The 54,992-nt window shown below is 55.0% G+C and overlaps 2 protein-coding genes across 2 annotated transcripts in view; both read right to left on the bottom strand.

Annotated features, from left to right (window-relative positions):
- Positions 1–13,406: 13,406 nt before the first annotated feature.
- IL2RB (interleukin 2 receptor subunit beta) lies at positions 13,407–31,023 on the bottom strand. Its single transcript, XM_015590628.1, has 10 exons — positions 30,929–31,023; positions 27,649–27,769; positions 27,074–27,188; positions 26,188–26,266; positions 23,863–23,968; positions 22,297–22,445; positions 20,978–21,143; positions 20,324–20,432; positions 18,800–18,884; positions 13,407–15,807 (listed from the first exon to the last, which is right to left on the bottom strand). Exons 2-10 carry the CDS (start codon positions 27,734–27,736, stop codon positions 15,055–15,057), a joined length of 1,650 nt encoding a protein of 549 aa, XP_015446114.1. The 5' UTR covers positions 27,737–27,769; positions 30,929–31,023; the 3' UTR covers positions 13,407–15,054.
- Positions 31,024–51,667: 20,644 nt separating this feature from the next.
- Positions 51,668–54,992, bottom strand: part of C1QTNF6 (C1q and TNF related 6) — a 6,041-nt gene continuing 2,716 nt past the window's right edge. Inside the window, exons 2-3 of the mRNA XM_006913504.3 lie at positions 54,722–54,980; positions 51,668–53,964 (exon numbers count right to left, since the gene is read on the bottom strand). Coding sequence (XP_006913566.1) covers positions 53,417–53,964; positions 54,722–54,974 — 801 coding nt within the window. The 5' untranslated portion in view covers positions 54,975–54,980 and the 3' untranslated portion in view covers positions 51,668–53,416. The remainder of the gene's footprint in view (positions 53,965–54,721; positions 54,981–54,992) is intronic.

Here is a 54,992-nt window from a genome sequence, read left to right as displayed (position 1 = left end):
AAGCCCTCAAACCACATTCCCTCTCGGTCTCCAGCAGCCTAGGATGTTGGCTTTGCTGCCTCTATCTAATGGTTAGAGAACTGAGGTCTAGAGAGATGAAATGACTCACACAAGGTCACTCGGCCAGGGCAGAGCAGACCAGGGCAGAGCTAGGATTCTGATCTAGGACCTTCGAGTGAGATCATTCGGGCCTAGAGTAAATTCCTGCTATGAGCTACTGTGACTGTATGTTCCCAGGTGTAGGGGGAGTGGGTGAACGTCCCTCCCACACACACAAACACACTCACAAACTCACACACAGATGGAAACACACACCTATCCATGATACAGATTCATAGATGCACACTCCCACTTTATAAGCACTTGTGCACGTGCACACGCGCGCGCACACACACAGACATACACACACACACACTGCCAGCTGCATTCAACCCTAGGAGCTAAGGGTCCCCTGTTTAGTGCAGTGTGGGGCTCTGGGTACAGAGAAGGCCCAGGTGGGGGTACCTGGGTGCAGAGAAGGCAGCGTGCCCAGTTCTTCAGAGTGAAGGTGGGGTGATCGGCCAGCAAGTCAGGCCTCTCCTCTGCCTTGTCCCTGCCCTAGAGTCCGCCAGCTCCACCGGAAGTCAGGCCTCCCAGCACCCGGAACCTGCAGCCCCTCCACCGCCCCTTCGCCTATCTGTACGCCTGCTCTCACTCTGCCCTGTCTTGCCTCAGCCCCAGCTCTGTGGACCCCTTGCTTTCTGCCCGGTCACTCTCTGGCTGATGAGGCCCTGCAGACCTGGCCTCAGAGCAGGGGAGGCAGCTCAGGTTCCAAGGAGCCAGGCCCAGCTCTCAGAGTGGACGCTGTCATTGGGTCATTCACAGATCCCAGTCCCCTGTCCAGGAGGCCCCCGCTTACCTTCAGGAGTGGTAAGTGGGTGCCAGGCCTGCACGCAGACCTCACAGCCTCTGTTTGTCCAGGCCGAGGTCTCCCCACCCCCACCTGGACAGCTGGAGCTCGATCAATGGCCCAGAGCCATAGCCAGGCTGTCTGGCCCTTGTCCTCTGTGGCCTGTGGCCCCGGGCTCCATGGGCCTACTGCTGAGTGCAGGACAGCACTGTGACTGCTCAGGTAAACAGTCCAGACGCAGGAAACAGGTTGTACCCGCCCCGCCCCATCCCGCCCCATGGGCACCCTGGAGGCTGGCAGGCAGGTGCAGGAGACCTGAGCTGTCCCTCGAGGCCTGTTGCCTGGTGACATTTCTGCCTGATTATAGCCCCTGGTCCCCTAGAGCATGAGGTGGGAGGCTGAGGACTGGGAGCTGGGCTGAGGGGCCTGTGCAGGGCTCACAGGGGCTTACACAGGTCTCCTTACCTGGACAGGTAAGACCAGAGCTGCCAGTGGCCCAAGAGAGAAAAGGAGGCCTGGCCCATGTGCTCAGGGGACAGAAGAGAAGAGAGTGGAGTGCGGGGTGGGATTTGATGCTATTTTCTGTTAGGCTGGAAGTTATTTGGATTTCTACCTGATTCGATAGAGCTGTGCTGTCCATGTTGATGGCTACTAGCCCCATTTGGGTCTTGAGCACCTGGGACGTAGCCTGTCTGACCTGAGATGTACCGCGTGGTTGAGATGCACACCAGGTTTTGAAGACATAGTGCAAAGAATATAAAATACGTCAATAAGAATTTTTTTCAGTGAGTACATGTCGAAATGGTAACATATTGGCTATAGTGGGCTAAATAAAATATATCGTTAACAATCTTTTCACTTGCTTGGTTTCATATTCTTTAGTGTGACTACTAGCATGTTGAAACCACAAGCGTGGCAACGAGAAGAACACTGAAATGCACAAACGCCAGTTGCAGCGCTAGTGAACAGGGCTGCGGTAGAGACGGTGGGTCCCACCCCAGCGTGCTCCAAAGCACGTGCTGGGCACCAGGGTTTTCTGGGTGTGTGCAGGCTGATCAATGTTTGTCCCAGGGAGGATGTTTCACACCTGAGACTCTGTGCGCTGTGACATGTGGGTCCCAGAGTGTGTGTGTGTGTGTGTGTGTGTGTGTGTATGAGTGTGTGTGTGGATTGTGAGGTGTGTGCCTGTGCCCAGTGTGTCAGCGCCAAGTCAGCATGTGCAAAGAGTCGTGGGTGAAGGTAGGGAAGGCTGCCTGTGCAATACCTACTGCACGGCGCCTCACACGTGTCACACGCATACTTGCATGTGCACGACGCTGTGTGTGCTCTGTAAGGGGCCCGCCGTGTGCAAATGTCGGAGGTGTATGGGGTCTGCATGTGTCCGTGAGGAGCAGCATTCCCTGCACAGGGGCATCTGGGCCCACTTTCTCTACAGTGCATGCCATCTCCAGACCCGAAAGTGCTGGGCCTGGGCGCACTGAGTAGCTGGGTAGGGATTCTGTTGCTCACTTCTCCTCCTGATGCTCAGCCCAGCCCAGGCCCTGCACCCTGCGCCCTGCGCCCTGCGCCCTGCCCAGGGGCATAACCCCAACCTGAGACTGAGGACTTGCACCTTACCCCACTCTCCATCGCGCCAGACCCAGGAAATTTTCTTCCTCCCTTCAACCTCCCGTTTTCCCAGGTCCTGGCCCGTACCCTACTGCAAACATTCCGAGGGAGAGGTGCGTGGGATGGGAGCAGGGACAGCACGAGGGCCGGGGACAAAGACACTCCAAGCCCTGCCTCTGTACCCCTCCCCATCCTTCGAAAGGTAAATGGCCCAGGCCCCTGGACCAAGCAGACTGGTAGCTAAACACTCTGCAAAGCAGAAAATCTTGCACAATCAATGTCCTCTGTACTTGTCGCCCGCCTAGTCATCAATCTATCGGCCACAGCCTGGGGGAAGGGGCTGGCATGGGGGGAAGCAAAATGGGGAGTGAAGCATTTGAAAGCATGGGCAAGGGTGCCACCTCTCCAAGAGCTCAGAGAGACGGGGGTGAGGGACAGCCTGCCACTGAGAGAGGACGTCCTTCTATCAACAGGGCAAGCATGTGGCTGGACACCGTTGTCCCTGCAGCAAAGGGACACATTCACGCCTCGGCGTTCTCTGGGAATCTGCATTTCACACCAACCCTGGGCCCCTTTGGTCTCTAGAAACAGAGAAGCCCCCTGGAGGCCTAGCCAGTGGGACTCAGAGGCCAGGCCTTAGCATGTCCACCACACTCAGGTGACAAGGATCCAGCCAGGGGTTGGAGAGTCAGAGGATGTGGCCAGAATTTCAGTGACTCCACCTGTTGGTGACCTGGCAGGACACGTTACCTCCCCAAGCTGCCTCCTCATCATCTGTGGAATGGGGTGATAAAGCTGGGTCATCGAAGGCGGAAAGGTGGGTGTAAATTGCCGGCGCTGTGCCCAGTACACGGGAGGCCTTAACCACATGCTAGCTGCCTTCCTTTCATTTAAGGTGTGGGTGGCGTTGAGAGTGGGGACAGGCAGCTGTGTCTCCCCCTCACATCCCACAGCAGCCTTATGATAATGGTCCCCCAAGTCCTGGCTGATGCTGTGAAGTGAGCTCACTACGGGTTAGGCACCCTGCCTGGAGCTTCACAGGTAACTTCATTTCCTTCCCCTTTCGTCGATGCCATGTTTAGCCCCAATTTGCAGAAACGGAGGCCCTGGTGAAATCTGAACTTGGGACTCCTGGTTTATTATTTACACAAACCTGTATTAAGTGCCTACAATGTGTCAGGCTCGTGTTGAGCGCTGGGGACAGGGACGTGAAGGAGACATGTCTGACTTCTGCTTGACAGAGCTAGACATTGCACGGAAGTCGTTGTTTTGGAAAGAAAAGAGTTGGTCATGCAACCTCCCGCTTCGGAAGACATTCTAAAAATGAGGTGACACCCAGAGAGATGGCTGCTGCCTACCTTGCTGGCAGCCCAAAGAAGGTGCTTGTGATGTATCAAACTGTGTCACCCCAAATTCACGTGTGGAAGTTCTAACCCCGTGTCCCTCTGAATGTGACCTTATTAGGAAGTAGGGTTGCTGCAGATGTAAGTAGTTAAGATGAAGTCGTACAGGAGTAGGGTGGGCCCCTGATCCAATAGGACTGATGTCCTGATCAAAGGGTGACATTCGAAGACAAACACACACACACACGGAGAATTCCACATGGAGACAAAGGCAGAGATCAGGGCGATGTTTCTACCAGCCCAGGAAAGCCAAAGATGGCCAGCAAACCACCCGAACGTAGGAAAGTGGCATGGAATAGATTCTTCCTTACAGTCCTCGGAAAGGACCAACCCTGTCCACACCTTGACCTTGGGCTTCTTGCCTCCAGAACTGTAAGACAATAAATGTCTGTTGTTGAAGCCACTCAGTTTGTGGTACTTGGTTATGCAGCCCCTACGAACTAACACGATGCTCCATGAGCCGTGTCAGGTAAACGCCATGGCGACGCCTTCTGGGTGCTCCGCTTCCTCCCAGGGCCCTGCACGTAGCAGGTGCTCACAACTGTCCACCAAAGAGGCCGAAGCACCAAGACAGCTGCATTTTTACCAGGCCTTCAGGCAATGCCGTGTCGTAAGCGGTTTACTTGTCATCTCTCCCGCTTCCTGCACTAGATTGTGAGCCCCATGAAGACAAACTCTCGTCTGTCTTGTCCTCTGCTGGATCCTAGAACCTACAGTACCTGGCACACGGGACAAACACTGGTTGAGTGAATGAATAACGGTTATTGTCAATTCCTTCGATGATAATACATCAAGGCTTTTGAGCTCCAGGCCCCAAGCTGGGCCCTTCACAGTGACACCTCATGTCCAGGCTTGGGAGTTACATGTCCCCATTCAGCAGAAGAAGAGACTGAGGTTCTAAGAGGAGGGATTGACCTGCCCCGGGTCTTACGGCCCATTGCAGGTGGAACAGGAACTCCGTTCTGTTCTCTTTGCCGGGAGGTACATCAGTTTTCGGGATGCCATAATGAATTACCGTAAACTGGGTGGTTCCTTTGGCCAAAATCAAATGTCAGCAGACCCGTTCTCTCTCCGAAGGTTCTAGGAGAGAATCCTCCCTTGCCTCTTCCTAGCCTCTGGTCGTTGCCAGCAATCCGTGGAATTTCTTGGCTTGTAGAAGCATCGCTCCAATCTCTGCCTCCACCTTCCCTGTGCATCTGTGTCTCTGCCCAGTTTCTCTCTCCTTATGAGGACACCGGTCATACTGGATGCTGGGCTCACTCTATCCAGTATAACCTCATCTTAACTCGCTTACATCTGCAAAGACCCTATGTCCGAATGAGGTCACAGTCAAGTTTCAGTCCAACACAGGGAGTGAGAGTCCTCTTCTAGAGGGGTCAAACTGGGACACAGTGGGAGAGCCACCCCTTCTGGGCAGACTGTCCTGTGGGTCAGCCAAGCCTCAGAGTTCAAGGAGGTCATCGTCGGGGGCAGGAGAATTGGGAGTCCAGCCCACCTTGGAGAAGTTTCTCTGCTGGCTGAGCCTCTCTCCGAAACCCTCTGGGGAAGTGTGGGGCTCACGGGCGGGGGGCTACTTGAGGGAGTGGGAGGGTGGGCTCTGTGCGCCCCAGCCCCATGCTGGGGGGACAGGAAGCTCCGTGAGCTGCACACATCCCTCCCATTGCTTTGACTGAGCCTCCAGAGGCTGCCTCGGCGGAGTCCCCAGAGGTCACATCTGTCACCTCTGTCCAGCGCTCAGTTTCCTGCCGCACGTCACTCACGCATTCATTAAACAGGTGCTGAGTGCCAACACGGTGCCGGTCTGTGCTGGGCTCCAAGACCGTGGAAACAAGGCCGAGTCTCTGTCCTCGAAGGACACGGCCCAGCCAGGAAAGATGGACAGTGGGACAGATGGCAGACACTTAGCGATGGCACTTCCTTCGCTCCCTCTGTACTTGCAGCATCTGACGGGGCCCTCAGCAGTGCTTAGGGATGCATCTTAGTGCTTCGAGGAATGAGCATCCGTGAGGGTGGCCTGTCACCGATTCAAACGTGACGCCTCGAGGGAGTCACTGGCTCAGTGGCCCATCTTCTCTCACGTATCGAGGGATCTGAGGTCCCTAAGGGCCTCTAAAACCCTTATGGAGGCCTTGAGACTGTGACTTTATCATAGGCTAACAGACACAGGACTGGTTTCATCCCTTAATTACAAAAAAGGGCCATTTTGCCCCATTTTACAGATAAGGAAGTAGAGTCTCGGAGAGTAGATATGATTTGCTCAAGGTCACGCGTCCAGGAAGTGCTGGGATTCAAACCCCAGGACCTCCCGACTTCAGAGACCCTCTGGCGTCACCTGCTCCTGTGTCCTGTCCCTCCTTGCCACTCCTCTACCCCTGGGTCCCTCGCCCCTTCTGTCCTGAGTCCTGGTGTCTGGACTCTGTCCGCAGGAACCACTGGAGAAGAACTCTCCAGGCCCCTGGCCCATCCCCTCTCTGCTTTCTTAGCCAGGCGGTCAGGAGAGTGGCTTCTGATCTGAGGTTTGGGGTTTGGATGGTGCTGCCTCAAGCCCTATCGGGGACACAGGATGGAAACCCTGCATGTGACCTCAGCTTGGCCTCCTCCACGGTGGGGTCCCTGCAGGAGGAGCTCCCAGAACACATAAGACTGAGACCCGGCAGGGGGTTGTGGGGACCCACACAGGGCCACATGGCAAGGCTGCAGTAGGGTTCTGACTGGGAGCCAGTTACCTGGTTCTCGGTCCTGCGCTCTTTCCAGTACTCTACCCCAAAATAAATTTGTCACAATAAAAGGGCAATATCATTATTAGACATGCACGTCCTTAAGCAAAGAGTTAATACAAATTTCCAAGGCACACAGAATTCCAACGTTCAACATACACATAAATTTTTTTGGCCTCAAAATATTGTTGTAGCCAGAGCTTCTCTCCAACAGGTAGTTCAGTTCGAGGGTCCAGCTTTTGCTCTCCAAGGGAGCCTCCTTCCTACAGCCCATCAGAGGCAGCGCCCAGCCTGTCTCAGGCCTGTCTGAGAGCCTCTCTTCGTGATAACTTTTCTCATCTGGGCAGGCGTTCCTCCTGGTGAAGCCACAAGATGTTCTAAAGCCTGTCTAATTTATATGCAAATCCAGGTTCTGAGAACCTCTGTGTAACTGCCCCTCCTTTCCTTCCTTTTTTCTTTCCTCTCTTTGCTCATCCATTCATCAGTCTACACATTCATTCAATGGACATCCTGTGGCAGGTGCTGAAATGCAGTGATGGATGGGACATTCAAGGTCAAGGGCCACAGAGAGTCATAGCTGGGCTCGGAGAGTCATGGGAGGATGGAGCGCCCAGCTCAGCCAAATCAGGAAGCATCGACCTTGACAACAAATCTCATAGGATGGTTTTCCTTTCTTCCTCCCTGTCTAGTGTGCACATTTTGCTTGGTCTGCTTGATTTTTACATTTTTTAAAAGCTTAGTGGGCCCATATTTAAAACTCAGGACACATCGTAAAAAGCTCAATTTCCAGCTTCTCTTAAAAATTTAGAAGATGTGTCCTGCCTCCCAACACAGGAATAATGAGCGGCGTCTGCCCTAAGCAATTTATGTGAGACACAGACACTCACCACTTCTGTTTGGTTAAAAACACAGGGACTGAAGAACGAAGCCTGAGTCCAAGTCTTGACTCCGACACTTATAAGCCTCATGATCTTGAGCTACAAGTTACTTGATCTTATTATTTCCTCCTACAGAAAATAAGACCATAATCATTCAGTGGTGTGAAAACGAAAAGGGATAAACTATGTGAAAAACGTAGAACACTGCCTGTACCTACTAAGTGCTCATTACACCTCGCCGTCATTACTTTCGACCCTGTTGCTATTATTTCCCACTCCATCTGAGTCGGGGATCCCAGGAGTAAGAGTTTTTTTGTTCGTTTTCACATTTGCATAAATCAGAGGCAACAGAATTCTCTTGCTGACTTATTCAGTCCCTAGCTGGCAGCTCTGACCAACGCCGGAGCAGGGCCTCTTTCACATCTGATGTTACAAGAGTCGCTGGACCCCGAGCCAGGGATGCCCACCAAAGCACTGAGGCTGACCAACACCAAGCCTTGTCCTGAGCAACCCCAGCTCCCTCCCGTCTGAATGTCCACTTTGAACAGAGCAGTGCCCGTAGTCGGAGCTCAATAAATAGATTAGAATACATGAAGAATGGGTTGGTTGGCTACCAAGCATGTCCCATGGGGCTTTTCCAATCTGTAATTCCTCCAGGTATTTAAAACTGAGGGGGTAGGGAAGGACTACAATGGCGAATGTGCTGGGTGATTTGGCCAGAGCGAGTGGGGACTCTCTTCCAGAGATCACAGAACAGACTGGTTCAGCCAGACGGAAGCTTCCAGGTAAGACTGATTCCCCTCCCCCACACCCTTCGCCCCAATTTATAGATGAAGAGAATGAGGCTCAAAGGGGACAAGCGGGACAGAACTGGGAGGGACTGGACTGGGCTAGTGGCAGCTAACGTGGCTGTGATTGAGAGGAGGGTGGAAGACCGGATAACTTTCACTTCACCTTTGTCCCACCTCCTGGAATCCCCTCATCAGAGATTCGTCCCTTTGGGTGTTTGGATAACCCCTAGGGAAGGTCACACCTTAAACCCATAAACGCCAAGACCTACCCAGGTGCTTGGGGGAGAGAGACAGTGAGGAGCAAGAGTTTGAAAAGGGCGAGGAGGAGGGGGAAAGGCAACAGAACCCCACCTACAATGGTGTCCAGGTCCCCTCACCCAAACGGCCTCAGCAAGACAGTGGAGAGCATGCGAGAGGCCAGCCAGCAAGCCGACTGTCTCCGCACCTGCAGCCCTGGGCGGCCCCTGCCCGTCGCCCTGTCTCTGCCTGTCCCATCTCTTTCAAATACTTTACATATACTCGCATTTTAATCCTCACAACTGTCCTGGTACTTCCCCTCTCTTACAGATGAGAAGATTGAGACACTGAGAAGTTTAGGTATTTGCCCAAGGTCACAGCTGCTAGTCTGCAGAACCAGTATTTAACCCAGGTGGGCCAGGTTAAGAGATAGTGCTTTAACCACCACACCAGCTGCCCCAAGGGGGCTGCAGGGGCCTCAGGGCAGGGAGGAGAGTGTTTTGTCCACTGCTGGATCCTCAGCACCTGGCACTATGCTCTGCACTTCATAAGTTCTCAGTAAATGCCTGTTGAGTGAATGAATGAATGAATCTCTAAAAAAAAATTTTTCCCTCCTCCAAGGGCCATCCTCAACCAACTGTATCCCAAACTAGCTGAAGTACGGCTGAGCCCCTCCCACCAAAGCCCCGTAGATCATTTCACTCTCCCTCTCTGAGTTAGCAGCTTCCCCTCAGCCAGGCATTTCCAGTAAAGGTTCTGGTTGATTTTCTTCCAAGCAGCAGGGTCTGACTGTCAGTTTCTTCTCTGTGTCCCCCACGGTGGCTCCCTCACCCACAGGGCTGAGGACTGCAGACAGGGCAGTAGCTAGCCATCTCTCTGTAGCCAGTGCCTGGCATGAGGCCAGGTGCAGGGAGGACTAGAAGATGATGTGTCTCCCACCAGCTCCGCCCTCCTCTCTGCGTCCTGGCTTCCTGGAATTGTACACTGGGTACTTCTCTCCCCCCACCTGCATCTCTCTCCCCACTCAGCACTTCCTGCCCTGCTTTCCCACAGCCCTGAGCACCATGCCCCCTCCCCGGCACTGTGATGGGAGCATCGAGTGTGTCATACCTGTGGTGGTGGAAAATGTCTCTGAGCAAGCCAGCAAGGGGATGTCCCAGGGTTGTCTCAGGGGCTGGGCTGAGAGGCCTCTGGTGCTGAGCTCAGCTTTAATCAACAACCCGACACAGCCCCTCATCCACAATGACAACGGCCATGAGGATGTAGGGGTCAGAGTCCAGGGTTCCAGTCCTTCCTCCTGCCTAGGACATGGCACCATTCTCTCAGGGCCTCCTGTCCTCATCTGTGATGCGAGACTCAGAATTTCGATCATTCTTGTCTTGCTAGGTCACTGAGAGATTTTATGAGACTAGACACGCACACACTTTAAAAGCTATAAAGAGCTGGCCATGTGAGTGCTAAAGACCATCTGGGTTCAAATCCTTGCTCTACTGTGTTCTGGCTGTGTGGCCTTGGGCAAGTCATTAACCATTCTGTGTCTTAGTCTTCTCATTCATAAAATGGGGTAAGAATAGTTCTTCCCTCCTCTCTCCTGACATTGTAAAGATCAATTAGAGTTAATAACACAATGTGCTTAGAACAGAGCCTGATGCATGCTAAGCGCTCAGTAAACGTAGCTAGCTCTCAAAGACACCTCAATGGACAGAATGTTCCACGGCGGCCCTCGCAGGTCCTTGTCCCTGCAGCTGTTCCTTTCCCACTCCATCCACCTTCCTTCCCTAAGTTAGAAGGCTCTTCCACAGCCTTGAAAGCCTGGTATTTCGGAATAAGGGCTATGCTAATGGGGTCTGATTGATTTTCCTCTGCAGCTATTATTATCATTCCTACATCCCAGAATCTAGCACAGGGTCAGGCCCACAGCACAGCAGGTGGTGTAACAGAGGGAACTCAGAAGGGAACAGTAGGAGGCAGTCACCAGCCCTACTTGGGACCAATCGAAGGGCCTCTCCAAAGTGGGGATGCGTGCACGGGGTCCTGAGGGATGTGCAGGAATCTGGAAGTAGGTCGTTTGCGTGTCAGAACTACTTCAAATGCAAGGACCAGCAGATGCCAAAGTAAGTGAATCAGTTGTGGTCCTTACCCTCATCCCTAGCCCGACTCTTGAAGTGAAACACAAGAGTCATTCTGGCCACAAGCCGCATTCCGTGTGGGGTCTGAAACCACAAATCGTCAGAGCTCAGAGAGCACTTAGAAAACATCCAATATGACTACTCCATTCACAGGTGAGACATGAGAGCAGATGAGACCTGCCCGAGGCCTCCCAAGGCATAGCCTGTCACATGAAGGAGTTCAGCCACTGATCCAGAAACAACAGGGAGTCACTGGGTGATTAAGCAGGCATGTAGCGTGGCCAGGTGTGACCGGAGGAAGACCACCCCAGCAGGGCTCAGAGGTGGAGGATTAGAGGGGCAGGTGGCAGGGTATAGGTGGACCAAAGAGGAGGCTGAGCAGGTCACAAGGGTGAGGATGGTTTCAACCACAGTCGCAATCATGGAATGTGTGCTGCTTTTTTTTTTGTTTTTTAATTGGTTGTCAGGAAGTTTAGAATGGAATTTTGCTTTATTATTTTGTCCATCCATATAATTGTCTCCCGTGCAGCCTTGTATATGCAAAGGGCTAAAAGTTCTGGAGCCACATGCACCTGAGTTTGAACCTTGGCTGTATCAACCGTTGGCTGCATTTCTTAACCTCCCTGAGCCTCAGTTTCTTAACCTACGAAGTGGGGCATGCAACACCTGCCTCTCAGGGTCCCTTTCAGGGGATGAGAGATGTTGCTTGGGAAGTGCTTGGCGCAGTGTCTGGAATTTAATATTTGTTTTCTTATCCCTTTTTAATGTGCTGCTTGACCATTTTTGGAGTTATTCGGACCGTCGATAATTAGGAGGACAATGGCAGGCCATGCATCCTAGTCCTGTTCTGTTTCCACCGGCATTTTTCTGGTAATCGTGGACACCGGAAGTTGCCTGGAGTGGGACCTGGGAGGTGGGAGGGAGCAGGGGTACTAGGAGATTGGGGAGGTAAAGGAATAAATACAGCTCAAGAAATTGGAGACCTGAGAGGCTGAAAGGGCCTCCCACCTCTCTTTCCTTTTCTCTTACTCCCCAATCTACCCTGGCTGCCTCCTGCTTCCCACTCTGCGCCTGACCGCTTCCGAGCCCTAGGTTGCCTGGTCCCCAGCTGGTGCTGCTCCTCTTCCCTGCAATCTGACCCAGGCAGGCCTGTCCCTCCTTCACCCCTTCCACCCTTGCCAGCTGCTCTCTCCTTTTCTCCCAAGGCCCATACTCGAATCCGCTCTGATCTACCAGTCCATCTCCACCTGGTGTGTAAAGTGGCCCCTTACCTTGCTCACCACCAGCTCAGGTCTCTCGTCAGACACGGTGGGGACAGCCGGATGCCCTCGGAGTGCCTGCTCCTAGGTGCCTTTCAGCTTTCCAGCCTCTATCATCTCAGCCTGTTTTTCCTGCCTGGAAAACCTGAGGTTCTGTTGTGGAAGGGACCTTAAGGGTTATCACCAGGTGTCTGCTATGATTAATCGGGACCTGCCAACAGAATTTAGAGCTGCACCCAAGCTTCGGAGGGACGAGGGCCATATCATTTAGCAATGTCCGCCACGAACGCTGTTTTATGGATGCCAGATATTGCCATCCATGATCTGATCCAACTTTTCAGAGTCAAGGGCATTGAAAAATTATTTTTTTAAAAAAATTGTATATGTATATAAAAATCAAGTACAATATTTTCCCATGAGACCATGTCAGATGGTATCTAAACACAGGATACGATAAAACTGACTCCAATTAGTGAAAAAGATATTCACCTCACAATTCTTTTGCTTTTCCTCAAGGAGGGGGACTCCGTTTGGTGCTACCATCTCTTCAACAGCTTCCCAACCCTTGCTAATCTCCCCTTTAAACTAAGAGACAGCAGATTTCCAGCAGGCAGTGAACAGAAACATTTCTTTTTATTATATTTACTCTTTGTAGTTACCTTTTATTTATAGTGAATATCAGTTTTTCCACTTACAGAAGTAATATATCTTTTTTCTTTAAATAGAAGTATTTCAACAAAAAAATGAATTGGCTTAAAGAAAAATATTAAGTAAACAAAATAAAAAATGGTACACACTGATCATTAAAAATATATGTGATACAAATGACCACTGCTTGAGAAATGTAAGCCTCCCAAGAATTCTGCAAAGTGGAAAGTAACTTTCAGAGAGGTTTCCTAGTTTACCCCAGGACAGGTCTGGGCACGGAGCTGGGGTCCGAGGCTCAGGCCAGAATTGAGGACCGTTGCAGCCCAGAACATAGGGTATCGTGAGGTGGGAAGTGAAACCTCTGGATCATTAAGCTATTCTGTGGTGAGAATCCAAGATTCAAGCAATCGTAGGAAAGGGGAGTTTATTTTGGGCATAAGGAAAACAGGAATCCTGAATGAACAGCCAGTAGCTCCCCACCCTGTAGTAGGAGTCTCTGTATCAGGAGCCAGGGTTCAATTCCTCTCCAGCCTTTCCCTGTGCCCTTTCCACTTGCACCTGCTCCCAGGCCCTCAGTCCCGCGCTGAGTTCAAATACCCAAGACAAAGAAATCTGATTGGCCAGCTCAGGCCTGGCTTCCCTGATTGGACAGAGCTTTTTTTCTAAGCCACCTCATAGGATGCTGGTAAGCCTCTTGCGGTGCGGGGGGGCGGGCGGTGTTTGCGTCAAATGCCCAATCAGCTGCGAGTGGGGTCTATAAATTCAGGCACTGCGCTCTCCTAGCTTAGAATTTGTCGTAAGAATGAATTCTAAGCTGAGTTACCCTCCCCCCGCCCCCCAACCAGCCTTTCCCTGTGCCCTTTCCACTTGCACCTGCTCCCAGGCCCTCAGTCCCGCGCTGAGTTCAAATACCCAAGACAAAGAAATCTGATTGGCCAGCTCAGGCCTGGCTTCCCTGATTGGACAGAGCTTTTTTTCTAAGCCACCTCATAGGATGCTGGTAAGCCTCTTGCGGTGCGGGGGGGCGGGCGGTGTTTGCGTCAAATGCCCAATCAGCTGCGAGTGGGGTCTATAAATTCAGGCACTGCGCTCTCCTAGCTTAGAATTTGTCTTAAGAATGAATTCTAAGGTGAGTTACACTCCCCCCGCCCCGCAACAAGAGGGTAAATTATGGAAGACATCACAGTTGTGATCAATGCTAGGGACAGAGGAAAACGAAATAGAGGGGTGGTGGGGACCCCTGCAAGGGAAGTGGGGAGTGGGGGAGGATTGCCACGTGAAGGGAAGAGTCCCTTGTTGGAGCCAGCATACTGGAAGCTAGTGGGCATGAGGCTTCGCCTCTCCAAGTCTTGACCTCAAAAGGGTCAAGGTGCCCAGGGTGCTCCTGTGAGGTGGATGGTGCCCCCTATGAGAAGGAAGCTGGGCACAGGGAACCCAGGCAAGATGGTGCCAGGCAGTTCATTAACTCATCCGAGGAACATAGTGAGGTGCCAAGCACCCTGTGTCAAGTGCAGTGAACAGAGCTGCCCTTCTGGAGGTGTGCCAGCTCCTGGGCTGCAGAAGAGACCCTGCAGTGGAAGGTAGAGTAGGAGGGGCCCAGGAGTGGGTTCCCTGTGATAGCATCAGGACCTGCCACCAAGACGGGTTTCTTTCTAGCAGCATGTCTGATGACTCTCCGAAGCCGCTGGGGAAGGATCCAGCTGCTGTCTACTTTGCTAGGGGATTTGTGTCCATGCCTGGGCCACAGCACTAAAGATGTAGTAGCCAAGCATTCTGAGATCAGGAGAGATACCAAGGCCTGCTCTGTCCAGCTTCTCTGTGACCCTGAGAGTTTGTCCCTCCAGCACTGAAACTCAAGGTTTGGGCACATTAAGGGAGGCAGCGTTTCCTCCAGGGGAGGTGTGGAGGCATGAGGAAGCTCCAAGGGAACCAGGAGGACCACTGAGAGGGTTCCAGAAGGAAATGACCCAATATGATACGGATGGGGCAAAAGGTAGGCCATGAAGTGGGGCTGAGGGCAGGGGAGAGCCACAGCGGGGTTTTAAACAAGGGCAGCACAGCCATTTTGCATTTCAGAAAGACTGCTCGGGCCACCCTGTGGAGGGTGGGTGAGAGGGGCTGACACTGAGCTGGAAGCCCCATCAGGAGGCTGGGGTGCAGACCCCTGGAGAACCCTGAGAACTCTCCCTGAGGAGCAGCCACAGGCTGGAGAGGAGAGATGCTTCAGAGGCAAAACCCAGGGAACCCCATGATTGGCAAGGGAGGGGAGCAGTCAAAGTTCCTGGCTTGGGCAGTAGGCCCAGGGAGCAGCAGTTGAGGTTTGGAAGTGAATGGTCGAGTGTGCAGGGCTGGGTGGGGTCCATCTGGACAGAGATGTCCCTGGGGCAACCGGACACCAAGTGTCTCAGCAATGTACAAACCTGAGGACAGAGAGTCCTCAACTGGATCTGGAGCAACAGTAGGCAGCCACCTGCCCCCCACCCCTGGCTGTCTGCCTACAGAGAGTGAGCTGGGTCCTGATTCTGGAGCTCTTGGAGGGACAGGTAGGCATCAGTATTTAGCGTCAGGCAGGATGTGGGGACTCTGACCTGGCCTTGCCTGGGAGGGCCGGCCCAGGGGAAGCCAGCCCCCTCCCCAGGGCGAGGGGCTGGGCCCTCCTCTCCCCCTACTCCTGGTATACCCTCCAGAGGCGACTGGCGATCCACCAGGTCAGGGGCTCCCGGGGTGGGAAGCCTCAGGGGCTGGGGGGCCCAGTCTCTGGGGACCCCCTCATGCAGGGAGGGAAGCCGCCTCTCTTCACTGGCCCCGGCACCCCGCAGTGTCGTGCTTGGGGGGCCGACAGGGAGACTTGGGGAGAAGAGCAGCAGGTCTTCCCCGGGGGGGAAGGTGCAGTAGCCATGGTCCTCTGCTGGCAGAGGCGGCAGGGGAGGGAGGAGAGACCCCTCAGGCGCCCCAGACCCCCCCTCATCGGGCTCCTCGGCACAGGGGTCGTAGGTGAAGTACACCTGGCAGGCCTCAATCTCCAGCGCGTCCGGGAGGTGGAAGAAGAAGTAGCCTTGGTTGGTGAAGCAGCTGGTCAGTGAAGAGTGGCCACTGGTCTCAAGGGCAGGCGAAGGCCCCTTGTCCTGCTGCTGCAGGAGCAGCTGTGTGGCCTTGGCATCCTTGTCCAGCACCTCCAGCAGGGAGATCTCAGGCGCCAGGCCACTGGGGCTGAAGGATGATGAGGGGAAAGGCGAGGAAAGCCACTTCTGCCAGGAGACAGACCAGCAGAGGGTGAGTAGGACACCTCCAGATTCCCAGCAGCCACTAACTCCTCCTTCTCCTCCTGCAGCAAGCCGCTCAGGGCTGCCCACTCTTGGAAGCCCTCCCTGACTGTCCCCCCACACCCCACCCACTTGCCCACTGGCTTGGGAAACCCTCTGGGTCAGCCCAGGGTGGTGCTTGCTTCCCAGCCCCAGCATAGGCCTTCCCGGCCCACTGCAGGTGCCCAGGCACTGTGCTGGCTCAGTGAGTGACTGCTTCCTGAGTGCCTACTGGTGCTGCTCCAGGTACCAGGGACACGGCAAAGGGTAGAATGTCAGTGTCTGTTTGGGACTAGTGCTAGTGTGTCCCCAAACAACCAATGCCAAGGCAGAAAGGGCCCGAGAGCACATCTTGTTCACCTTACAGGTGCCCAGAGAGGGTATGCCCTGGCCCCGATCACACAGCCAGCTGGTGGCAGAGCTGGGACCCAAGCTCAACACTCACTCTGCCCTGGAAACATCTCCAGTGGGGTCCTCCAATTCACCTCTTCCTCCCAGCGTTCTGCGTTCCCCCCACTTCCCACACCCTCCCTCCACGGAGAGTAAAGCCCCATTAGAACACTTCTCATCGCTCCAGAGTCCAGAGAGCCGTGGCCAGAAGCGGGGAGACTGGGCTCCAGCTCTGTCTCTCACGAGCTATGTGACCCCAGGCAGGTCCCTGCACCTCGCTGAGCCTCAGTCCCCCAGCAGTTAGCTGCCTTTTCCCTACTTCCTCCCTGTCGGCCGGCAGGGTGCTGTCCAGTAAGAAAATGAAGGTGGAAACAGTTGGCACAGGGTACAGTGCAGACTACAGAGGTGTCGGGGTGGCAGATCCCTCAGGGTGGTATGATGGGGTCCTCGAGTGGGTGTATTTGAGAACTCCACAGCTCTCTGTCCTGGGAGCCCTCAGCAGCTGTGGTCCCCAGAGGCCAGGGACCAGGCCTAATGATAAGGTCCCCTCCTGCGCCCAGCATGGGGCCTGGGGGCTCAATCAATATATGTCAAATGAATTAATGGACCAGTAGAGAAATGTCCTGGTTGTCCCTCCCCAGAGTGAGTTCCCGGGGCTGTGCTGGCTATTATACAGATGCACGTGCACACACGTAAACACACCCCACACACGTATATATAGGCACACATGCACACACACATCTCTCGACAAAATCTACCCCTCCCCCAAACCAGGAGTTTGTGTTACAGAAGAAGCCGAGGGAGAGAGACACTAATGCAGGCCGAGGATGGCAAGGAAGAGCAGCGGGCTTGGAGAGAGGAAAGGGTGCAGGTCGGGTGGGGTCGGGCGGGGTCCCTACAGCAGAAGAGGCAGTGGAGGGCAGGGCCAGGCAGCAGCTCTGAATGCGTGGCCGGAAGGAGAGGCCAGGCCTGTGGCTAGCGCTGGTGTGCCAGGCCTCCCTGAGCCCCCTCAGAGGTGTGTGTGGTCAGCCACTTCCTGGGCCTGTGCCTCCGTCCACGATGCCCTGAAGTGGGGGGGGCGGGGGGAGTTGAGGGGAGCACAAGGGGAAACGCGTCCCCCTTCACACACACTCACACACTTGCATGCACTCCCAGGTCCTATGGCCAAGGCTGTAGGCCTATGGCCCTGCAGCTGGGAGTTCTGGGGTAGAGAGAGAGAGGGACAGGCCTCCCACCTAGATGCACAGGTAAGAGAGGGGTCCCTCTTGGCCAGCCCCAACCCCCGGCCACATCGTGAGTCCCCAGAGCCTCCTCCACACACTAGCCCTAAGGCAGGCCTCTAGACCCAGGATGACCTCGTGGGAAGATGCAGTGGTTTGCAGCTGTCTAGGAAGGACCCCATTTCCACCTTCAGATGTCCTAGGCCCATAGAATCAGAAGGATTTCAAGCTGGAAGAGAACCAGGAAGGCATCTAGTCCAGCCTCCATCCAGTTCCGATGTAGGAGTCTCTCCGGCTATGTCTCTGACATTTAGTCAGCCAAGAATTGCTTGTATACCTCTGCTGATGGGGAAGCTCACTCCCTTTAGGGCTGAAGGAAGAATTTTAAGGAGCTACATTCCCCTGGTTACATTAGTACCATAGATAAGATATCCCGTCTTTAAGAGTTTTCCAAAGAATTCCAGAAGGGGCCCTGACCAGCCCCGATAGAGAACTCCGAAGCCAGCTCATGACAGCTCCAGTCCAGCCTGGCTTTCCAGCCCCTCAGCACTCCTCCTGACCTACCTCCACCCCCACCTTGTCCCCTCCCCCACCCCAAATCTAGGGAGCCGGGGGCAGGGGTTGGGTAGGGTGGCAGAAGCAGCCCACCACATCCCCCTTCCCCTTGAAGCTTCCTTCCTGAAGTGAGCGTGAGCTGGGGGAGGGGAGACGACGGAACATTAAATGATGTTTAGAGTGTCACTACTACGTGGACCCGCACCGTAAAAACGAATGTGTGTGTGTGTGGCCGGGAGTGCCTAGAGGACCTTAGACGTTATGGAGCCTCCCCTGGGATTCTTTGCAGGGGTAGAGGGGGCACTGTACCACAAGTCTGCGCTCTGTGGTATGGGGAGGACCTGGCAAGACCTGCTCGGCCGACAGTCTGGTGACATTAACTCTAGCAAGGGCCCGCTGAGCACTGACTGTGTGCTAGGCAGTGTTCTCGGGGCCAGACACATAGTAACGCTATGTTCCTCCTCCTCTTCCAGATGAGGAAACTGAGGCAAAGAGAAGTTCTATTACTCACCCAAGATTACACAGCCAGAAAGTGGCGGAGCCAGGGTTAGAACCCAGGACGTCTGGCTCACGCAGGAGGTACCATTCAGAGAGTGCGGGTACCAGAGCTGGGGAAAGGGGCCCATGCCCGCCCCAGAGGCTGCTCACTTCAGTGTTCGCCTACAGTGCAAAGCCCGCTACTTCTGCACCACTCCCCGCCCGCTGGCACCACGGCCCACGCTCTGGCCAGCCCGCGTCGGCCGCCTGCTCTGTCCTCCACCCCAGATTCCTACCTGGAAATCTCCTCCGTGCTCTGAGCTCAGCTGGGAGAAGAACTCTGAGGGGTCTGGGATGTGACACTTCAGAACCTTCTTCAACCTGAACAGGGGAGAGGTTAGAGGGTTAGAAGCGAAGAGGGCCAGTGTCCTGCCGTCAGCCACGGTTCAGAGGGCGGGGCACGGAGCCACTCCACGTTCCTTCATTTATTCAGTCAATATGGATCGAATGTCCAGGAAGGGAGGTTACTGGGCGCCAGGGACACAAGAATGGCCAACAGAGAAGGGCCCCCTGCTCTCAAGGAGTTAATGTTCTAATGAAGAGACAGAACCAAGTGTGAAATGTTACCACTTATTCTGTGGCAACAAAGAGCAAAGTGTTGTGGCAGAGAAGAATGTGGGTGTGGGGGACCACATGAGCCGGAGGGGTCAGGGGCAGAGAGGCTGGAGCGGAGCGAACCAGGAGGGAGGTCGGAGAGAGGCCAGGCTGTGGGCCTCCTGGTCAAGGCTGCCATGGACGGTGGTTCCGGGTGTGCACTGCCCAAGAGCACCTGGTTTGGGGGTGTTGAGTGGGGGCTGAATTCCAGCCCATGCGCTGCTTGCCAAGCCAAGTACCCCAGTGTGTGTACGCTCTGTGTCAAAACGTATGCCCCAGCCTCGAGGCCCGAGAGCCTGGCTGCTGCCCACACATCCAGGCTCAAGCCAGCCCTCCCCCAACCCTCTTCTGGGCTCCGGCCACGCCTACCTCGGTTCCAGAATGCTTGTCCCCACTTCCCACCCAAGGCCTTTGCGCATGCTATTTCCTGTGCCCGGGATGTACCCCTTTATCCCACCACCCTGCCCGGTCAGTTCCTCCTTCATTCAGATTTCAAAGGAATCGTCACTTCCTCAGGGAAGCTGTCCCCGGCCAACCGTCAGCCGAGGTTCCGCTCTCTGCAGTCTGCTTCCGATACCCCCGGTGCCTTCCTTCACCGTCCTCATCACGGCGTGTCATTATGTGTGTGCCTTCCCCCCCATAGGACTGTGAGCTCCGGGAAGATGGGACCACATGCCTGTGGCTTACCCTTGCTTCGCCAGCACTCAGCACCATACCTGGCGCTGAGCTGGACTCAGTCGATACAGAAATAAACAAATGAAGGCCCAAACCCAGATAGACCCACAAGGACACACGCAGACAGCCGGTCTATGCACATACACATGTGCACACACACACGCGCACACACACCTGCTCAGCTCCAGAGAGTAATGCTCTGGGCAGGGACCCCTGGGGCTCTCCCTCTCCTGCTCCCCTCGGGCTGGTTCCATGGGGTTCCATCTTTGGGGATGGGTCATAGGGAAAAGCCAGATGTGAGGCAGGGAGGACCCTTGGGAGGGCAGAGGGAGCACTGGTGTGTCCAGGTAGGGACCTGAGCCCAGAACCTGACTTGGCAAAGGGTGTGTGTGCACGTATGTGTGTGTGTGTGTGTGTGTGTGTGTGCGCGCGCGCGTGAGGGGCTGCGGGGCGGGAGAGGAGCACACAGGATAGATGGGGAGCATTCTTACCATAGTCCAAGGTGCCGGTAGCTGGCCAGCAAGTAGACTAAGATGACGAAGCCACAGGCACCGCTGAGGCCCACCATGAGGTGGCCCAGCCAGGAGAGTGTCTCCTTCTCTGCCCGTGGCGGGGAGAAGCAAGGAAAGGGGTTAGAGAAGTACCCCGACTCACCCAGATTATTCTAGCATCCCCTCACCCTTGACCTGGTGCTGGGAGACAGGCTGACTTCTGACCAAGACCTTCACAGAGTCCCAGCCGGCCCACAGACCTGCTCTGTGTCAGGCCAACACGGGCCAGCGCAGGCCTTCGCCACAGCAGCCCAGCCTTCACTTCACTTTACAGACGAGGAAACTGAGGCTGAGAGGTGAAAGCAGCCGACCCCCAACAATGCCAGAAACCAGAAGTTGAGGTTTCGGGGTGGAGAAAGTGAAAGAGCCTCTCTTACCTCCTCACTAACTCACAAGGTTACAGGCAGGTCCCATCCCCTCACCGAGTCCCTGTTCCCATGGGCACAATTATGCCCACACTGCCCACCCTGCACGGTCCCATCAAGTGAGCTAATGATGACAGAGGAGCCCTGTAGCCCCAGCTGCCCCCAGAGCCACGCCCCAGCCACCCTGTCTTGTCCGAGCTCTGCCTCTACCCCTGCTGCCCACTAGTACCTGCAGGTCTCGTCCTGAAGGCCAGGGTCTGGCTCCAGGGGCTCCAAACCTCGTGGCTGTTGAGCTGGGGCTTCACTCGCACCTGAAGCTCATATCGGGTGTCTGGAAGGAGTGTCTCCAGGCTGATCCATTGCTGGTTCTGCTTGATAATCCACAGGGAGGCCTCCTGGGGTAGAGACGGAGCTGTCAGAGCAGAGGGGGGCCCCCCACCCTCCCACAGCTGGAAGGCTGAGCAAAGCGGCATCTTCCTTTCTTCCCTCCGGCCGCTCCCCACTCCACCCCCACCCCATCCTCCCAAAAGACTCCCTGACTACCTAGTTGGTGGGGCCCAAACCCCAGGGTCATCCTAAACCCCTCCCTCTCATCCCCTCCATCCAAAGCCATCTGCCCATCGGCTGGTTCCACCTGCAGAACCTGTTCTGAACCTTTCCTTCTCTCTTCTCCCCGCTCCGGGTCTGGTCTCCCACCACCTGTCAGGCCCGAGCTGGTCTCCCTGCCTCCACTGCATTCTCTACAGCCTGTTCTGTGCGCGACCAGAAAGAGGGACTTCTCCGCAGACCCCTCCCACCTCCACATCCCCCCTCTTGCTTTTTCCCTTGTCCCCACACGCCCAGGCAATGTCTTGCTTTTGCAGTGGCTGCTTCCTCCATTCAGAAAACCTGCCCCAGATCTTTGCAGGGCCAGCTCCTCCTTGACCCTCAGATCTTGGAGCAGCCTGCTCTGGTCACCTGAGTCTGAAGAAGCCCGTCCCAGTCCCTCTCAGATTTGTTATCCTATTTCGTTTTTGCGATAGCATTGATCAATATTCCATAGTCTCCAGTTTCTGTGTTTGCTGACTGTCTGCGCCTCCCCACCCCGTGTGAGTTTCCTGAGAGCAGGAAACCTATCAGTCTTGCCCTTCACTCTCTTCCCGGTGTCTGGCACATAGTAGGTACTCAGTAAACGTTTGTTGAGTGACTGAGTGAGTGAACAGAGGAATGAGTGAATGGATAAGAACAGACCCCTGTGGACCTGGACCACGCTGGATTTGAAGAGTGTCGAGGTGGCATCCCGGGGCCTCTGAAATCTCACGGAGAGGGCAGTTGCCTGCCTCTTGGTTACGTATATCTTGCCCTAGTCCCAGCCTGGAATTCACCACCAGCTGGAACCCCTGGGTTGTCACGGGACATGTGAAGGGAGGGGGAGGCGGGAGCAGGCGGTACGGAGAAGCAATAGGGGCTCCCTGGGGGCTGCTGTGCCTTTGCTGAGGTAAAGGATGGACATGCCAACCCGGACGGGAAGGAGGAATCAGGGCAGGTCAGACCGGGCCATGTACTCACCTCCCAGCTATGGTCCTGGAGCCTCGTCCGGACCTCAAACTCCAGGTCGTTTTCTATGTAGTGGGAAGACTGGGAGACGGTCCAGGTTATGTTGCATTTCTGGGTCCCTGTGTGGGTGACTCGGAGGGAGTCAGGGGCAAACAGGCGAACTGAAGGCGAGAGAGAGAAAGGGAAAGTGAGCATTGGGGATGCTGGATCATGACGCTGAGATAATAAAGCCGAGACACGCCCCCCCCACCTTTGCACCTGCTAGTTCTCCCTCCTGGTGTGCCCTTCCCCCAGAGCTTGGCAGGTCACACTCTAATGTCACCTATTCAGAGAAGCCTTCCCCAGCCATCCGACACGCTCCACTCCCTCGCCTGCTTTATTTTTCTTCCTAGCACGTATTACTACCTGACATATCAAATATCTATTTTTATTTCTTTATTCACTGTCTCCCGCACCAGACTGTGAGCTCACTGAGGGCAGAAACTTGGTTCTCTCGTGTGTCTTCAGTGCCGAGAACCATTACGTGGCAAGACGTAGGAACTTAATTAAATATCCGCTAAACAAATGAATCATTCTCTGCACTCGGAAATAATCTAAGAGCTTTACATGGATTGTCTTTTTAATTTCATGTCATTAATCTTATACGATTATGAGATTTTATAATCTCTGAAGTTAAGTCGGCCTAAGTTTTTATAATTCTGAGACTGTAGAACTCCTCAAATAACAAGAAGCGAATGTTTATTGAGCACGTACTGAGCAGTTTCTGAGTCTTGGCTCATTGGTGCTTTACAACAATCAGGCACAGCGGGTCACTGGTTATCCCCCATTTACAGATGAGGAAACCGAGGCTCAGACATGCTAAATGATCTGCCAGTCAGGTCACACCCAGTTAAGGCGGAGCTGCATTTAGTTCCTTGCCCGGATCTCACCTTCTGCCCCACCCCCTCCACAGAGAGGGCTCCCAAGTTCCAGGCGGAAACGGGAATGACTGGGGCTGGGGCCAGGCACTCAGTCATTCAGCAAACCTTCCCAGAGCCCTGCCCAGGTCAGACCTGGTGCTGAGTACTCAGAACGGAGACATAGGGATGGCAGAAGCTCTGCCCTCCAGGAGTTCACAGCCCAGTGAGGGAAGCAGACCCATAATCAGGCAGGGATGACCCAGGACATAAACATCCTGAAAGAGGAGGTACGGAGGGCTGGGAGAGTCTGGGAAAGCCTCCTGGAGGAGGTGACTCTTCACTGAGCCTAAAAGGGTGAGTGGGAATTTTCCAGGTGGGAAGAGCCTTCCAGGCTATGACCAGTTCGTGCAAGGGCTCAGGGGCATGGATAGGGAAGATGAGTTCAGAGAGCAGGAATATAGGCCATCGGAGGGGGATGCTGGCGAGGGAAACCGGGCAGAATTCCGAGCAGCCTTGAATGACAGGGTGAGGAGCAGGGACTTCACCCCGAGGGCAGTGGGCAGGGAGCTGGTGAGCTGTGGAAGCTGATGGAGAAAGACCGGAACGGTGCAATCCCAGAGAGAAGATAGGGAAGGAGATGCCCACCCGCGCCCCAGGCTCGCCTGGATTCCAAACTTACGGTTGTCAAAGGGCTTGAAGTCCTGGGTCGTCATCATCCTCCACGTCTTCCCTTCGAGGCACATCACTATCATGTTGATGACGTCCGCTGCGGTCAGTTTCTGAGCCTGCAAGGGAAGTGGGGCAGGGACATTACTGCCAGCAGCCGGGGTGGGGTTGAGGACCTGTGAGAATGAGGACAAGGGAAGAACCGGTGGATGGGAGAGGAAACCAAGGCTGCAGTGCTGTCTAAGGTCGGGGTCAGCAAACTCTTTCTGTAAAGGGTTGGGTAGTAAAAATGTATGGCTTTTCAGGTCACGTGGTCTCTGTTACAACTGCTCAACTCTGCAACAGACAGCATGTAAGAGAATGGGTGTGGCTCTGTGCCAAGAAAACTTTATTTATAAAAGCAGACAGACGGCAGGCTGGATTTAGCCCGTGAGCCACAGTAGTTCGTCAACCCCGTATCTAAAGTGAGGTGAGCTGCCCTGTGAGGGAAGGAGTTTCCCATCACAAGAGGTATACAAGCAGAATGAGCTTCCGAGAAGGCTCAGGGCTGGAACCGTACCTGTGTCATAGCTTTGTGTGTGAAAGCCTCCCTTCCCCCATCCCTCCCCACCTCTACACCCTGACTTTTCTGGAAGGAAATGGCCCAGTACTGAGCATCTGTGGGCAGGCCCTGCTCCGGTGCTTTAGCCTCTTCTCTGGCTGATTCTCACAGCTGTCAATCCTGCAAGCGAGACACCTGAGGCTCAGGTTGGTTAAGGGCCTTGCCCAAAGTCACGCATCTGGTCAGCAGGGGAACCCAGATTCTAATCTGGGCTGTGTCCACGGCCCCACAGAAACTGCAGCCCTGGCCCGTCATGCCTGACCGAGGGCTGCTGAGTGAGCAGCTTGTGGCCGAGGGTAGCGCTGCAGGAGGCAGCTCTAGTGCAGGCCCAGTTAGGACCCGTGTCCTGGGGCCCAGGATGCTGTTTTCAGGTCCAGGGCCAAAGGCACAGTCCATCTGACCTGCTGTAGGGCCCGCTTTGAGTAAACCTTAAACTTGATCATCAGAGTTCCCAGGGCTGAGAATAATTCCTCCCTCTACACCCCGAGGACCCTGCCCCAGCCTTCTTCCAGCTTCAACGGGGGCTAGATTTTCCCAGATAATAATAGCATTATCATTATTATTATTACTATTATTGTTGTAAAGATGCCAATAATACATTCTGTTGAGCACTTAGTCTGTGGCAGGCACTCTCCTCAGCGCTTAACATATGAGACAGGCACTATTATTATCTCATCCGAAAGCTGAGCAGACAGAAGCACAGAGAAGCTTAGGGACTTGCCTAGGGTCACACAGTTAGGAAAGTCACACAGCTAGGTGGGACCAGGATCTGAAGCCAGACCACCCGCAGAGTTCTCGGAGACAGTCTGGTTCCAGAGGCTGCGCCTTGATCAGCTACACTGGGCAAACCCACCTCCACCCTCTCCTGCCCCTTGAGAATGCATAAACTTGGTGATGGTTGGGAAGTGTGGTCTGGGCATCCCCAGTGCCCGCTGCTGCCAAGGAGGGTTTGACAGGCAAGCATTGACTGTATACCTACATGGAGATGGCCACCTGCCTTTCGAGAGGCAGCCTAGTGCCGTAGTGAAAGGTCTGGGCTGACATACCTGTGTTCAATTCCAGCTCAGCCACTCCCTGGCTGTGTGATCTTGGGCAAGGACCACACCTCTGAGCCCCAGTTTCTTTATCAGTTAAGGGGACAATGCTGGTGCCCACCCCGCGTCATAGGAATCTACTGACGATTGTGTCAAGTGTATGCTCTCCTCTGGGTGGGATTCTGAGTGCTTTAATGCTCAGATCCATCCTATAGGTAGGTGCCATTATCGTTCCCATTTTCTAGAAGGGGAAAGTGAGGCGTAGAAGCCACCCAGCTGGTATATAGTGAAGTCAGGGCTGCAACCCAGACCATCCAGCTCCGGGATCCACACTCCTGACCCCATACCACCCTGCACCTGCTACGACATCAGGAAGAGTTGGATGTGTGGCTGTTATTATTACTGGGGTGCTCGCCCCACTTGATGAGGACTGCAGAAGAGTCGCAGGACCCACAGCACGAAGGAGACGGTAGGAGCAAAGGCAGAACGTGAGCCTTGTGCCGCACGCATCCGTCCCCCCAGGTCAGGCCTGAGTTCTGGCCTTCGGACACTGCCCTCCTTCCTCTCGCCTCCCAGCCCCAGGCAGCCCTCTGCACTGCAGCTTGCTGGCCACTGGGCTTGCCAGGCCCCGGCTCCTTTCCTGGAAGGGCACCCCTTGGCACTCACCCTCCCTCAGCCATTCCCCTCAGCTACAGATACTCACATTTGGGGGTCCGAGGATCAGGTTGCAGGCCCAGGATGACGGCCCCACTTGGAGCAGATTACAGGATTTGTTCCAGGGCCTGTCAAGGCAAAAGAACCTCCTTAGAAGCAAAAGAGGGACCCCAGAGCTGGCCCTTGGGATGGTCCCCCATGCGGCGAGGCCAGTTTGTGCAGGTGCTCTATGCCAACCTCTCAGAGGCACCGATTCCCCAACCTGCTCCAGCTTCCCTCACAGGCTTTCTCTGCCCCCTCCACCCCAGCCTGGCCCACAGCAGCCAGACTGACCTTCTAGAAACAAACCAATTCAGGACACCTGGCCTCCCCACCTAAAGCCTTGCGAAGTGTTCCCCGGGGCTTGATTGGGCCTTGGGAGCCCCATGGGAGGCAGGGACAAACCCAAAGCCAGCTTTGCTGCTGCCAGCAGGATGTTTGCATCACAGAGATCCCTTCGTCAACTCCCACCACCACCCCTCAAGCTTCTCAACCACGCCTCAGTCCCTTGTCCCTACAGCTGCCCTAGAGGGTCTCTCAAAATCCCAGATGACTCACAAAGCTTGGAGAGCTCCCTACCTTCCCCCGGCCCTTGCCTCTAAAGTCAAGTGCAGGAGGCTCAAAGGCCCACATCCTCAGTCTACCTTATCCAGTTCGTCTCTAGCCTGGATTCCCATACCCCATTCCCATCCAGGTTCCAGGAGCCTAAATATCTGACTCCCAAATTTTCCAGACTCCGGTGATACCAAGACTCTGTGGGTCTTATTAGTCCAAGATTCTTGAAGTGCAACTGTCTTGGAGTCTGAGAGTTAGGGTTCCAAGAGGCTAAACATCAGTGATGATAAGATCCCACCACCCTGCGATTCTGAAGTTTTGCCTGTCGACCCCACACTCACCGTTGATCTGGCTGGGCGTGGATGCGGCAGGATGTAGGCTGCAGGCCCCCATCCCAGTTCCAGACGCAGGAGATGTTGGCTTTGGAGTTGTAGAAGCATGTGAACCTGGAAGTGTCTGCCGGCAAGATGAGACGTGAGTGGCTGCAGAGTCCCCATGGACCTTCCCTCCGGGGCTTGCCCCCCGCCCCTTCTCTCAGCCAGCACCCATGCCTACCAGATGAGGAGGGAGGCAACTCTGGCGGGCAGAAAAGGGGTTAGTGGACCCATTTCCGAGAGCGAAACTGAGCCCCATAGCCTATAAGTTCTCCTCAGGCGGGCTGAGGCAGGGCAGGGTTGAAAAGCCAGCATCTTCCTGTGGCTCAGAGAGGCAAGCGGATAGAGTGGGGCAGGACGGAGGGCAAAGGGGAGACTTGGACACTTGATCTCTGGTCTCATTGCCCCTGTCTTCCTCCTTCTTGCCTCTGCCCCTGATGATGGGCCTTCTGCCAGGAAGCAGGGGTCCCGGGAGGGCTCTAGAAAGGCCCTGGCCTCATCCCTGAGGGAAAGCACAGCTGTCCAGATGTCAGGGTGCTCACCGTTCTCTGCTGTGGACACCCAAGGGACGGCCAGGGCCAGGAGGAGGGCGAGGAGGGACAGACACCAGGACAGAGCAGGAGCCGCCATCACATCCGCAGGTGGGAGCTGGGGAAGGGAGCCCTGGAGGAAAGATGAGAGGGGGAGAGCACACGTGAACACCCACCCGCGTCCCTCCCTCCCCGGAGGCAGGCCGGCCCTGCCCGGCCCAGGGCGAGCAGGTGTCCTCCCCATCACGCCACACGGTCCAGCGTCAGGGCCTTTGTACCTGCTGGTCCCTCGGCCCCATGCACGCTCACTCCCTTCCTTCAGAGATTCGGAGACCTGCACGTTGTCATTGCTGAAAGGGCTCTCTGAGCAAACCCAACCCCTTGTTCAAAATTGGAGAAACGGGCTTAGGAAAGGGAAACATTTACTTATGTCCACCTAGGGAGGCCAGCAGAGGGCTGGGATCAGAGCCCACCTCTTCCCTATCCTGCGGCCCCTGAACTACACCAAAACCACTCGTCAAAGCGTTCCTATATGCCAGGTTCTGTTTTAAACTCTTTAAATACAGCAATAAGAGCATCTATATTGGAAATACTCTTCTTATCCCCCGTTTTCAGATGGAGAAACAGACACAGAGAGGTGAAGCAAGTTGCCTAAGGCCACACAGCTGGTAAGAGACAGACCTGGATCGGAGCCAGGGCGGACTGCCCAGAGCCCAGGCGGGGCCCCCTCCTGTAACTTCTCTGTATCTTCCCGCCCACTGAGATAGTTCGCGCAATCAATGAACACGTCCTGGTGACCTCAGAACAATACTTGGCGGTGTGTGCTGAGCACTGTGTGTACACTGGCTCAATTAATCTGCCCGGCAGCCGGGGGTGGCAGGTGCTTGGACTATCCCCTTACACAGATGAGGCAACTAAGGCTCCAAGTCATTAACCTGCCCAAGGTCACATGTGCAAGAGAGGCAGAGCTAGGATTCGATCCCCAGGCTCCATCCCAAGGCGCCTTCTCTCACGCCATCCCACCTTGCCCAGCCTGTCCCAGGCACTGGTCCCAGAGGTAAGGCCGACAGCCTTCCTGCCCCAGGGAGTCAGGGCCCACATGGGCACAGGCCAACATCTGGCTTCGGCGTGGGAAGGAGGCCAGAGAGGCATCCGTGGGCTCCTCCTTGTCCAACCCATCTTCCCCAGAGGAGGGTGAGCTCCCCAGGGTAGGGCTGGTTGTCTCTTTCTTTGGACCCTCCCAAATAGCACAGGGCATGGGGTTAGGATCCCAAAAGGTACAGAGCCCAGCAAAAGGGCTTCCAGCAAGCCCCCCATGTTCCCCTTAGTCACTTGATCACAACTCTGGGGCACAGGCACTGTTTATCCCCTGGAGAGTGTTGTCCTGGGCCAGGCCCCAGCCAGCAGGCAACCCCATGCCCAGCACAGGGCCTGGCACAAAGCCCCAGGGTGAGAGGAGGCGGGGGGCAAAGGCAAGATCGCAGGAAAGTCGGAGCCGAACCACAGCCCTGGCGGTGGAGAGCCGGGCAGGAGAAGCAGCATCGTCTGGAATGAGCTCCCCACCACCCCAGCCGAAAGGATGCAGCAACATACACCGAGAGGGCAAAGTGCACGGGGTGGGGGGCAGGGGAGGACATGGAGGGACAGACAGCAGGACAGGGCGGGAGAGCGTGGAGTGTGCCAGAGGGGTGGGGGCTGGGAGGCCCCCTAGCAGTCTCCGAGGAAGAGGAAACTGAGTCTCAGGGAGGTTAGGAAACCCGCTCAAGGTCAAGAGCGAGGAAGAGGCCCATCCTCAAGGAGGGCAAGTCAGACCCCAGAGTCCCAAGCACCTCTGTCCCGGGTTCTCACACACATCCACGTGCGCCCTTCCCGGCTGAAGCGCCATTCACATTGACTGACTCATTAGGTCCCCACCACAAGCTTCGAGGTGGGTGTCACTGTCCCCTTTTTGATAGACGCCAGGGCTGATGGGCTGAGCTGCCCAAGGGGCTGGACTCGAACCAAGTCATCTGATTTCAAGTTAAAAGAAGATGCCGATAATGATGACGATGACAACGATAATGACCGTGACGATGACGGTGACGATGGTGACTAATGCTCAGCTCTTACTCGGTGCCTGGCGTGGTCATTAGCGCTTTGCATATACGACCTCATTTAATCCCCACAGCAACCCTCCCAGTAGGTACTATTATGACTCTTTTTCTCAGATGAGGAGACAGAGGCACACAGAAGCCTCTTGCCCAGGCTAGAGGTGGGTGGAGCTCAGATGCAGATTGATCTGGGTTTGAACTCAGATGCAGATTGAGGCCCAGTGGGGAGGATGCTGAGGAATGTGGGGGTTCATGGGGGCTGAGGGAAGAGGTGGAGCAGGAGCTCAGGAGACGGAGATGTGTCCCTCCTGACTTCTGAACTTGACAGGCCCATCAGCTCATCCTCTCTGACCGCCACTGCCCCCACCCACATACATTCACGTGGCTCCCTCTTGCTGTTTCACCCTGGGGGGCACCTCCCCAACCAGTGCGGGGTCCTGGGTATGGGGGAAGGAAGGGGACCTTGAGAATGGCTCCCCCCAGTGCTCCAAACACAGTTAAGAACAGTCGGCGCCCAGGAGAGGAGCGAGAGCGCGTACCCTCCATGCAGCCCCGGAGAGGGGGTCCCATCCACCCAGGCAGTGCCTGCAGCACTACTGACCTGCCCAGGCGCACAGCTAAGGGACCTCCCAGCACCCACACCTCACCGCCAGGCCTCCTCCCTCACCCCACAAGCCCCTTCGGGGAGCACTTTACAGAGGGGGCCTCCCCAGGGTGGGTCCCATTCCCCAGCCGTCAGGAAGCGGCTTGAATCCCTCCCACCCACATCCCAGCGCCCTCTCTGAGAACCCAGACCATCTGAGGCTCAGGTGGCCGTCCCCTCCCAGTCTTCCTACCTCCCTCTTTACCTCTCTGGGTTGGGGGCCCAGCCCAGGGCCCTGGGAGTCCCCTCGTCCCACAGCAGCCCCCAGCCTCCCCAGGGGAGAAGGGGCAGCCTCAGACTGGTGACCAGCTTTTTCTCGAGCCAGGAGCCACGAGAGCAGGGTCTGCCTTGTCCTCAGGGGGATTCTAAGTTCAGGTGGGTGGGGAGGGCTGGGAGAGAGACCTTCAGGCAGAAACCGCCGGGGGACCTCAGATAGAGCTGAAGTCATCCCCGTGACCTTTCCTTTCAGCTCCTTCGGGGCTGGCAGCAGGGGCCATGAGGGAGCTGCTGGTACCTGGGGACTGGGCCGGGGCCGGGCGAGGGCCAGGCAGGGTGTTACCTGGCTGAGACATGGGGCTGCGGCACGGTCTCTTTGGTTCTCTCCGTTGCTGGGACCACAGCCATCTCCCCAGGGCCCTGCTCTGGCTCTGGTGGCCCAGGTAGCAGACAGATGCGGCCAGCACAGACTACAACCCACTTCCTGGAGGGGGCAAGGCCTGGGGTAGGGGGGGCGGGACTGAAACTCCCAAAGCACCTAGACTAGATAAAGATCTCCCTCCTCCACTGGGGGTGTGTGTGTGTGGGGGGGTTGTGGCAGCTTGCACACACACGCGCACACACACACACACACACACACACACACAACCGCTTTCAAATAGGCACCTTGCTGCACACAAGAGCCCAAGGGGGTGCAGCCCCTTCTTTTCTCCCCACGCCACGCCCGCCCCATCTCACACAGGCCATCTCAAGTCTGTGCCACCTTCATCTGGGTCACACATACACCCGCTAACACCCAGGCCTCACACAAACATGTCCCTTTAGGTGTCCTCGGCGCGGCTCACTTCTGTCGAACCCATTTCTCTGAGACCTCTCTCTTCACTCAGACTTCCAGGAAGCTCCTTACTCAGTTTAGCCTTCAGAGGTGACTCCTTTTCGGGGCTCTGTGAACAATTCGATGGCCACTTATTGAACATTCTAGAACCTTCCTCTTCCTCTCATGTCATGGCTCCTAATCTTTTTTTTTTTTTCCCCCTCTTTCTTTTGGGAGTGGAAGAGGAGGTCGTCGGCACAGGGCTTTTTTAAATGATGAAAACGTATCGACTCCTCTTTAGAAAAGTGCCCGTCCATTTACATTCAGTGTCACAGGCCCAGGGACCCTGTGAAGTTCCATCCAGCATCCAGAAGCAGCAGCTCTGCCCTCTCCCTTTCTCCTGGGGGGCAGAAGGAGGTCTCAGAAGCTGATGCCTCTTTCAAAGAAGAGAATAAGGCCAGCAGGAGGGGGTGTGCGCAGGGCAGCTCTGACCCCCGTCTGCATAGAAGCGAAAAGGCAGAATTAAGGACCCTGAGGGGAGAATCAAGCCCGACTCCATTCGGAGCAGGAAGTAGCACTAGGATGATGTCGCTGAGAAGACCTGGTTCCAGGCTGCTTGGAAGCTGAGCGACTCTGCCTCCCCGAGCCTCTGTGTCCACACCCGTGAACTGAGGGGGTGACAGTTCAGACAGCAGGCTGCACCAAAGGCCAGTTCCTCTCCCACCTGACCTCCTCTCTTCCCCCGAGCAAAGCTTTCTGGCTGCTGGACAGTGTAACAACACACCCACCACCAAGATGAGAATATTGGCCGAGACCTGTTTCGCCTGGAATATTTCTAGAGGCTTCTCAAGAAACCAGGAATGATGGTTCTCCTGGGAGAGAAAGCCAGGCGAGGAAGGGGTAGGAAGGATGTTTTTCACCATAGACCCTTTCGTACTGCATGAATGTATTTCCTGCCCCAGAATACATGAATTCAGTTAAAACTTAAAAACACAAATAAAGAAAAAAATACATGCCCCGGCGAAGCCAGAAATCACGAACCCAGCTTCTGCCAACAGCAGGGGATGGCGTTGGCCTGCCTGGCACGTACGGCCGGAGGCTCTGCTTCCTCCAGCCCTCTTTCCTTCCCACTTCCATTCATTTGCTAGGCCCCTAAGATGTCCCAGCATCCAGGCTAGGTGCAGAGGAGCCTCAGGCGACTGGCACAGGACCCCCTTTACGAGTGGCACAAGCCACAATAGGACGAGGGCAGGGAGGGGAGGTGGCTGTAACCAGCCAGATGCCCTGGGGGAGGGGACGCAGCAAGTGTAGCCTACGGCAGCCGAGGCCCCTTGAACAGGGGAAGGAAAGCGTCTCCCACCCCAGGCCCCATGGGTCTTGCTTTTGCCAAGGGGCTCAGGCCAGGATACCTCGTGGAAAGGCAGAGGGTGGGCTATGCTGAGCCAGGAGAGCCTCAGCACTGCACAGTTCTAGCATCTTCCACCTAAACCTCAGCTGTGGATGCACGTTGGAGGGGATGCATCGCGGTGCAGAGGTGAGGTCTTTGAGCCCCTTCCTGCTGGGCATCTGCTGGACACCATGTCCCAGCCTCCCTTGCAGTTAGCTGGGGCCATGAACTGAGTCGAGCCAGTGGGATGTGGGTGGAAGTGATCTGGTCTGCTTCCAGTCCTGAAACCCTTACCTTTGATCCTCTTCTGTGTCTCTCTCTCCCAGGGGATGCATCGCGGTGCAGAGGTGAGGTCTTTGAGCCCCTTCCTGCTGGGCATCTGCTGGACACCATGTCCCAGCCTCCCTTGCAGTTAGCTGGGGCCATGAACTGAGTCGAGCCAGTGGGATGTGGGTGGAAGTGATCTGGTCTGCTTCCAGTCCTGAAACCCTTACCTTTGATCCTCTTCTGTGTCTCTCTCTCCCCCATCCCCCTCTTCCCCTTCCTCCCCTCCTCCCCTCCCCCCACCCACCGCAGGAATCCACTGGAGCAATGTGAAGCGTGGACAGTCCCACATTGGACTATGACATGATCAAGAAATACACTTACACTGTGCTGGGCCTCTGAGAATGGAAGGTTCTTGTTTCAGCAGTGAGTGGCCATTACCCTACTATAGAAAGTACCCCAGTTAAGGGTGGTGAGAAGGGCATACCAGACTCAGGCCCCGAGGCCGGGGTGGTGAGCAGGTGCACACAGAAGTGCAAGTGCTTCATGCAGCCCCCACCCCCACCCCAGCTGACAGCCCCCTGGCTGGCCTCCTTGTTTCTGCCCTTGAGCCCCTCCAGTCCATTCTTCACTCAACAGCCAGAATGATCTTTCCGAAACCCAAATCAGGTCATTTCACTGCACCACTCCCATTTGAAACCTTCTAGGAATTCCCAGGGCATTTATAATAAAATCTAGACTCTTCGTCTTGACCTCAAGATGAGCTGGCTCTGCCGTCATCTCTGAACTTTCCGCCAGCTCAGGCCTTGTCGCAGTTCGGCAAACATGCCAAACCACCCCCACCCCTGCCTGGGGGCTTTGCACGTGCCGGTCCCTGCTGAGATCAGCCTCCACGGAGCAGCCTCTTCCTTCTCCGTTTTACGGGAAAGGAAACTGAGGCTCGTTGGTCATCCAGCTAGAAGGCGGCAGGGCCAGGATTGGAACTGGCGTCCGTCTGATGGAGAACATCAGACTCTCTCTGAGGTAACCTGAAGAGGAATCCGGAAGCTTCTCTGATGTCCGGGGCCCGCCCAGACCTTTGTCTCAGGAGTTCTGGGGGTCAAACCCAGACTCTTCCCTTCTTCTCCCAGCATCCAAACCACCAAGCGCGTCGAGCCCTCATTCCTTTACCTGCCCCCACTGTATCTTCACAGTGTCCCTTTGCACCCTCAGCTTCTGTGGACACAGCCCTGGCATCTTAACTGACACTGAACCCAGCCCCATTCAGGGACCCCCACTCTCACAGGTCCCATGGGGCAAGCACAGATTGGGGTCTTCTGGCTCCGTGTCCCTCTCTGGCTGTGACTTTTCCACTTGCCCATCACGAGGCTGCCTCTTTTCACGGTCAAGACAGGCTGCTACACCTCCGTGCCCTCCTCAGCCCCGGTGCCTCCCTCCCCACTCCCTCTTCCTCTGCACCTCCCAGGAGACCTCAGGTCCATGTTACAGCCTCCAGATTCCTGCACCACCTTCTCCCCAGGGATGCTCGGCCTGACTACATCATTGCCCAGGCCCAGCCCACACTGGGATCTTGTCATCACTCTGACCTGTGCTAACCCAGACCCCTCAAGCTACCACCTCACCCCCTCACTGCTGAAAGCCTCTTCCACCTACAACGATGTCCCAATTAGGATGAAGCCCAGCCGTGTGTGTCAAAAGGGACTAGAAGAGGAAAACGGTGGACAAAAATCGGAGAAAAGTTTATTTCTCTCTTACATGAAAGAAGTCCAGAGGCAGGCAGTCCGAGGCTAGAGGAGGGCCTTTCTGAGGCCATCTGGATCCTGAGCTCGATCTGTCTCGCTACTAGGGCATCTTCGGTCTCTTTCTACTTCCTCATAGTCCAAGAGAGCTGTTCAAGCTCTATCCATCACGTCTGCATGCCTGCAGCCGGAAGGCGGAGTAAGGAGCAAAGAAAGGAATGCCTCTGCCTCTTAAGGACCCTTCCCCAAAGTTGCCCTTGACACTTCTAACTTATATCCCATTAGCTATAAGTCCAACCTAGCTGCAAAGGAGGCTGGGAAATGGGCCAGGCTATAAGCAGAGCTCCACAGGCAGAAGAAACAGGTTTGGAGAAACCATTAGCTGTCTCTGCCTTAACGAAAACCTCCAGCATCTCTTGGGCCACCCGCCCCCTCCCGGTCTCCCTCCTTTGCTCAGCATGGACGGCACAGTTGCTCATTTAGCCGATACTCTACCCGCAAGTGTTCGTGCCTCACCCCACCCCAGGTGCTATGACCTGCCTTCTCGCAAGTCAGCAGGTCACTGAGTCCTCAGATGGAAGAAATTGTGCCTCGACAGCACCAGGCTTCACTGACGACCAGATATGAGGCCTCATCCCTAGCAAGGAGGGGACACCATGCATGATTTTGCATCCAACCCTCAGCCTGGTCCCCCTCCCCCAGCTGTGGGGTGCCCTCACATCAGTGAAGAGGACAGGGTAGGAGGGAACCTTAGAGTGACCAGAGCAGGACAAGGAGAAAGAGCAGTCTGGCGGCTGGCCACCCTGAGGGCTCTCCTCTGAGCCACCCCCTCAGCTGACATCCAGTCTTCACTGAGACAACCTACTGGTCCCCAAGCCAGAATGTGGCCATTCTCTATGGCTCTTCCTCTCCTTCACCTCCCACTGCCAAGCCATCCCCTTCACCATCTCTGCGTGGCCACAGAGTCACCTCCTCGCCTGCCTCCTAGGTTCCTGGCCCGAATCCCTGGTGTTCTTGCGTGTTCCTCTGTGAGCGGCCATTCATTGGCCTCTCCAACACCAGCACCCAAGTTACTCACGTCCCATGCAAACCACACTGTTCATGTCGAAGGTCATTCCTCATTCTGGATCCTTGACAGGACTGCTTCAGGGGAGACCCGCTGTCTGGCTTAAGTTCGACCTGAAGGGGGTTCTAAGATGTAGGACCTCCAATGCTAAAACAGAGTCGGTCACCTCTTTCCCATCCCATTCTTTTTGGACTAATTCAACTCCCCAGTTTAAAACCCGTCCTTCCCTGATCTCCCAGCCAAGTCAGGCCAGATTCATGCACACACCTGTCACTGCAACTGGCTATGTGTGCGATTCATCCGGACAGTCCTGAGCCTCAAAAATTACCTGACATGCAGGAGGTGTCCAGATGCGGGGATGGAAGGAATAAAGGAAAAGAGAAAGAATCGAAGATTCCAAAGCTCTACTGCCCTAAAGAGTCTAGAAAATATAAGTTGAAAACAAGACTGAGAATAACGTATTTGAAGTTTCAAAAGGTTTTCCACCAAAAGTGGTCTTAAAGGGTGAGTCATCTTGCTAGCGTGTGATCCAAGTGGTACCACCTCTTGGGGAGACAATTTGATGACATCTACCAAATCTCTAGTGCATGGCTCACGTCTCATACCACGTCTCGAACTCGTCCTACAGAGACGTGCGTGCCCGTGCAGGAAATGGGTGTGCCAAGGAATTCACGCAGTAGCAAGACTGGAGGCAGCCTAGATGCTGGTAAGGAAATCGAATAACATTGAGTTAAAGAACATCCACACAACGGAACACGATGTCGCCTTGACTCAAAGGAAGGGGGGCAGTTCTCTGTTTCTGACAAGAAACCATCCCCAAGATGCATGTAAGGTGGCGTGACAAGAAAGCCACGTTCGGAACAAAGCGCGCGGCGTGCCACCACTCACGTAGTAGGGACACACGGGTGTGAGTGAATGTGGGGGGTGTTTGCGAGGCCGTGAGAGCGAGCCTGACTGCGCGTGCGTATATGCCCGTGTGCATTTGTAAGGACGTGTGTGAGAGTGTGAGGAGAAGCAGCTGGGAGGAGGCATAGGTGAGTGTGATGGGTGTGGAGGCGAGACCTCAGCGTGTGAGGGTGTGTGCATTTGCGAGGGAGAGCCTCGGTGCGTAAGTTTGAGAAGTCGTGTGTAAGTGAGCCTGTGCTACGTGTGCATGTGTAAAGGTGAATATGCATGTGTGCACGAGTGTGGGTGTGAGCGTGTCCACGAATCAGCACGTGCGTGCCCCGAGTGACTCTGGAAGGAACCCCTAGAGACTGGTAGCTGCATTTCCTTCAGGGAGGGGTGCGGAAGAGACCCGGGGGGCAGAGCAGGGAGTGAAACTTTACTGAAAAACCTTTCGTACCGTTTGAGCTTCGTTTTATGGGAACATAATGTCTGCTTAAGGAAATAAATACAATCAGAACCAAAATCAAAATTAAAAGTGTGGGACCCTTGGTGGGAAACAGAGTGCCCCTTAGGGTTTCCCAAACACCAGCCCCCCTGATGACCCTTGGTCATCTCTAACCAATCCCGAAGAACCTGAAAATGTCCCGAGTCACCAGGCCTACGGGACCCCCTCCCCGGCTGACGGAGTCCAGACGGGAAGCACGTTGCCCAAAGTGACACCGACTCCTGATCCCCGTCTCCTGACTGTCAAGCCGGAGTCCTGTTATGGGGACAGTCGAGAAAGCTCCCAAGACCTCTTCACGACACCGGCAATGGTCTCCTTCTGTCCCGTGGGAAACAGGTAGAAAAGAATCTTTTCACTTTTTCTTATTCTCAAGCAGGTTTCGCCAAGATCTGTGATCTTTATCAGAAGACAATCTAGGTGTTACAGCAAGGAAGGAGGACGTGTGATGTTTGCAAATTGTCCGTGAAAAGTTCCTCTGTATCTAGAAGTTACGCTTGCTTGCTCTTTTTTCTTAGTGTTTTTGTTTTTTAAAAAAATCAGAAAAAACTTAAATGCCCCTCTGGCTGTCACCGCTGCCTACGGTGTCTCCATGGACACAAGAAAAGCAGTAAATAGGGTCAGAAATCCACCCCAGCTCTAGAACGACACCCCCAGTCAAGACCGACTCTGGCGTCAGGGATCCTGGACCCCAGAGAACAGCGGACCCTGTACTCCCTGATCAGTGACGATGCCAGCTTCAGGCAGTAGCCAGGTGCAAGGTGGGCTAGATCTAGGTACTGCCTGGCCCTGCATCATATAATGAGACCATAAAATCTTTCCTTGGTCCCCGACACTTGGCACTCTGACTTGTGGGCCTCATTACCACTTCATGGCTCTAAATAAGGTGGGGCTGAGAGAAAAGACCCAACTATATCTTGGCAGATCCTAAAACAGGCCACAATGAGGATACAGAAAAGACCTCGGGTCTCCTCCTCAGAATAAAGGGGCTGAAGTGAGCCAGAGGAAGGGGCGCTCTGGCCAAGAACGAAGATTCAGAAAATGCTGGGCCAGCGACAAGGGCTCGTGGACCGTGCTGTGGGCTGTCACCATTCCTACGGCAACTACGTTTGCGGCCCAAAGCCTTCCCCGCCTGTGCGCTCACACAGGTACGCCACCTACCTTAAAACACGATTCTGTTGACATGGTTTCTATGTTTCCAAGTTTGTAGGCACACCTCAAGGCTCACCTCAACTGCATTGTAAAACCATCACGGGCCAAAGGGCGTTTTTGGACAATCGGCAGTTCACTAAAACATACCTTACTCTCTTGACCACTCAACATCGATGACTTTCATGCGACACAGGAGGCCTAGTCGCTCCCTCACAGTGGGCTTGGGCAGGAGTCCCCTACGAAGACACGCATGGGGACAGGCGGGGTCCAAAGTGTGGGGCGGGCGGTGGCAGGGAGGGAGGAACCGCAGCAAACTGGAGACTCGATGTACGGCAGAGATGGCGGATGGGAATGCTGGCTCGATACTGCCAGAAAATTCTGAATTTTCAAGAAAAGCAAAAAATTGAGATTTTTTTTAAAAAATGCGAAATTCTCTCATTTAAAATAATGGTCATTAATGTTAACTTAAACACACCACAAAACACCCCCGCCAGGCCTGCTGGCCCAGTGAGGCGTGGGGAAAGGCCACTTGCCGAGGGAGGGGGAGAGGTGAGAACCAGGTCGGACAAAGGACACTCGTCAGGGGCGCTTCTTCTGAGTGCTGGCCGGATATTTATCTTGCCTTGTGGTCACACAGCAGCTTTGCAAACCTTTCCTGTGTTTGTGGGGTTTCAACAAGCCAAAACTCTACCCTCCTAGCCTCCTTTGCAGCTGGGGCGGTGGGTGTGTGACCAGGCTCCCCGATCTGAAATCTGTGCTCCAGACCTCAGCACGAGAGCAAAGCTTTTAAGAAGCAGGCAGGGAACTCCAGGAGGCTGGTGAGGGTGGCATCGGAACATCACACCGCAGACGCTGCTCCCCTCCAAGCCTGGTTCGCCCGCCCTGCCAAAGGCTCCTGAGCTTCAGAATATCCCAAATAAATTCCTTTTCTATTGAAAGTAGCCAAGTTGGTTTCCACGGTTTGCAACGAAAATTCCTGGCAGACACAGGTGCCTTTGCCCAGCATGGAGGAATAATCACCTGACACAGAGATGACAGCTTGAAGTCATCTTTAATGACCAGCCCTCCCCCGCCCCCCACTACTACCCTATGGCTGACCAGCTTGGGTGATGGTGACGCAGGAATTGAAGGAGGGGGACAGTGACCTTGGAATAGGTTGTCTTGTAGCCAATGTGAGCATTGGATCTTAGGGAGCAACACGGGAGGGTCTTAGGCAAAAATCCTCCTGCCGCCTGGTATACTCTCGAAAGGGAGTCACAGCTGGGCATCTTCCTGGCTGGATGCAAGGTTGGATGCCTGACTTCCAAAGGCCCATGCACACCCCAGTGGGCTGGCTGACTTTGAATCATCTTGCTGACTGGTTTCCATTTTAGGTGTTGGTTAATAAAAAGACAGGCTGCCAGATCTCTCAGAACTAGCAGAGGCTCCTGTATTTGGTGGGTGGCTGGTTTCGCTTTCAGAGTGAGTTAGATATGGCCCCATTGTGAGTCCTCCCACCGCACGGAGTCACATACCCGCTATGGCTTGTCTGAACCAGGTCAGCATGCACTGTGTTTACCAAATCCTTGTTCCCTGGGGCGGGGGACCCACACCCCTCACCTCCATCCCAGCGCAGAGTTCCTACCACATGCCAGGGTGCCGGGCAGGGGCCAGGGCGTGTGTGAAGGCCACACGGGGCCTCGCTGGTGACTCCTTCCCTCCCCCCGCCTGCCGGCTCCTATGTGGCCCCTCACACCCTGCCCAGCAGTCAAACCGCCACCACCCCCCACCCAACACCTGACCATACAAGAACACTCATTTCTTCCCTTCGGTTCTACTTCATTTCAGCCCCACCACTCCTCTCAGGCCAGAGACTTCTCCCAGGGGACATGAGCACTGTCTAGAGACCTGGCTCTGAGTCCCAGCAGTGCCACCAACTCATTTAGTTGCATGTCCCTCCTTGCAGCAGTCACCGTGCTGGGGCATAGACCATAGGAATGGGCCATGGCAAACTTGAGCCAAACAGAGCCACCTAGAAGGATCTGGAATGGTTCACAGGTTCTGGAGACCGATGAAGACCCAGACCTCATGGGAACACAGACTCCAGAGCAGCAGCAAGGGCCTCGCTGCAAAGATCACTTCAAGGCACCAACCTCCAGGTGCTCTGGGCTTTGTTCCTCTCAAGTTCCGAGTCTCGTTGGCCAAGATGGGTCAAATGCTCACCCTTGGCTGGGGAGGACGGGGTACTCAGTGGACAGCTTGACCAAGATCTTACCTATTATAGGAAGTTAGGTCTCCAAAGAGAAATGGGGTGCTGCTACCAGAAACAGAAGGCCAGATGATGCCAAGAAAGCAAGATCCAAAGGTGCCAGGCCCCCTCTTTGGGCCCAGCCTCCCCAGCCCTGCGAAGATGGGGTTGGGCCAATGATCTTGAAAGCTCTTCCAGGAAAAGTATGCTCTGATTAGGGGAATCCAAACTGGGTATCTTGCCTCCCTGAGGGGAGGGTGAACTCTCCTCAGCCCTGAGGATGCCTTGAGCTCTCACCCTGAGGCCCTCCGTTTGGGGGAGAACTGGACAGGGGGGCTGCCACCTGAGTAGAAAAGAGAGAAGTTCACTTCCACACCCCCGCGTGGGGCTTGAACCGGTGACCTTGATCTCGTGGGCCTCCCGGAGCTCATGAGCCAATCTGAAAGCAGCAGAGGATGAAAGTCCTCAGGCCGTGTCACCCTCTCTCAGGGTAAGGCCAGAGGAGCACTGTGACTAGCTTACTTCTGGGGGGCCTGGAGCTGCTCCCCGGGAAATGACCTCAAAATGGATCGAGCAGCACCCGGCTGCACCTGCCAGAGGCCCTCGGCCACTCGCAGCTGATGAGGGCGATTGATGTTCCCAGGGCACTTTACCACACAGGACCCCCTGAAACTGCCCTGGAGGGTAAAAGACAGAGACCAGGAGATGGGGTGTCCGGGGCGAGGGAGCTGGTGGGGGCAGAGCTGAGTCAGACACTTGACCATGCAGCTTCCACAACAGGATGCGCCCTCTGCACCCCCTGCCCTTCAGCCCCTCCCCTCACCTACTCCCAACTTCCTTCTCCTCTTCCAAAGCACCTAGAAACCCCAGCCTCACGTCTGCCCAAGCCTGGGCTCAGGGGACGAACCAGGCCACCAGTGCACCAGTGGCCGGAGACGGGGGACAGGACGTTTCGATCAAGAGGACGTGGCCAATGGCTTTAAGCCTGCAGTTCCAGCTAGTGGCACCCTGGCTGAAGTTACCTGTGCCTTTCCTGCAGGAAGCAGGGGGCGGCAGGAGCAGAGGGGCGGAGGAAGCTGCGAGGTGTGTGGTTTAGGCTGTAGAGCCCACACTAGAGCAAGCCCGGACACTCGAGGGGGCCACGTCTCGCCACCAGCCCTCTTCCTGTTTCCTTCTCACCTCTCCCCAAATCGCCCTCTGCCGCCCTCAACACCTGTTGCTCCTCAGGGCCCAGAGCACAGGCCCGAGAAGAGGTTTAGAACAGCCTGCCTCAGAGACATCACAGGCTACAGCATTGCCGAGACTCCAGAGAACAGATCACCATGAAGGACAGAGAGGACAGAAAGTTCTAGAAGCCATACCCTTCTTGAAAGATGCCAGGTAACAGCCGTTAGCAACACTTCCCCCAGCCCTTACTATGTGCCGGGCCCTGTTCTAAGCACCTTATATGTATTAGCTTTCAAATACACCGAGTGGGGCTCGAGGTCCCGCGGTATGGCAGGACCCCCAGACCCAGTCAGAATCTGCAGTTTAACCAAATCCCTAGGTGATTCGTGCGCACACAGAAGTTACAGAAACCTCGTATTAACTCCTTTAATCCTGGCAACAGCACACCCAGGTAGGTACTCTCAGGATCCAATTGTATAGAGGAAACTATGGCACAGACAGAGAGGTTAAGTACCTTCTCTGAAGTAATGCAGGTGGTAAGCGCCAGAGCTGGGACGTGAACCCGGGTCACCTGGCTCGAGAGGACACGCTGCTAAGTGCTGGGCTGCCACTGCCTTTGGCATGAGGGAGCCATGGGAACTGGAGGCACAGCTGGCCGTCCTGTGCCTGTTTTGGCAGTGCTGCTCTGGCCTTCCAGAACCTACTCGGGCCTTCCCACCATTTCTCTGACTCCCGCCTCCTCAGGGAGAGTCTGAATCATGCTTTTCCCAGGCATGGAAAGTGAGAGAACCCAGCGGTCGGCATGGAGCACTTGTCAAGTAGCTGCATCATCCTCGCTCTGGGCTGAGTGCTGGAGCTCAGAGACTCAAGGGGTCCAGGGCCTAGTGGAGGAGACAGAAAATAACACGCACATGAGCGCCGTGAAAATAACTGGAGTTCACTCAAGATGTTCAGACACTCCCTGGACAGGTGCGTCTTTAGGGTGGGCTTCCTGGAGGAGGAGGCTTTGAGCCAGGCCTAATACAGGGCAAGGATCAGAGACAAGCCTGAGTGAGGGAGTGGGACAGCAATGGACACTGATGTAAAGAGGCCTGTGTGGCTAACGCAGATGCCCAGAGCTTTAAACATCCCCGAGTCCAACCCGCATCCAACGCCCAGCTCCCCTCCACGGTGCCTCACCCACAGTGCTCAGACTGCCTTGAATCCCTCCTGTGACGAGGAGATCATTCTCTCCAAGAGGAGTGAGCCCTTTCCAGCTCTGGCACACACACACAGGTGTGTTTGTGTACCTGTGGGCCTCCTTCAGGCACACCTGAGCCATGCAGATCCAGTCAGCCCAGCTGCCAACTGGAGAGAGACGCCCAAAGTCTCCGCTGCACTGAATAGACACCCACACCCTGAGACCCTGGAAGTCCTGGAAATGCCACCGTCACTCAGAATGTATCTGCAGAGGACCTGCACAGCCAGGAGTCCCCACCTGGAGCAGTTGCTGGGGGACGCTCCACTGCATGGGAGGGATGGCACTGGAGGAATGAATGGCACCTCAGCACCGAGCCCCTCCCTGCCAGAAGGAACCCCGAGGCACGCACAGCAGTGTGCTCCTCCAGACGGCTGTCTCCTTCGAAGGCACTGAGCACGCGTGCTGTAAGTGCAGCCTGGGCCGACGCACACTCCATGCGTGACGCCAGTCGATCCCCACCGCAACCACGAGATCGCCTCTCCCGGGATTTTCACGGTGGAGGAGACAGCCAGGACTCGGGAGAGAAGAGGTCGGCTGACTCTAGGGTAGAGCTCTGAGCACCACACACAGGGCTCCTTCCCCGCTTCTCCTCATTGCCCACCTCCTCCACACTTGCCTCAGGACATTGCACACAAAAGATGCCCAATAATTGCTTTAAGAATGCTTGAATTCAAACGCAGCAATAGTGACGTGTGGGCTCAGAAGTCGCCACCAGAGGGCGATGCTTGCTTCTCCGCTTCCTCTACACAGGGCCTGTTCTGCAGGAGACCAAGGCCCAGGTAAAGATTGCTGCCCAGGCTGCAGTTTCTTCCACCCTGGGAATTCCAGGCACCCGTGAGACAAGAGAGGGAAGCAAGCAGGGTCCCTGGATTCCAGGAGGAGAGCATGAGTTGAGTCCAAGGAAGAGAAGGCCAAGACCAGTGACCTGCAAGGGATCTTGGGGGCTCCATCCCCTCCCTGCACAGATGATGAGTCTGGGCTCAGATGGGGGCAGCTATCCGCCTTAGGTCACACCTCAGGGTGGAGGCTTGAACTTAGGCTCCCGGCCTCCCAGGTCCCTTCATCCCACTTAACACCCCGAGAGAGCAAGGAACTTAACCCAGGTGGTTCCTCATTTTCCTTTAGCCGGAGCAGGTCGGGAATGAGTGCACCCCCTTCTCCTGGCCCCAACCGTTAGTGTTCCTGAGACAGCCCCAGGCCCCAACCCTCTGCTCCTCCTGGGTCTCTTTCCGTTAGCTCCGGCTTTGGCGTCTACCCCCAGCTCCAGCCCTAACTGTCCCCGAGTGCCAAGGACCCGCAGTCCTGCACCCCCAGCCCTGACCCATATTCTCAGCCCTCCCTCCCCTTGACCATCCATCATTCTGCCTCTTAAGTACCACTGCCACGCCCTTGCCCCAGCCACTGGCCTCTTAAAATCAATCGCATAATATCATGTGCCTCTCAGTGTTTCTGCTGCACTCATGGCACAATCTCACCTGCTGCCCTTGCCCCTGACTCCTTGTCAGTTCCTGGAAGGCTCAAAGCTCTTCTGGGCCTTGGCCCTCACTCACGCTGCCACCTCAGCCCGTGGTCACTTTCTCAGAGAGGCCCCACCCCATCAAAAGCCGATGCGTGCCTGTTCGGTCCCAGCACCTGCCTTCGCCCCTAGCACTTGCTCTCATTTGTAATTGGCTGGGGACTGGCAGAGGATTTGCTTGGTGTCTGTCTTCCTGGCTGGACTCTGGCTCCTCAAGGTCATAGGTCAAGTCCATGGAGTCCCATGGCTTCTCCAGCACCTAAAGCCACATGTGGCTCAGGGTAGGAGCTCCAACTGTATTTGTTGAAAGGATAGGTGGATGGACGGATGGATGGATGGATGGACGGATGGATGGATGGATGGATGACTGGAAGAAAGGAGGAAGAATGAAAGGAAGGAAGGTCTTGTTATCAGGATGAGGAGGTATCTATTCATCCTTTTATTAATTCCACGTGGATTGACTGAGCTCCTGCAGGCAGCGCCAAGCTGAGTGCTATGGGAGTTACAAGGACATGTAGGACTTGACGTCTGCCTAACTTGACGAAACTTATCCTTAGTATGAAGCTAGGACAAATGCAAGTAATCATAACTGGGGGAGCATGTCAGTACAATGAACATTGGCCTTCATTTTCAGGACAGTCTCGATAGCAAATGTAAGAGTAAATATAAGCTATTTCATTTTAACCCTAAATAAATTAACAAGACAGAAAAATAATTTTCAGACTATATAGGTGTCTGTAGAAAATGTGGTCACCATGAGCATAAAAGACAGAGTGTGCCAGTTCAACAAAACACATGTAAGAAACATAAATAATAAAATAAAATTTAAATGAAATAATAAAATAATAAAACAAAACAAAACAAACAAAACAAAACAGAAAACAGAACAGGTCCTTTCTTGGTGGGAGCAGACAGGGAGGGCCTCTCACCTCCCCAGATTCCAGGACTCATATTCATCCAGTCCACGAACATTGTGGTTCCGCCTCACAACTCTCAGGAGCAGGACTCGGATGGGCCCTGGGTGGGGTGCAGGGTGGAGGGGTGGTGAGGGGTCCCAGGGGAAGAGGAGGTCACTGAGACTAGGGACCACATCCGAAGTACCTTTGTCGGGAGGCCCTGCCCCACCCAAGCCTGCCCATCACCTTTCTCACATGTGAGAAGTCCAGAACTCTAGCCTCGTTGGAATGGTCATCACAATGGGGCCAATTCCACTGGGGAACATCCTTTCACCACCGGGAGGCTGCAATTTTAATGAGGGCCTTGTTTTGTAAAAATTAAAATTGTAACATTTGCCAATTTCTATGATGTAAGTGCTGCCACTATAGCCAATTTCAAGCTACCATCCTGACATCTCTGAACTTGAAGTTGGGAACAAATGCATGCATTCAATCGGCTCTTGCCAGCTGGTGCCAGCTGCTCCAGCACGCCACTGGCTGTGTGTGCCTAAGTCCAGGGGCACAAGCTTCCCATGGACTCCTGTAAGAGTCCTTCCCCATCACGAGACCGACCAAAAGAGTTTGAGGAGGTGTTACATCGTCCAGCCATCCTCTGCGAAATAATAGCTCAGGTCCTGGACACTTGTCAGAAAGGCCTGGGTTTGAATCCTGGGCCCACCTCTGACCCAGTGACCTGAAATTCCTTCAGGAGCTACCCACTGGATTGATCCAAAATCGCAGGTCCTGCAATCTTGGCTCTTTTCCTGACTCCTGGCCCTTCCTTCAGTTCCTGGGCAGTGCCGAGCACGGTCCCAACACCAAGCCTTTGTCTCTGCGGATCCCTCCGCCTGCAGCCCCGTTTCTCCCATTCACCGTCTGGGTCTCAGCCAAACCTCTTCCTTGGAAAGGCGTTCTCTGACTGCCCCCGCATCCCCCACCCCCCATGATTCTTTGAGAGCACTTACCCTAGTGGGAAGTCCTGGTGGAATGATCTGCGTAACATCTGTTTCTCCCACTAGATCGCAGACCAGGGGAGGGCAAGGACAGTGTGGACTTAGGGTTCACTGCTTTGCCCGCCGTGCCTAGCACAGTGCAGAACCTGTAATAGGTAGTCAGGTAGACACTTTCTTATTCTCATTTTACAGAAGAAGAAACTATGAAGTGGAGAGAGACTGGATAATTTCCTTCAGGTATTATGTGTTCATTCATTCGCCAATGAAGCCCAATGGGCAGGGCTGACAACTGATAAGCACTGTAATTAGGTGACAGTTGGGACCAAGGGCACCCTCTAAGTTTGAGAAAGCTTCCTAGAATCAAGATATGGTGGTCGACACAGATAGCCACATCTGATAATGTGGCCAAAGAATTCTGATGAAAAATGAACCAGCTGTACTCTTAACGGCTTCTTGCCCATAACCCCTTTGGTCTTGCTTGGAAGTTCAGAGATAAATCTTGCTTCCCATAATCCTATTCTCCTTCCCAGAGATTGGGTTATATGTGGTCATATGACCAGTTCTGTCCAATGAAAAGTGAGAAGAAGCTGCTGGATGAAAGAATCTGATTCCTCTCTCACTGGCCCTCATCAAGTTTGATGTGACAGCTGAACTGGGACAGCAATTTTGTGGCCACCATCTTGTGGCTGCCGTCTTGTAGTTCTCAGGGAAACTGACCTAAGAGCAGAGCTGTTTCGTTAAAGGTGCCTAGTGGAAATACAGGACAAACCCGGGTGTTCAGTAATGTTGCTGAGCGGCTGAATGAACCAGTCTTGGCTCTGCCCTACATTGGGACATAGGGTTATTTTTCCTTTATGCTTTTTGAGGTCGATATGTGTTCCTTGCACCTAAAAGCATCCTAACGAACACAGAAGGAACATGTAGCAAAAACGGAGGGAGGAAAGGAGTCTTTTCCAGGTTTTTAAGTTTCGAAACAAAAGAGAATCTGTGCGCCCAGCCAAAAGCTTTGGGAGAGGACGTTAAGTAGACACACAGTCCCCTCTTCTCAACATTCAAGATGCCCCCAGAGGACGGTGGGCAAGAGAAAGCAAGGAATGTGTCAGTGTTGGGATTCCTGGCCCAAGTAGGTCCTGGCCCTTCCACTCATGGCCATACAGTGTATCCAGGTAGACGGGGCTGGACTCAGATGGCCCACGGAGGGACACAGAATTTGTGAAGTGAGTGCCTCTGCAGAGAGGACCTGGATATCCCAAGAGGGATCACGACCTGGAGGCCCCGCAAAAATGAGCTTCGCTGTTAGACCAGTTTCCCTCAGGGTGGGAGAGGATCCCCAGCTAGTCAAAAGCATAATTTCTTTCATTTCAGCAGAATGGAAGTGCCTAATGGAAATTAAATGTAGTCGTGGAGAAATAAAGCAAGTTCTCTTGCATGTGCATCTGAGTTTGTGGTGTCGATTCATACCCCGCAGTGGTGAATAGCAGTCAACCAGATGAAGGTCAGCCACCCACAACCCCTCCCCACCCACACCCTTCTGCTGTCCTGCAGAGGGTCCCCTGCTTCCTCTGTGTGCCTGGACCCCAATGACTACTTCCTCCAGCCCACACTACCACCTCCAGGCTGCAACTTCATATCCCTTCCTGACCCTGCCCTGCAGACACCTTAGCTCCTGGCTACCCCAGCCTCCAGTCCTGCTGGGTTTGCAGGCCAGAGGCTCAGCCATGTGGCTTGGCCCCACGCGCTCTTGACTCGTGTCATGGAAATCCCTCCTTCCTCTCTGGCTCCTGCCCGCTGGCCTCGGTTCTCCTCGACTTGGCCCCACCCATAATGTTCCTGCCATCTGTTTCTGGTCCTGCTGAGTTTCTGCCTATGTTTTTCCCTTCCTCCAGCGGTACACGTGGCAGTATGTGGCTACTGGGAGGGGCCTGGAGCTTGCAGGAGGAGAAGGGGCAGGAAAGTTGCATGATTTCAACTTCTGGTTCTTGCTTCCCACAGCTCCTCTCCCACTAATGCTCAGTGCGAGCCATTCATCCAATAAATGCTCTTTTGAGCACCCACTATGTGCCAGCCACTGAGAATGCAGGAAACACATCACATTCAGTCCTCACTAGGAACAAATCGAGACTTGCAGGGAAGATGTGAAAAAGCCCAGGTCACAAGTACAGGAGACCAACATTGTCTGTTCTGAGCCAGGAGGTGGTCCGTGAAGACCACCAGCGGCCTGGCTCCAGAGCCCACATGCTCTGAAATCTGAGCTTCTCTGAAACTTTCCAAGCCCCTGTCACATGCACTTCATTTATTTCTGGAACAGTCACCAGTGATTTTTACACCTTCTGCCCCATTGTTAGTCCATAGATCATAATCTGAGGTTCTGAAAATACAGTTACTGCATATAGCCTTGGATACCCCCAAAGCATATAGCCTTGGATATCCCCTGAAGCATATAGCCTTGGATACCTCTCAATGGGGGCAAGAGAGGAGGGATTTTTAATCTCATGTGACAGATACAGACAGTGAGGGGGTCCAGAGAGGCTAGACAAGTTACCCAGCACCCTCCAGTCCTCAAGCCAATCAGGTGACTCACTGGGCAGAGGTGGCCCAGAAGCCCACCTCCTGCACCCAGACCTGCCCTCCTCCTGCTGTCAGAAAAAAATCTTAGAGAAACAACACAGACTGGTAGACCTTTTGCCCGAGCTGGACTCACACCTGGCTACCTCCTCTCACCCCTCTGCTAGTAAATTTCCTGCTTCCTTCAAGGAGGCCGCAGGAGGGACACGGCCCTCTCCTCCTGGATGGCATCCACAATTCACCCAGTTTCTAGGCCTCCCATGTCCTCCCCTGGACCACAGCACAGCCCCGTCACTGCCTCCAGTCTTGCCCTCTATAATTCATGCTCCACCTGGCCAGCAGAGGGATCTGCCTCTTAAATCAGCTCTAACCAGTAACCTACTCTGTTCAGAACCTTCCAGCAGCTTCCTAACACCTAGGAGATCCAGACTTAGCCTGACGTTCAAAGCCTTTCATAGCTGGGCCTCTACCTTTCCAGTCTCAAATCCCATCCTGCTCGCTCATGCTCGCTCGCTCTCTCTCTCTCTCTCTCTCTCTCTCTCTCTCTCTCTCCCTCCCTCCCTCCCTCCCTCCTTTCCAAACATTTATCTAGCACACTGGTCCCTCCCACTATCCAGAACTTAGACTGTATTATCCCACCTCTGACTCTTTCATCCCACTGTTTCCTTTCCCCATAAGATGTGCCTTTCAAGGTCCTATTCATCTTCCAAGGCCCTGATTAAATGGCCCCTCCACTAAGAACCTTTCCCTGATCACCCCCTCCAGCATACTCTTCTCTCTTCCCTGTATTTCCATGTGGCAGAAGAAGGAGCTTTTGTATGGATCCTCTTCCCAGGAAGGCTGACTGCTTCCAATCACACCCTACCCACGCCCATGGAATGGATCCAGCCCATCTCTCCAGACAGCACGCCCAGGGACACTGTACCAGCTCGACCCCTGGTTTCAGCTCAGATCACTGTTTGCTCACCCTTTCCTTCTCAATATTTCCTGCATTTTCCCCAGGCTACCCAACCAAGCAATGGCAAAGTGGGGTGAGGTCGCCTGATTCTCAGTCTAGGGTACTTTCCATTTCATGGGCTGCTTCTCCTCCTGGCCCTCCTCCCTTTTCCCTTCCCTGTTCCTTACTTAACATTTCGGAGGGAGCACATCATTTGTTTAATTAAAAAGATGGCCCCAAGGCGAGGAGGTGGCTATGTGGGCATTTCACCATCTCAATGAAGCCAGCAGGACTAAGCTTTGCAGTTCTGCTGGGGGATGTTATCCCCTCAGACCTGGTGGCAGGCTTGGGGGACACTTACCCAACCCCAACCAAGACCTTGCTTGCTAGGAGAGTCTCCATCACAAAGATCTAATGGTTCTTAATATACATCTAGGCTGTGCCACCAAGTCGGGAACTGGGATCCTGCAGGGGAAACTGGCCCAGAGAGTCTAGAGACCGCATCTGAACCAGGGGTGGGAGAAATGTTTGCAGAAGGTCAGATGAGACAACGTAGGGGCTGTCCACCTCGGGCTAATGTGGCCGAATGTGGCCTGGACATATCTGGGACCTTTGGCAAAGGACAAACTTTAATACTCCTGCAGGTGCTTGACAAGCAGTTTCAAAAGCTTTGCTATCTCAGCAATCAGCAAACCACCTACCTGCAGGACGTCCATGAGCAAAGGCTGCTACCTGGTCCCAGAGACAGCCTTTACCACCAGGGCAGAGCAGGCAGCTAGTCAGGTTGACGATGCATAAACAGCGTGGGCCCAGAGTGTGCTGAGAGATCTCGCCCATGGGTAGGGGCTTGTTAGGGGCCTCCTAGGGGAGAGCTGCAAGGTGTTCAGGGGCAGGGAACACCTCCTTCAGTGGCCAGCTGGGCTCCGAGGAAACAGACTCGTGTCCACTCTAGCTTGGGCTGGCCGCTGGGCTCTGCTGAATCCTGGGACAGTTATGGTGGTTTGTTCTTTATAGAATATTCTTCCACACGATGCCCAGGAAGCCATCAAACACAGCAGCATAGGATGCGCATGCATCAAGGACAGTTGACATGAATTATTTCAGATACATGTGTGTGAGTAGCCACCATGCTAGCTTAGAAAGTAAGCCCATGTAGTGTGGTAGTGTCTGTTTTCCTCCATTGAATATCGACAGTTTTCTTGTAAATATTAAACAACACACACAAGACAGAATCCCCAGATGAGAGCCTGTGGTTTGTCCAGAACTTCTGAGTACCTGACCAGAGTGTAAGCTCCATGGATGCTCTCCAAGGAGAGGCAATGGGTTGTGACCCCTACTGCAGCCTCTGCACCTAGCGGGACACACTACGCGGCAGGTGCTCAGTAGGTGTGGTTCAAAGGATGAACGTAGCACTCACCAGGCAACCTCTCTCTTAGTCCTGATGGCCATCCCCATTTTATAGACGGGGAACTGAGGCTCAGAGAAGTGGGGACTTTCCTGAGGCCATAGCCAGGGTGTCACATAGCAGACTCTGAGCTGGTTCTGCTAACTCTAAGGCACGCGGATGCCTGAGTGATGCAGGGGGCTGGTTTCTTTGTGGATGGGGAGCCCATAAAGTGGAGCTCTGGGCTCCCTCAGTCTCTTCAGAGATCTGGGTCCCAGGGGGACCAGGACTGGCTGGCCTCTCAGGGTGGGAAAAGGGCACCAAGCAGAAAGAACCAGACTGAAACTCCAAGAAGACACAAAAACTTTAATCACGCTGGACAAGCAGGGCAGGGTGCAGATGGGCTGGGAGTGGTTGCATAGCACCGGCCTTTCCACTTGGTCAGGCCCGGCTGCCATCACCAGCCACACAGCCATGGCTCCCTCGGCTGTGAGTGAGCACCAGAGACCACCACCAGACCCCTCTGCCCAAAGTCGGCATAAGCACCAATGGGTGGAGGCTGCCTCCTTCTGAGAAGAGGGTCAGGCCACGTGGGTGGGAGAAGAGGAAGGCCGGGGCTTGCCAGGCTGCCCCACCCTGGGAGTGGGAGAAGGTACAGAAAGCCTGATGTCCCTTATTTGGCCTGGGTCTCTCCCAATACCTCTCTTGGCAACATGGCTCAGAGGAGGGTCCTCCTGACTGACCTGAAATTTTGCCTGCTTCAGTTCCCCAGACCTGCTGAGGGGTCCAAAGCTTGGTGCCTTCTGTCCTGGCCCATTGCCCAGTGCCATTTCTAAAGGCAGCACCAAGCCAGAGAGACGCTGCTGGGCGTGAGCTGCCCACCAGGGCCTCAGCACCTTAAAGTTTGGAAAGCCAGGGGTATGGCACTGGCAAGAGGGGCCAAGGAGGGTCAGAGAGCACCTGGGGACAGACATCGGTGTCTACCAGTGGCTGGGAGCCTGGGAGAACTGAGGCCCATGCTCCTTCGGCAGGACGGGCTGAGCAAGGCCTTGACAGAGTCCCGGGAGCAGGGCGGGAGGGGGTGAAGAAGTCCTCGCAGGTGCTCATATGAGCCCTGTGGGCCTGTATGGGTCTGTGCTCCCTTCCACAGGGGCCCCCTTCACTCCCAAATGCCCCCGAGCCCCTGGGTCCTCTCCTCACAGCACCCTTGACCTGACCAAGGCCGTCAGAGGTCTGCTTTAATGATGGACATTGGTCAGGAAGAAGAGGAGTAGGCAGGGAACACTCCCCACCTCGGGGACCCTGTCCCATCAGCCTTGGGGAGCGGTGGGGAATGAAAGGCCAGAGTCTGAACTCCCAGAACCCAGACGTATGTGATGAGTCCCATGCGATTCTCCGCGTCAGGCTCAGAAACCTTCCACATCTCCCCACCCCAGCTGGACCGCATTCTCTCCAGAGCCGGGCCTGCCTCCGATTCACCCCCAGCTTTCCCGGGGCCTGGCACAGAGTGAGCGCCCGGTGAGTGTTGGGTGTAGAATAAGTGAGCATCAGCTGCACAGATAGGGGTGCAGAAGGGAGTGAGAAGGGGGAGGGGCGAGACAGAGAAATGAGAAAATTTAAGGATGTTGGGAAGATTCTAGAATCCTTGGAGGATTCCAGAATGTTCAGGAAGTACTAGAATGTTGTGAAAGAACCAGAGTCCAGTTACTCCAATGGGTTCTGCAGACCAGCAGCATCGGCGTCACCCAGAAACCCATTAGAAGTGCAGGATCCCGGGCCCGCCCCAAGCTTGCTGGATCAGAATCTGCATTTCAGCATGATCCTCAAAGGATTCATAAGCATATTCCCAAAACCAGTTTGAGAAGCACTGGTCTAAAAGGCTGGGAAAGTTCTAGAATGTTTAGGTTCCACCGCCACTTAAAATGCATCCAAGACAGGAGACGGGCAGAAACAGACTGCGAGGGAAGGAAAGAAGAGGGGACTTCAGGAACGCCAGGCCCCGCGCGGCCCCCTTTACAGGGGCGCGCACCGAGGCCCTGTGGGGGATGGGACGTGCCCACGGCCACCCTGCACCGGGGCTGCCCCGCCGGAGGCTCTAATCATCCTCGGGCTTGATGAGGTGGCCGCTGAAGGTGATGTAGGTGTCAACGTCATCGCTGTATACCGCATTCTCACGCTCGCGCTTGAAGAGCCGCGCCCACACGCGGTCCCCCGGCTCCAGCGCCAGCATCACGCTCTGGCTCTGCATGATGCTGCGGTCGCTGGGCTGTGCGTACAGGATGACGGCCGCCTCCTCGTTGTGCACAACGTGCACGTAGGTCTCCTTGAAGTTCCAGCTGTGCACGTTGAGGCTGAAGAAGTAGAGCCCGCGCAGGGGGGCGACAAAGTGGCCGGCGGCCAGGTCGAAGTGCCCATCCGGGTTGACGAAGACCGTATCGAAGAGCAGCGGCTGGAAGCCTTCGCTGCTGTGCAGGGCCGTCTTGCGGCCCACCGAAAAGGCAGAGAAGCGCATCTGGCACGGGCCGCCCGGGCTGCCCGCCTGCCCCTTGGCGCCTTTGGTGCCCTGCGGACCGCGCTCACCCCGGGGACCCTCCCTGCCCAGCTTCCCAGGCGTGCCCAGCAGGCCCCGGTCCCCTTTGTCACCTGTGGGAACAAGAAGGGAAGGAGTGAGGTGGGGCACCCAGGCCTGAACCAAGGGGGCACCTACACTTGTTTGCAGAGGGCTCTGCTCGGAGAAGGAGCAGCGGGTACTGAGCACCTACTGCACACCAGGCATCGCCTCCCTGAACGCCCCTCTGAAGACACCATGACCATCCCACTCTGAGAGGTAGTAAATGACCGGCCCAGGGTCACGGAGCTCAGGAGCAGGAGAGGCAGGACTTCAACCACGGCCTGTTTCCACGCCTGTGCCTGATCCCCTCCTCCGGCAGTGAAGGTCCCACTGTGGGCTCAGGAAGGCCAGCCCCAGCCATGGGGGAGGGGGAAGGGGGGGAGTCACTACACTCAGCCAGGCTCTAGTGAGATGTGGGGAGTGGCAGGATGCACTTTGAGTTTCTGACCCAGAGAAAGAATCAAGGAAAATACCTCTGCCCCCTCCCCCAGGAAAACACCCCAGTGAGGAGTCAGGTAGCCTTTGGCTGACATTACACCCCACTGTGTGACCTGGGCCATTTTGTGGCTGAGGTCTTGGTTCTTTTAACTATATCTTGAAAAAGATCGCGCCCACGTGCAGGGCCCTCTGCCTGGCTCAACCCTCCGCTCCCAGAGCAGCCCCCACCACTGACCCCGGCTTCTCCTGCTTCCTCCACCTCACCTTTCCCAGCCCAGGGAGATACCCCCCCCCATGCCCTGCCTGTCCCCCACCAGGCGAGTCCAGCTCGAGCCCCGTATGAGTACTCACCCTTCAGGATGGTGATGTTGACATATGGCCTGACCTCAGGCATCACATATGGGAGGATGGACGGTGAGGCCGAGGACACATCTGCAGCATCAGCAGGAGCTGGAAGTTCCTCAGAGTCACAGCACCGTCGGCAGTGCCCAGGGGGACTGGAGGCTACAGCTTCCCCAGAGGTGGGCTCCTCAGTGGGGACCCCAAAAACCCAGAGAGGAAGAAGGAGCACTGCCCAGAGGAGGTGCGGGACAGCCATCCCCATGGCGATCTGGAGCAGGGA

The sequence above is a fragment of the Pteropus alecto genome, unplaced genomic scaffold (assembly GCF_000325575.1).
Source record: "Pteropus alecto unplaced genomic scaffold, ASM32557v1 scaffold205, whole genome shotgun sequence".
Taxonomy (NCBI): Eukaryota; Metazoa; Chordata; class Mammalia; order Chiroptera; family Pteropodidae; genus Pteropus; species Pteropus alecto.
This window is presented reverse-complemented; position numbering and strand designations above follow the sequence as displayed.

What these genes read in the sequence shown, in the direction of transcription:
- IL2RB (XM_015590628.1), bottom strand. Translation starts at nt 27,736, where the DNA reads ATGGCGGCTCCTGCTCTGTCCTGGTGTCTGTCCCTCCTCGCCCTCCTC. An exon ending in CTTCAGGACGAGACCTGCAG is followed by an intron (nt 20,433 to 20,977) that starts GTACTAGTGGGC and finishes CGCCACGGGCAG; the next exon opens with AGAAGGAGACACTCTCCTGG. An exon ending in AGCACGGAGGAGATTTCCAG is followed by an intron (nt 15,808 to 18,799) that starts GTAGGAATCTGG and finishes GTCTCCTGGCAG; the next exon opens with AAGTGGCTTTCCTCGCCTTT.